Source organism: Schistocerca serialis, chromosome 6 (genome assembly GCF_023864345.2).
Source record: "Schistocerca serialis cubense isolate TAMUIC-IGC-003099 chromosome 6, iqSchSeri2.2, whole genome shotgun sequence".
Classification (NCBI taxonomy): Eukaryota; Metazoa; Arthropoda; class Insecta; order Orthoptera; family Acrididae; genus Schistocerca; species Schistocerca serialis.
In genome coordinates this window covers 466,606,012-466,678,100 of record NC_064643.1, presented here as the reverse complement: position 1 = coordinate 466,678,100, position 72,089 = coordinate 466,606,012, and positions in this window count along the sequence as shown.

Here is a 72,089-nt window from a genome sequence, read left to right as displayed (position 1 = left end):
ATGAAAATAATTCGAGTCAGATTGGTTCTTTAAAAACAGTGCTCATAGCACGATTCATATAACAAACTTTTCTTGCTGATGTATGGAGCCCAAATCAATTACACACGAGTTGCGAAGAATATTGTTTCAGATAACATACGTCAGTGTTGTGCGCGGCTGGTATTCGGTGGTTTTAATGATCATTTTGCTGAAGATAACTGTTTCCATCATAATCAATAGTTGTATAGAATCTGTTCCATGAACTGTGATTTAGTGACACTTACACAACTTACAGACAACCCTTTAACACAACGTTAACTTGGTGTTCTTTAGCAACTTGACCAAATCTTTAGCCGGGAGAAAAAATTATTTAGTAATTACTCACTGTAATGAAATAAGATTGTCATTTTCATTTACAAATTAGTTAAATACCAAACCACTGAATAACACAGCGAACGCTACAACACCTCTGCAGTCGTCGTTCATCCCTATCATCTACGGCCCGTGGTGCATCACAGTTGCCCTGGCACCGTATTTGGATAGCACATTTTGCCATGCGCTGTATACTTTAATCATGGCGACATGCGAACAGTTTATGAACTTAGCTGTTTCGGAAATGCTTCCACCCTTAGCCCGAAAACTGATGATCATTCCCTTTTGGACCCCAGACAAGTAGCGACAACGACTGCACTGTTTGCCGCGTCCCCGTGATACACTTTATCCTCCACTGGCAGTGCTGCCACCTGTCGTCTGTGAGTGGTTACTGCATACTGACGTTGAACATAGAGCGTGGTAACATTAATGCTATAACACCCCCTGCTTCCCGGGACTTGCGAAATTACAAGTTAACAATGACCGTGAATTATGAATTTTGACCCGTGTCGGGATAAGGCATCCGAATCCGAAGTAAATAATGATTATTCCGCGGGAAACAGGAGACAATATAACTTGATCGTTATTGAATGAGTAATTTCATTCAATAACGATCGGTAAATGAAATAATGGAAATAATTTGGAAATAAATTTTGCCAGTGGAAATTTTGCCCGAAAGAAATTATTAAGTTGTAAAAGCAATTAAAAAATCGGTCGCCAGCGCAACTGATGAGCGACAGTACTGGTAAGTACGTGAATAATTGCGTCAAAAATAAAGTTTACCTGTTTGTAGCGCAGCAGGTGGAACGGGAACTTTTACATAAGTGCTGTGTCAGGCTCAGTAGTCTTATAAAATAATGTCATAACAATCTAACTACATTTAAACATTAATGGTTAACTTTCAATAAGTATTTTGAAAATTATTTTGTTCATAATTTGTCAGCTAAGTGCAATGCTGACAACACAGATAATTATCTATCGAGATTTTGAATAATGGACTGTCATTCTGTCTTTAAAATTACGTACTTTGCACAGTTTAATCTACTGATAATGAAATATATTGCCAATAATTTATTAACTATGTTTTGAATGATAATAATTCATTAAATGGGCGATTGTCAGGTGGAATAAGCTTTATAGTTTCATGAAATATCCTTGAACTAACTTCAGCTGAATATGCATTGAAATAAATCTTAATAATCAAATTTATTACTTCAGTCTATTATTAAGTTACTACGGTAGGCGTAAGCGTATTAAGTGCAACAATTAACAACGATAACCAATCGTTCAAAGCAGTCTGAAATTTACTCTTCACCATCTATACAAATAATTTGATAATTAACATATTTTCTCTTGATAATGGCGTGACATACTCGGTTCAATAAGGTAAGGATAGGAAGGAACCTACTTGGTGTTATTGTCGGGTGAAATGTAGCTGCAACACTTCAATTATAAAGTACTTGTTATTAATTGTTCAACTTCAGAGGAAAGCACAGTCACTGGCAAGCGTTCTTCAATTTTATACTGCGAAAATTACGTAGATCTTACTTCCTTCGTTGTCGGTGGATCGACGGAAGTCCACGGCGGCGACACAATGTGGCAAAGGGCTTTTACTGTTGCGACTTGGACCCACAGTGCGCTTCACATTTAAGACCTCGTTTCTTCAGCACTATGCCCATTAATCCATAATAATTTGCCCGGCCATGCTTCCAGATATGCCGACCGTTACTTTCCCGTCGTACTTACAAGGGGAGGCCGCCAATTGCGAAATTCAGATTCGATTCATACTGCGCATAATAAAAGCTCATGGCCAGAGGTGTAATGTGGCAAAGCACCAAGATGCACTTCTCAGCCGTTGTCGAGAAAATCGACAGTTAAAAGAAACCGTTGCAGTGAAATACTCTCTACGAGTAGTAATTCTCTACAGCGCCGTGGCGCAGCGGTAAGCGCTATGGTTCGTAATCCAAAAGGTCGCCGGATCGAATCTCGCACTATGCAATTTTTTTTTAGTATTTGTTTTTTATAATTCAAATATATATATATATATATAATTCCCGGCAATCAGTTGCAACAATTATGCATATAATAAGTTGTTGAAAGTCGTTTGTCGTGGAAAAACTGGCGACTTCGAACATAATTATGTTTTCCGCAAACAAAGTTGTGTTTCACAAATGTTATTAATTGTCTTCATAATGTTAACCACGCATAGTTAACGGAAGACGTAGAAACGATATTCCGAAACGAATACGTATAGCGTAAGTCAAACGTTCGAATTAGAATAGAGCCCCCACGAACACAAATTTGCTGTGGTAGGTATGAAATATAAACTCCGTTACTCGCTCGTTACACTTGAATGACAGATGTTGAATGGGCCGAAACGAGCCGCCGCATAACAGCGTAGTTGCCTGCTAACTTCGAAAGAAGGTAGATGCGGTCCCTAGCGCAACTTATAACATTGTCGAAAATCAGTGCGGACGGGAGAGCTTTGGTACATCCTGTTAAAAAAAACGGAATAATGGAGGCGGTACAATTGGAGAGCGATCCGCCTTCACCAACATGCATAAGCAATTCATTAATAATAAAAGAAAATTGCACGGCGCGAGATTCGATCCGGGGACCTTCGGATTAGGAACCCGAGCGCTTACCGCTGCGCCACGATGCTGTAGAAAATTACTAATCGTCGAGAGTACTTCACCGCAACGGTTTCTTTTAACTGTCGATTTTCTCGACAACGGCTGAGAAGTGCATCTTGGTGCTTTGCCACATTATACCTCTGGCCATGAGCTTTTATTATGCGCAGTATGAATCGAATCTGAATTTCACAATTGGCGGCCTCCCCTTGCTAGATCCGCACACTAGCCGTTAGATGTAACACAGCTACGAATAGCAGCACTCGACTGTACGTCTTACTCCGAGCACGGCGTCACTGCTACTACCGCCCGCTGGCGCACTCCCGCGTCCAGCGGCACGACAAAACAATCTCTCTGACTTCAACGTTAACTAAATATGCCCTGACTTGCCAGTGTTAAACAGTACATAATTTAAACATAGTGTTTACAGTACATATTTACACTAGACAATACATCGTATACAAACAGTTTCATGTGATAAGTAAGCGAAAAAATTCATAGCAAGGACTACGTGGTAGCGTCACATAGTGACTAGACCATCTATGTTTATTAACGCTGTCTATCACAGTGAGACAGGTAACAATAATACTTAGTCCACAGACTAGTATGACTATGGAAGTCAGAAAAAATAGCTCCGTTTTCGCTTTGCGACAACGACTGTACAGTGTGCATCGCCTCCGCGACACGCTTTATATAGGCCTGCCCTCTACCGACAGTGCTGCCACCTGTCGTCTGTAAGTGTTTACTGTGTGTTGACTTCGAATATAAACTATGGTCACATTAATGTGACTACACCGTGTACGTGTGTAAGAATCAGCTTCATTATCGGTTTTCGTACGTTTCACGTAACAGATCGGTAAACTCACATACAGGCACAAATAATACTTAGTCCACACACTAGTATAACTGGACCAAGGACTGACACAGAAATTACTGAGTGCCAAGTACCGACTGGCGGTGGTATTGCGAGCAACATGTATTTGAAGAAGCGGGGTGATCATAAAATATCAAATTACGCTGTTATTTTTAATCTCTGTAATAAAATAAGACAAGTAAGGTAGGGGATGCATTTATACATTAGGCGGAGGGATTATTTTGACTAACAGTTTGCTCACTGACCTCAAGTTACTACAAATGATGGCTGTATTTTGTATCGCAGACGTATCGCCAAGCGCTTAGACGTACAAAAAACCTGAAGAGAAGTTTCTAGAAAATCTAATTTCTGATTGAAATGTTTCATAAAATACCACACTGTTCTAGAAAAATTGTCCATATCTGGAAACGGAAAAATTAAAGCTGGAGAACTCTGACAGTAGATTTCAGATAGGATTAAATTTTAAGATTCCAAAATTTTGGAATACTTATGTCGGCAGCAGTTCTGATTTGGGATAATTTTGAAAAATACAGTTTTCCGAAATAAGTGTTTTTTTAGATAGGCAGGAGAAGGGTTTTGAAATACGGTATGTCGATGCTAAAACAAAGAATTATTAGTGGAGTCAAATGTTGGTAATGCACGTGTCTTTCATGAATCGTAAACTCTGAGTATTTTTTAAACTGAAATGTTTCTACGTGTACAATTTACATTGTTGTTACCTGCAGACTGTAAACTACACACCGATTAATCAAGCTTTGACAAATACTGCTTGAATAAGAATTTCTAGTTTCACATATGCGACTTTTATATATGAGGTATGGAGTAGAGAGCCGAAGAAAAACTGTATTCATTTTAGTAGCAGCTTCAACGAAAATGGAGCTATTCCACCTTCCTTTGTTTCAGCGTGATATTGTCCTACCAGTTACCAGCTGAACACGTAATTCTTATAATCTTATTATGACCCAGCAGGTAGATTTCGACAACAAATCAAAAGTTACGCCAAATGCAGGGATAAAAAGAAGATGGCAACTAATATTTAATCCAGTGGATTGCAGCAATTGATTTCATCAAACTGAATAAACCAATCATGAACGGTAGTCTAAGCACACAATCAAACGGTAAACATTCTTTTCCTACGATGATATCAGTATTAGTACCATTTGACTCTGTGGAATGGCGGCTGTTATCGAATTCACACACACACCCACACACACATACATACACTTCATACACTGTCACTGCACAGAAACAAAACCTACATGACCGACAGCGTCCGGCCACTTCCTATCTCGCGTCCACTGTTCACCGCCTGCGTGCACCAGAGAATAGGCCGATATACAGTACGCAGGCAGATGCCATTGTGACACGGCGCGCTACAACTGGGCAATGAATGGGAGCTCTCGAACAGCGCTACAGGGCGACGCAATGAGGACGTTGATCGGAAACAGTGTTGTCATCCCGCCAACATGCTTGGGCCTTGTAAGGGATCGTGTGCATGACGATATCAGCTCTCCAGTGTACTGGCTACCATCACAGCTGCACCACGGATCGTGTTTTACCTAACCGAAAAACAAGTTAATAAACCCTCAGCACTCTGTATGTTATATGTAAACTTCGGTAAAAGAGTCTCAGTATCATCTAAATTATGGATCCAGGACCCTAATATCTACTACAGTTATTTGTAGCACGCAGTCTGCGATTAATATTAATTACACTTTTCGTGAAGGCAGTTGAAAATATTTGAGTCACATTGAGTGTTTTATTTTCGATTCGTATTTTCGCCTTTAACAGTAAATTCGTATTCGTTGTCATACAACTATTACTTATTCTTTTTTCATTTGACATGTATTACCCTTTTACTGTCTGTTACAGTGCCTGATGTCTGTCTTAACATCATATGGAATCTCCCAGGTTATTTTACTTCGAGTGCGGATATGAGTTCTTGAGTTGAACATAATTGTTCCCGTAGTCTTAAAGAAACAAGCGCGTGTTCTAGCATGTTGTTTTTGTTTACTTAATTTACCAGTTATTTTTTGGGTTTTGTATCTCAGTCGGTTTTGTAACTCCGTTGCCTATCTGTATGTGCGTCTGTCTGTCCATCCGACAGTTACAAACCCATTTTGTCATGAACGGGTAGACTTTTCATGTTGTAATTTATGGCACATACTAAGGCCGACGGCCCCTAGGCAGTGTAAGAAATTGGAGGTCCTAAGTCAATACAGTCAAAACATTAATGCCACATATCTCGATACGCGTAAACTCATTCATCAAAAACTGTAGGGTACTTCCAACAGACCTAGAATAATGAAATCTGAAAAGAAGCAAGATTTAACTCTAAAAGCAAACGAAAAAATCCGAAAATCATAAATTTGAAATTATTTCATACGAAAAAATATTTTCTGTCATTCTCTACTTAGCCGCGAGGGATAGCCGCTTGGTCTGAGGTGGTTCCCGCTCCCTCCCTCCTCCACCCCCTCCCCCTCCCCCTCCCCCTCCCCTCCTCCATCCTCGGCGGTGGTTCGAGTCCTCCCTCGGGCATCGGTGCGTATGTGTTCTCCTTAGCGTTAGTTAGTTTAAGCTAGATTAAGTAGTGTGTAAGCCTAGGGACCGACAACCTCAGCAGTTTGGCCCGATAGGAACTTACCACAAATTTCCAGTTTCTCTTCGACTCCTATATAAGCATACTGTACGGTGCGTGATGGAAAGTGTCTTGTACCGCTACTAGTTATTCTGTTTCCTTTTCCATTCCCAATTGGAGTGAAGGAAAAAAAGACCATCTATACGCTTCCACACGAGTTCTGATTTCCCTGATCTTGTCTTTCCGTTCCTTCCGTGAAATATACGTTGGCCGCGGTAGAACTGTTCTGCAGTAAGCGGTAAAAGTCATATCTGTAAATTTTCTCAGTGGTGTTTTGCGAAAGAACAACTTACTTTCAGAGATTACCATTTGGGTTCACGGAGGATTTCTGTCGAACCTAGCGGTAACAAAACCAACAGAGTGCTCCTGAACTGCCTCGATATCTTCCTTTAATTCGACCTGATGGGGGTCCCAAAACGGTCCTAACTAGATTCTACTACTACTGCTACTTTTTCTCTGACAACTACCTATCATTATTGTATAAGTTAAGACTGTTTCATAAATGTTAATCAAGCTTTTAAATCGTTGACGGAAACTGTAATACCTCATACTGTAACTGGCCAATGTAAGCGAATTGCCGGACGGGGTGGCCGAGCGGTTGTAGGCGCTACAGTCTGAAACCGCGCGACCGCTACAGTCGCAGGTTCGAATCCTGCCTCGGGCATGGATGTGTGTGATGTCTTAGGTGAGTTAGGTTTAAGTAGTTCTACGTTCTTGGGGACTGATGACCTCAGAAGTTAAGTGCCATAGTGCTCAGAGCCATTTGAACCATTTTTGTAAGCGAATTCAGAAGTCTCACATCACTGTCTATAATGCATCGATCGCAAGAATGCTCTATACCATCACGACTACATAGTGCTTTAGTGCAGCGTGGGCAAAACTAAATATTCGTGACCATAATTAATCCAAAGTGCCACGCTCCTTTCACAGATTCAGCTTAAGGCAGAACGCTTTAAGTCTGAATAAATGTACTATGAAATCGTCTCATGGCTACTTTTCCCTCTACGTTCGTCTGGTACGGACGAAGCAACAAAATGGCTCTGAGCACTATGGGACTCAACTGCTGAGGTCATTAGTCCCCTAGAACTTAGAACTAGTTAAACCTAACTAACCTAAGGACATCACACACATCCATGCCCGAGGCAGGATTCGAACCTGCGACCGTAGCGGTCTCGCGGTTCCAGACTGCAGCGCCAGAACCGCGCGGCCACACCGGTCGGCGACGAAGCAACACTCTCATGCTCTTGCATGCACTCTTACAAGATAGTGGATACAAAAATATACATACGTATACACGTACGTACAGCAGGAGGACTAATGTGAAGACGATTAGTAAGAAGGTGACATCTTCCTATCGAAAACGGCTTTGTGGTAAACTACATCAGTTATGTCTGAGCAAGTGAATATATATGCAACACAACTGACGTATACTAGCTGTTTGGGATTGCGTGAGGTTTTCAGATCGAAAGTAAAACACAGAATAGTAACTACTGAAAATGTTGCTTACATATGAATGTGCGAAGCCTGTCAAGACGTAGGTCATTGCAGTATAGAATGACATGTAACACACTCAGTGACTAAAGCTCTTCTGAATACAATTAAGATTAAAGATGCTGGCCAACAGACGTTATGTATTTGGTAATTTCTGTAGGAAGTGACGTTAAATCGTGTATTTAATCTCGTTTTCTTATGCAGAATTATGGTCGAACTTTTTCTTTTACACAAAACAATATAATAACCAAGGTACGAGCTTCAATTTTTACATCGTTCCGGTTATACTACAAAGTCAAGTTGCGGGAAGAGGAGTCTATACTGCTAATGTAAATCATATGCAGTTAAACAAAATTTTGTTGATAATTTTTTTAGGAGATGTTAATATTGTTCTTCTGCCTTTGTCCAAATTTTATGTGTCAAAATTCAGTTTTGCACACGATAGTGCCGATGTGGTAGTAGTTGAAACATTCGTTTGTGTCACCTTGCGTCGTTTGCCTGTGAAAGAATAGCTGCTGCTGTTTTAAAAGATCTCTGGACCACAGTAATACGGCAGTTGCTGTCTTGTTAACCGAAAAAAAATTGACTAGAAAATAAATATACATTTCCACCGCTGCTCCAGCGCGTTGTCTCATGGGTAAACACATGGTAAAATTTCCAAAATTATTTTCGAGTGAAATGCGGGTTGCGTACTGTCAGGCGGTGTAGGTAGACTTGTTTTCTTAAAAAAAGTTTAACAATGGACGGCTGTGTAACTATGTGTTTTAACTTGCCAGTCGCAGATTGTTCTCGCGTCCGTCGGCCGTCGTAATTTAATGTATATATTATTATTGTTATTATTATTTTTTTGATTGTTGCCGACTTACGTGGTGGGCCTTAATAAAAATGATATTTAAGTTGAACAATGTAATAAACTTCTCATATAAATTTCCTCGGCTAGTCAGTTGACGTTAAAGCAAAAGATCTTTAGTTATTAATTACAATTGCGGCCCACACACGCGCGAGAGTATTTTCTTACCTCCGTTAACCATTGTATTGTAGTCAGAGTCCTGGCTCTGGGTCTCGGCTATGGTACTGAAAATAAGAATCTTAAAGCTAAGTATTTCTGCAACTTCGTGCGGCTGTGGAGAAAAATTGATATTATGCTAATAGCGGGCGAGTTTTCAGCTTCCGTTAAATTTTCATAAGTTAATATCGCCACGTAATGGCGTCGTTGGCTGCATCGGCCGCTGCGATTGTTGAGCTGTAAATTACTTGAATGCAAGTTAATTCAAGGAAGGCGGACATGAAATCGGGATCACCTCTTACAAATTAAAAGTGCACAATAAATTTAAATCAGTATATTATATGCTTAACTCATACAAATATGCTTACATTCGTCAGCACACGCAAGATGTCCCTCTAGACACATTCAAGACAAGCGAAGAAGAAGTGAAGTCGACTAAAAAATTAACAAAAGAGCGTATCTTGTCGTCTCTTTAGATCATTCTGTAATAAATTATTTCTTTGCAATCTAAACCTACACAGAGAAATTATTATTTTACGGCTACATAATAAAAAAAATCTCTTACAAATTATGAATGTCTTCTTTATAAATAATTTAAAGTCTTTTCGTAATATGGCACTGGGGACGCTATATTGCCCCCCGAAATGTTTATGTCATAAAAAATGTTCGTGTTTTTTGACATAAATATTTCCACTTTCATGTCCACAGTGTCCACACGCAGATTTTTCTTTCACAGTTTACATATGTCACATCGTATGTTGTAATTACTGAGGTGCGTTGCACACAAAGTGTAGATGAGGTTCAAGGTATACAACCACGAGTTAGTCCGGAATATTTGAAGTCCCAGGGGTGTCAACTGTTCGCTCCCCATTTGGCGCGGCCGTAGGGAAACCTGGGGAAAACCTCGGCGGAGCGACAGACTAACTGCTTTGGTCACTTTCACTTAATTGTTTCTGGAATGTCATTGGAGTACAGGATGTGCATACAAATATTTTTGTTGCACTATGCAAAAAATGAGGTCATTAAAACAATTGATTGCGGTGTCGTTGATGATCTACGCCGCGACGTTTGGCTCGCGACGGCGTCGGTTGGTGTGTTCGGTGCTCGGCGTTCGCGGCGGCTGCGGAGAGGTCAACGCCCGCTCGACGCCAGCGTGTGTCTCGCCGTCGCGGAACGTCAGAATCAGCTGATCGGCTGTACCGTTGGCGATGCGCTTCTGTCTCGGCCGGGCGTGGCGGAGTGGGATGATATCCGCTCCCCGCTCTTGTTGGCAGGAGTCAGCTCTGCTACGCATCTCCGACGTAGTACATGAAACACACACACAACCAACGTAATATTTGTTTCCCGCTTCAGATGGTTACGCTAGTGGGAAAGGAGCATTTATTAGTGCGGCAGTTGTTGTTAAGTTTTCGCCAGTTTCCGAGTGTCAAGCTAGCACTGTCTTGCAGAAAACATGACATGGACCTTCTCCCGTGAATGCAGTTTTGATGCAATACTGTTTCCATTACACGTCAGTTTTTGTCTTGATAAAATTATTTATGTTTTCGCCGCACTCGCAGGCACTGGTGAGTGTCCCAATACGAGCTTAGCACAAACATTCGCCGTTTCTGCGGTCGCTGTTTTGCAACAGTCCACGCATCGCATTCCAATCTCGCATTATTGTGCTCACTGAAACTACAGTCTGTCCCAAAAATATTGACTGTGGGTTCACTTCACGTTAACAGTTCACATTTATAGGCAAATTCACAGTTTTTCGTGCGTAATATTGGCGTTTGGCGTCCTCACCGCTGTTGAACGTTCAATACTAGCACTTCACTGTCCATATCACAGTTTCACCTTCACAGTTTTTCACACTGCTTAAAGTAACTGTTTCGATTAGTTCACAAACACTAATGTATTTCATTCAGTCTGAACTGGATTTTGGCTAGTGCTGGATTTTACCAGTCTCTCGCACTAATTATCTCTTTTTATTTTCCACTTAGAGTCGTACTTGCCTTCAGATTTTTTGACTATACAATTGTATTTCCGTCTCATCTGAGGTAAGTCCCCATGTCATGTCTGCCCACTCATTGCGTACTTGCTCTCCAGAGCCAGGCTCGACTTTACAAAATCTTGCCTCTCGCATTATTGTACACATTTTATAATCTAGGCCTAGCGTGCAAGTTCCTAGATTAATGTTAGATTTGTGACTTTTGTTTGCACTACAAATTCGTGCAAATCTCTGCCTTAGCAGATGGCAATATATTTTAACAGTGCTTAGCGGTAGTCGCATTTACTGATTTGCTTTGTACCTTGTCCACAACACATGAGGTACCTTGGGTGATGTACACCCTGCACTGATATTGTTTAGTAAATTATGATTGAGCATATTTCAAGATCGGTATAGACATAAATACATAGAACAACATATACACTATAATATTAAATTTCATAAGTTGCGTTACTACTACAGTTCAAAAATATTCATGACACACTAATGAAAAATTCTTTCATCGTTACATGCTGTTGACTTTTTTTTTTAAACATATTTTTTAAAGCATTTTTAAACATGACATTTGTAAAATATTCTTAAACCTACGTTCATTTTTTTTTTTCAAAATGCAATTGCTTAAAAATACTATTATTCTTTAACATCTACAAAATTGAATCGCACTAATCTTGTGTGCATCATTGTTTTTAAATATTACACTAAAATCTGGACATTTACACACAGAAAAAAATACACTATAAACTTAACCTACCACACATATGTAAACGTTGCTCTTCTGAGCGAACTTCTTTAAGTCTTTGTAAGTATTTTCTCTTATTTCCTTCGTAACTGCCTCCTTCTTTGACCACGGGATGGTGTAGTTTGCGTGACAGAAAGTAACGTGAGGTACCACTTCGATGTTATAGGTGTAGCCCTCGATAACACCAGGTTTTTCCGAAAACACATTCTCATAATCTGTAAGTAGCTGAGTCAATTCGTTTTGTTGTGCTTCAGTCAAATGTTCTGACTCCCTAACTTTCATGGCTATCAGTTTCCTTTTTTCCTCTCTGTCTTCAGTAATAAACTCCTTATAACATGCTTGTCTTGTACTTAAGTCAGAATATAAATTCATTACCTGTATTCCTTCGAATCTCGTTCGAAAGCTCCGGCAATATTTACCGTGCACTTCCCGTGTCCTCAACAACGGCAAAATTACACGTCTATCCTCATTCATGAGGCTTACTTCCCCGCACAAGAGGTCGATTTTTGCGTCCCTCTGGCGTAAAAATTCCATCCCCAGGATGCAAGCAACACCTAATCCCTTAACTACTAGGAACGAGCTTTTCATTGCTTCATTTCCTACCGTAAACTCGACTTGCACCTGGTGCTTTATGATATGAGATTGTGCACCTATTGCACCTGTAACACGACAATTCTTCACTGGCAATACTGGTATTCTATTATTTTGACTCAAGTACTTGTAAAAATTTGCGCTCATGACATTGGTTGACGCACCGGTATCGACTATTATGTGTATTGGTGCTCCATACATATCTGCTTGCAATATAGCCTGCACAACACTTTTGTCGGTTCGGTTACATGTCTGCGGTATGTCTACAAGTTCCTTTTCTATTTTTGTTCCTTCATTGTATCTCAGCATACAAAGTTTATGGCTGTCATCTGTGAATGTGCCCTCACTACACCATCCTGCAGCCAACAACGGAGAGCGTATTGTGGCTGTCTTTAGTTTAACGGATGAGTATTAGTGGGTTGACAGTTGTCTGTCACTTCCACTAACCTCACATTGTGGTTCTGGTTGTTGTTGTTGCTACTGTTGGGTTGGCCGCCCTGCCTCCCCGATGGTGTATTTTGATATTGTGTATGGCTCTGGTTTTGTGGTGGTCGGTTGTAACTCCCTGACATGTTCTGTGACGGACCTGGGTTGGCGTTCCATTGTGGCGCTGTGTTTTGTTGCCACTGTGGTGTCGGTTGTAACTCCCTGACATGTTCTGTGACGGACCTGGGTTGGCGTTCCATTGTGGCGCTGTGTTTTGTTGCCACTGTGGTGTCGGTTCGTTACGACCACGCCACTGGTTTCGGTTGTTCCGCCATTGCGGATTGCCGTTACCATTATGTCCATTACTCATGCGTCCATCATGATGTCTCTTTCGATTTTCACGATTATAACCGTTGCCGTTATAACCATTGCCATTGTTTGTGCCTTGATTCTGTTGCCGGTACTCTTGCCTATTCCCGTTACCATTTGGTACTAAGTTACTACCGTTACTATGGCTGCTATTGTAATCGGCTTTGTGTTGATTATAGCCTGCGTGGTTCCACTTGTTTTCGGTTTTCATATCTTCGATCAATAGATCAACAGAATCCACTATTTTCATGAATTGTTCTATATCGTATTCCGGCACATTGATGAAATATCTTTTAATTTCACTGGGCAACTTCATTTTTATTAATCTGATTATGTCACGATCGGACATTGGTTCGTCCCAGTACCTGGTTTTGTTTATATACTTTTCGAAATATTTGCGTAACGTTCCCATCTTAGGATTGTACATTTCTGGACTGTACAACTCCTTTCGTAGTCTTTCTTGGACGCTATCGGACCAGAATTTTTGCAAGAATGCACCTTCAAACTGTTGCATCGTTAGACATTTTTCGGACACGTCGGTGGCCCACAGTGCCGCGTCACCTTGAATAAAGGAGACCACGAACTGTATTCTTTGTCTTTCCGTCCATGTCCTGGGAAACACATTCCTGAAGCTCTTAATAAATACAACAGGGTGGACATTTCGTTTTTCGCTATTGAAGGGTTGGAATGTCCTGTGTTTTATTACATTGTCCTCTTTTTTGCATGTCTGATTGCTACATTCTGGGACATTCATCACTTCGTGATGTGCGCTGCACGGTATCGCATGTTGCTCGTGCTCATAATTCGCATTAGGTTGCGGTTGCGCACTCGCACCCTGGCTACCGTCAGCGTTATTATAGTAATCAGTGCGCGAAGTCGGATTCATGATCTGTCCGCCACTGTTTACATTGCTTTCCAACGCAGACAGTCTCCGCGCGACCTCCTGTTGCCAATTTGGCAACTCCGCTGTCACACGGGATTTGATCTGTGTTAATTCGGCACGTAGTGCGGCAGCGCTAGCGTCAATATTTACACTCGCGGCCGCAGTCGCTTGTTCTACAGCTGTTTTTACATCGCTTTCAATCTTTGCAGATATCTCGCGATCCTTTACTTCTAGCCATTCATTTAATTCTTTTTCTACTTTTTGAGCTTGCACTTCCAAATATGCGTCAATACTTTTCCGTGCATCTATCTCCACATTATCCACGCGGTTGGTTAAAGTCTGGACATTGTCTTCAAGCCTAGCCTGCGATATCTGTAATTTTTGCATCTCTCCGGCTAAGCTTTGCACAAGATCGGGTATTTCTTTGCACGCGTCCCGCATCTCGGCAAGTTCGCTTTGGATACTGTCGAGTTTTGCTTCACTGCGCTGCTCTTGCTCAATGAGCTTTTGCGTTAATTTTTTCTCCTGCTCATGGAACATCTGAGCCAGTTTTTCGTCTCTTTGTTTTTCCCTCTGTTCTGACATTCTTTCCTTTTCCCTTTCTTTCAGTTCTCTTTGTTGCTCTTGCTCATGGAGCATCTGAGCCAGTTTCTGATCTCTTTCCCTATCTCTTTCTTCTAACCTGCGCAGAAATTCTGCAAATGGGTCTGCAATCGGTGAGCATACTGGTGCCCCGCTTAATCTAGCACTCGATTGGCCCCCCTGCCCAGGCAGTGGAGTTGTTACTCTATTCCCATTCTGCTGTGGAGCGTCATTCACAGTCCACAGATCCTCGCCCCCCGCTCCGGAAATTATGTTATCCGAGGCGGTGGCTTGGGATTCGTTTACGTATTGCAAATGATCCTCACTTTCCATATTAACAGAATTTTGTTCTTCTGGTACGGATGCTTTAGGTTGCCCTATCTTACCCATACTAAATTCACTTTAAGCCACTGACAAATTTTTAACACTGATACACACACGATTAATTATCCCCTCCAAAAATAAACACATAAATACACAAAACGAATAATTATCCCTCCAAAAATAAACACATAAATACACGAAACACCGAAGGTATCTCATGTGCACATGTGTTCGATATTCCGCACAGAGCTACACAGGATGCTTGCACAATAGGCCTTACCTTACTTATTTTTCTTTCTCGCAATCCTTTTTCTTTTCTACACTTTTTCCTCTCCAGATCTCCTCAGGGTGTGGTTTTGTTGTTGTACATGTAAAAGAATTCATACAAGCATTAATATTTTACAACAATTAGACACATACATAATTACATTCATTACAATAGAATCATATTAATCGGGCCCCAAAGTTGCGGCGCCAATCTCGCGTCCGTCGGCCGTCGTAATTTAATGTATATATTATTATTGTTATTATTATTTTTTTTGATTGTTGCCGACTTACGTGGTGGGCCTTAATAAAAATGATATTTAAGTTGAACAATGTAATAAACTTTTCATATAAATTTCCTCGGCTAGTCAGTTGACGTTAAAGCAAAAGATCTTTAGTTATTAATTACAATTGCGGCCCACACACGCGCGAGAGTATTTTCTTACCTCCGTTAACCATTGTATTGTAGTCAGAGTCCTGGCTCTGGGTCTCGGCTATGGTACTGAAAATAAGAATCTTAAAGCTAAGTATTTCTGCAACTTCGTGCGGCTGTGGAGAAAAATTGATATTATGCTAATAGCGGGCGAGTTTTCAGCTTCCGTTAAATTTTCATAAGTTAATATCGCCACGTAATGGCGTCGTTGGCTGCATCGGCCGCTGCGATTGTTGAGCTGTAAATTACTTGAATGCAGGTTAATTCAAGGAAGGCGGACATGAAATCGGGATCACCTCTTACAAATTAAAAGTGCACAATAAATTTAAATCAGTATATTATATGCTTAACTCATACAAATATGCTTACATTCGTCAGCACACGCAAGATGTCCCTCTAGACACATTCAAGACAAGCGAAGAAGAAGTGAAGTCGACTAAAAAATTAACAAAAGAGCGTATCTTGTCGTCTCTTTAGATCATTCTGTCATAAATTATTTCTTTGCAATCTAAACCTACACAGAGAAATTATTATTTTACGGCTACATGATAAAAAAAATCTCTTACAAATTATGAATGTCTTCTTTATAAATAATTTAAAGTCTTTTCGTAATATGGCACTGGGGACGCTATATTGTCTAGTATTAATTTCATTCTAAAATGAATGTAACCTTTTTCCCTTACGGTGATCAGTGTGACTCTTGAAATGGTTTTTCACTTCAACACACGAAACAACATTTCTCAGTCTCCACTCACAACACAGTCGCCAAAACGAGTAAATTCCAGTCTCTTTTTTCTGTCCCATATAACACAGAAATAACTCGATATACCGCTGGAAGAACTCACTATGATCTACATTCTCCTGATGTGATTGCTTCTAGTACTAGGTTGTTCACAATATATTGTCTGGTTGCTCTTCCTGAAATCTTCTACCTTTGATTCTGAAATAATTCTTCTCTCTTGTAATTCCCCTTTGTTCAAGGCTCTTCAACTCTTGCAAAATCTTCTTTTGCATCGAGCTGCGGAATAAATATTCTTCTCGAAATATTGCTAAGTTATTGCAATAATGGTGAAGCACCAATGTTCTAGAAGGTTTAGAAGTCTTCTGGCTCTAACATACGGTTTCCAATCATCCTGATATTTTGTAGCTAACCATTTCTTATGTTCCTTCCATTTATCTTGCATCTGATCTTTCATATACTGATGCCACCATTTGTTGTACCAGTATTTAGGGATCAAACCTAATGCTTGATAGGTAGCCTAACGTAACATATTTTTCTTAGTTGTTCTAACATAATTAAATCATCATTCATCTTCCTTATTTTCATTGCCAAACGTAATTTATGCAGGAATTGTACAGATTCATCCTTAACGATCTGTAGGTTATAGGCCGGTCGCTGTGGCCGAGCGGTTCTGGGTGCTTCATTCCGGAACCGTGTCGCTGCTACGGTCGCAGGTTCGAATCCTGCCTCTGGCATGGATGTGTGTGATGTCCTTAGGTTAGTTAGGTTTAAGTAATTCTAAGTCTAGAGGACTGATGACCTGAGATGTTAAGTAGCATAGTGCTTGGAGCCATTTGATTCTGTAGGTTATATTTTCGTTCTTCGAGGGCATTGATTGTATTTTCAATGATCTGTGTTTATATTTTTTCGTTCTTTATGTTTAATGATGATTTCCGATTTTGGCAGCAGATGGTCGGTGATACATACCGCTCCTCTGTATACCCCTCCATCCATAGTCGGAAGTTGGGATCTGTTCCTTAATATAATGTAGTTGTTGTGATCCTGAGTTGTCGTGTGGTATAAAATCATTTGAATTTATGAATGTCTTTATGATTAATGTATCATCCATTGGTGATCCTGAGTTCATACTCTCTCCGAAAGAACCCCCTACATGGTCTCCATTGCCCCAGGGAACCCTTGCATTAGATTTACAATCAGTATTATTTCTTATTTTCGATTATATTCGTTAGCAGCTTCATCATCTGGTCCTGAAAATCATCTTTGATGCTGATTTCCATTTCATTTGTTAGGGCATTCACTGCTGTTAAAACTACAGAGTGACCCCATATATTCCTTTACATTTTAATAATTCGCCTGTTTATTTCTTACCACCTTTTCTTCTTTTTATACTTTCTGTTTTCTGCATTTTAACCAGCAGACTTATGAATAAAGATGTTATAAAATGCTTTACAAAACCATTTGCGTATTGTATGGAGTACACTGATCTACGAAAGTGAAATTCGGATTCTGCGTCCAACAGAATGTGCGGAAATGTGGATGTGGCGGAAAATGAGGAGAACGGGGTGGATGGAAAGGAAAACCAACCTCGAAGTCTTAAGGGAAGTAAAGGAAGAGAGAAGATTATTGATGGAAATGGAAAAGAGAAAAATAAATTTTATTGGACGTGTCATCAGATACAACAACATCATTAATACATACAGGGTGATTCAAAAATGACCGATATATTTGAAACGGCAATAAAAACTAAACGAGCAGCGATAGAAATACACCATTTGTTGCAATATGCTTGGGACAACAGTACATTTTCAGGCAGACAAACTTTCGAAATTACAGTAGTTACAATTTTCAACAACAGATGGCGCTGCAAGTGATGTGAAAGATATAGAAGACAATGCAGTCTGTGGGTGCACCATTCTGTACGTCGTCTTTCTGCTGTAAGCGTGTGCTGTTCACAAGGTGCAAGTGTGCTGTAGACAACATGGTTTATTCCTTAGAACAGAGGATTTTTCTGGTGTTGGAGTTCCACCGCCTAGAACACAGTGTTGTTGCAACAAGACGAAGTTTTCAATGGAGGTTTAATGTAACCAAAGGACCGAAAAGCGATACAATAAAGGATCTGTTTGAAAAATTTCAACGGACTGGGAACGTGACGGATGAACGTGCTGGAAAGGTAGGGCGACCGCGTACGGCAACCACAGAGGGCAACGCGCAGCTAGTGCAGCAGGTGATCCAACAGCGGCCTCGGGTTTCCGTTCCCCGTGTTGCAGCTGCGATCCAAATGATCCCAACGTCCACGTATCATCTCATGCGCCAGAGTTTACACCTCTATCCATACAAAATTCAAACGCGGCAACCCCTCAGCGCCGCTACCATTGCTGCACGAGAGACATTCGCTAACGATATAGTGCACAGGATTGATGACGGCGATATGCAAGTGGGCAGCATTTGGTTTACTGACGAAGCTTATTTTTACCTGGACGGCTTCATCAATAAACAGAACTGGCGCATATGGGAAACCGAAAAGCCCCATGTTGCAGTCCCATCGTCCCTGCATCCTCAAAAAGTACTGGTCTGGGCCGCCATTTCTTCCAAAGGAATCATTGGCCCATTTTTCAGATCCGAAATGATTACTGCATCACGCTATCTGGACATTCTTCGTGAATTTGTGGCGGTACAAACTGCCTTAGACGACACTGCGAACACCTCGTGGTTTATGCAAGATGGTGCCCGGCCACATCGCACGGCCGACGTCTTTAATTTCCTGAATGAATATTTCGATGATCGTGTGATTGCTTTGGGCTATCCGAAACATACAGGAGGCGGCGTGGATTGGCCTCCCTATTCACCAGACATGAACCCCTGTGACTTCTTTCTGTGGGGACACTTGAAAGACCAGGTGTACCGCCAGAATCCAGAAACAATTGAACATCTGAAGCAGTACATCTCATCTGCATGTGAAGCCATTCCGCCAGACACGTTGTCAAAGGTTTCGGGTAATTTCATTCAGAGACTACGCCATATTATTGCTACGCACGGTGGATATGTGGAAAATATCGTACTATAGAGTTTCCCAGACCGCAGCGCCATCTGTTGTTGAAAATTGCAACTACTGTAATTTCGAAAGTTTGTCTGCCTGAAAATGTACCGTTGTCCCAAGCATATTGCAACAAACGGTGTATTTCTATCGCTGCTCGTTTAGTTTTTATTGCCGTTTCAAATATACCGGTCATTTTTGAAACACCCTGTATGTGGTGTATATTCTTTTGGACATGTCCGAAAGAACAGCCACAAAGAAACTAGAGACATACACACGAAGCTCGAACTGTGACAGGAAGCGGCGAGAAGGCGTGAGTAATGAGGCTAATGATCTGGGGCACTACACCAATAGTGTGTGCCTGTGTGGTACAGACTGAGAGTTTAGGTCTGACAGGAAGCGTGCTATGGTAGTCGGTGCAGTTACGATGACCTCTGGACACGGTGGTTAGCGCATCTGCCTAGTAAGCAGGAGACCCGAGTTCGAACCCCAGTCTGGCACAAATTTTCAACGTTCTCTGTTGATATAAAAAAGGAGTGCCCACTGGCAGCTAATGTCTTCAGTTCCTTTGCGCTTTCATTCCTCATTAATGTTTTTGAAATGCAAGCGCTGTGAAAGAAAGTACTACGAAGAGAAGAGGAAAAAGATGTGACAATTACATGGAACTGAAATGAACAGCCAGTGACAGAAGAGTGTGACTGCATCGACAAGGCATTAACATTTAGAATATGTGCCAGAAAACCCCTCGGTTCCTTAAAGAATCCAACTCCGATGTACAAAGTGCTTCAAACGTCTGATTACAATTGAATTATTGTGTTAAATACAGAGTGTTCCACTTATCTGGTGACTGCCTGTGTGGCGCAGTAGTTGCCCGGCAGCCAGATGCCGTGTCGCCCGTCTACTGCTGCGGTACGACGAGACTACATTTAAAATATAAGCAAATACATTTTGTACTCACCAATGTCAAGCAAGGAGATGCTGGAACTGCCTGCCGTTATTTTCCACGTATTTCTGACATCTGCACAAGAAATTATTAATCACACGATGTCACACGATGCAGTTCTCTCTGAGATATTGAATTAATTGATTCACGGATATTATCTTTGAGTTCATCTATCGTGTGAGGATTTATTCACAGTTTTGTGAGTTGCATTACGACTCGGAACTCGAACACCTGGAAAGTTCTGTTCAAACAATCTCCGAACAGTACGAGCGGACTCTGTACGCACATACGAATCGTAAATAAACACTCGTTGTGGAACTAAATAATTCGCTCTTGCCATTGTTACGTTCGCAAACTTCGCTGTTACTCTAATGATGCCTGTTTCACTGCTCGAATAACACTGGACGAGAAGGCGCGTATGACTGTACCTCCTTCAGGCCAAAATCCACAGAAAGGGGGGGGGGGGGGGCATAATGTTGTCCCGCGGGTCCCATTCGACCTGCAGGCACGGTTTCCGTGGCCGGCCTGCAATACTTCGAGCAGGCGGTCATCAAATAAATGGAACACCCTGAATTTGCTTTAAGCTTGCAAGAGAGAAAAAGTATAGGAAAAATCTGAAATTATGCGGAAAGTTTGCTGTAATTCGCTAATTGTTCTCATCATGAAACACTGTATGAATATAAACTCGATAATTTGTGCTTCATTTTAAGCAAAAGCTAGTTTATCACGCACCTCAATGTTTATGACGTCGTATGTCTTGAACTATGTTTCATACTATTACACAATTTCACAGATAGTTTCAGCGGCATATGTGGATACTGTCTACAAACTGTGGCGCGAATAGACTAGGTAGTAAAGAAGTAATAACTTAAAGTGTCACGCCTGACTTTGCTATTTTAGGTCATGAACAACCAGAAATGAAGTAAGCGATAAATCTTTTTTTTTTCTTTCATATTTTCATTTTGTGTGTGTGCATGGGGGGACGGGGGACAGTGTCAGCGAGAAAAAGTTCCGAAATGGTTTGAAATTGTGTGCAAAGTTTCTTGGAAGTCGCTAAGTGCCCTCATTATCAAATACTAGATGAATACATTTCAGGCATTTGCGTGCCGTTAATTGTGGTGCCTCGAGACAAACACAGTGTTTCTAACTTTATTAGTTGTCCCACTGTGTTAAACCTTCACCAGCAACGCACTATTATACCTCTTAATAAGTGGATTATGAAAGTATCTTAATTTATTAAGTTTGGTGTTAATTACACAAAATATTGGAATTCCAGCCCGTTGTACCCCCACATGCCATTAGATAAGGAACCTGAAAACAGGTCAGGGTACCGTGCTCCACGTTCCGGGATAGCCGTTTAGTAAAATAGATGTATGTACAAATCTATGCCCCCCCCCCCCCCCCATGAACCATGGACCTTGCCGTTGGTGGGGAGGCTTGCGTGCCTCAACGATACAGATGGCCGTACCGTAGGTGCAACCACAACGGAGGGGTATCTGTTGAGAGGCCAGACAAACATGTGGTTCCTGAAGAGGGGCAGCAGCCTTTTCAGTAGTTGCAGGGGCAACAGTCTGGATGATTGACTGATCTGGCCTTGTAACATTAACCAAAACGGCCTTGCTGTGCTGGTACTGCGAACGGCTGAAAGCAAGGGGAAACTACAGCCGTAATTTTTCCCGAGGACATGCAGCTTTACTGTATGATTAAATGATGATGGCGTCCTCTTGGGTAAAATATTCCGGAGGTAAAATAGTCCCCCATTCGGATCTCCGGGCGGGGACTACTCAGGAGGACGTCGTTATCAGGAGAAAGAAAACTGGCGTTCTACGGATCGAAGCGTGGAATGTCAGATCCCTTAATCGGGCAGGTAGGTTAGAAAATTTAAGAAGGGAAATGGATAGGTTAAAGTTAGATATAGTGGGAATCAGTGAAGTTCGGTGGCAGGAGGAACAAGACTTTTGGTCAGGTGATTACAGGGTTATAAATACAAAATCAAATAGGGGTAATGCAGGAGTAGGTTTAATAATGAATAAAAAAATAGGAGTGCGGGTTAGCTACTACAAACAGCATAGTGAACGCATTATTGTGGCCAAGATAGACACAAAGCCCATGCCTACTACAGTAGTACAAGTTTATATGCCAACTAGCTCTGCAGATGATGAAGAAATAGATGAAATGTATGACGAGATAAAAGAAATTATTCAGGTAGTGAAGGGAGACGAAAATTTAATAGTCATGGGTGACTGGAATTCGTCAATAGGAAAAGGGAGAGAAGGAAACATAGTAGGAGAATATGGATTGGGGGCAAGAAATGAAAGAGGAAGCCGCCTTGTAGAATTTTGCACAGAGCATAACTTAATCATAGCTAACACTTGGTTCAAGAATCATAAAAGAAGGTTGTATACCTGGAAGAATCCTGGAGATACTAGTAGGTATCAGATAGATTATATAATGGTAAGACAGAGATTTAGGAACCAGGTTTTAAATTGTAAGATATTTCCAGGGGCAGATGTGGATTCTGACCACAATCTATCGGTTATGAACTGCAGATTGAAACTGAAGAAACTGCAAAAAGGTGGGAATCTAAGGAGATGGGACCTGGATAAACTGAAAGAACCAGAGGTTGTACAGAGTTTCAGGGAGAGCATAAGGGAACAATTGACAGGAATGGGGGAAAGAAATACAGTAGAAGAATGGGTAGCTCTGAGAGATGAAGTAGTGAAGGCAGCAGACGATCAAGTAGGTAAAAAGGCGAGGGCTAATAGAAATCCTTGGGTAACAGAAGAAATATTGAATTTAATTGATGAAAGGAGAAAATATAAAAATGCAGTAAATGAAGCAGGCAAAAAAGAATACAAACGTCTCAAAAATGAGATCGACAGGAAGTGCAAAATGGCTAAGCAGGGATGGCTAGAGGACAAATGTAAGGATGTAGAGGCTTGTCTCACTAGGGGTAAGATAGATACTGCCTACATGAAAATTAAAGAGACCTTTGGAGAGAAGAGAACCACTTGTATGAATATCAAGAGCTCAGATGGCAACCCAGTTCTAAGCAAAGAAGGGAAAGCAGAAAGGTGGAAGGAGTATATAGAGGGTTTATACAAGGGCGATGTACTTGAGGACAATATTATGGAAATGGAAGAGGATGTAGATGAAGACGAAATGGGAGATAAGATACTGCGTGAAGAGTTTGACAGAGCACTGAAAGACCTGAGTCGAAACAAGGCCCCGGGTGTAGACAACATTCCATTAGAACTACTGACGGCCTTGGGAGAGCCACTCATGACAAAACTCTACCATCTGGTGAGCAAGATGTATGAGACAGGTGAAATACCCTCAGACTTCAAGAAGAATATAATAATTCCAATCCCAAAGAAAGCAGGTGTTGACAGATGTGAAAATTACCGAACTATCAGTTTAATAAGTCTCAGCTGCAAAATACTAACGCGAATTCTTTACAGACGAATGGAAAAAATGGTAGAAACGGACCTCGGGGAAGATCAGTTTGGATTCCGTAGAAATGTTGGAACACGTGAGGCAATACTAACCTTACGATTTATCTTAGAAGAAAGATTAAGAAAAGGCAAACCTACGTTTCTAGCATTTGTAGACTTAGAGAAAGCTTTTGACAATGTTAACTGGAATACTCTCTTTCAAATTCTGAAGGTGGCAGGTATAAAATACAGGGAGCAAAAGGCTATTTACAATTTGTACAGAAATCAGATGGCAGTTATAAGAGTCGAGGGGCATGAAAGGGAAGCAGTGGTTGGGAAAGGAGTGAGACAGGGTTGTAGCCTCTCCCCGATGTTATTCAATCTGTATATTGAGCAAGCGGTAAAGGAAACAAAAGAAAAATTTGGAGTAGGTATTAAAATCCATGAAGAAGAAATAAAAACTTTGAGGTTCGCCGATGACATTGTAATTCTGTCAGAGACAGCAAAGGACTTGGAAGAGCAGTTGAACGGAATGGACAGTGTCTTGAAAGGAGGATATAAGATGAACATCAACAAAAGCAAAACGAGGATAATGGAATGTAGTCAAATTAAATCGGGTGATGCTGAGGGAATTAGATTAGGAAATGAGACACTTAAAGTAGTAAAGGAGTTTTGCTATTTAGAGAGTAAAATAACTGATGATGGTCGAAGTAGAGAGGATATAAAATGTAGACTGGCAATGGGAAGAAAATCGTTTCTGAAGAAGAGAAATTTGTTAACATCGAATATAGATTTAAGTGTCAGGAAGTCGTTTCTGAAAGTATTTGTATGGAGATTAGCCGTGTATGGAAGTGAAACATGGACGATAACTAGTTTGGACAAAAAGAGAATAGAAGCTTTCGAAATGTGGTGCTACAGAAGAATGCTGAAGATAAGGTGGGTAGATCACGTAACTAATGAGGAGGTATTGAATAGGATTGGGGAGAAGAGAAGTTTGTGGCACAGTTTGACTAGAAGAAGGGATCAGTTGGTAGGACATGTTTTGAGGCATCAAGGGCTCACAAATTTAGCATTGGAGGGCAGCATGGAGGGTAAAATCGTAGAGGGAGACCAAGAGATGAATACACTAAGCAGATTCAGAAGGATGTAGGTTGCAGTAGGCACTGGGAGATGAAGAAGCTTGCACAGGATAGAGTAGCATGGAGAGCTGCATCAAACCAGTCTCAGGACTGAAGACCACAACAACAACAACAACATATCTATGCGTTTTTTATGCGAGCGATACTCCAGATTTTGTTGTTCTTGACTTTCCGACCCCACCATAGAAGTGAATATACTTCCAAATTTTTTCACATTCGTCGACATTGAAATCATACGAAACGGGGCGAAATCCAGCCAGACAAAGGTGGGGCCGAATCGCCCCTCCTACAGATCGATGCTTAAGCGGTTTAAGGAAACTGCACGGTGGCTGGACAGGGAATTGACCCTACTTCTCTCCAATATCTTAACCGTTGTGCCTCCTCAATCAGTGAAAAAATTAAATTAAATTAAATTAAATAAAAAACGAATTGGTAACAGAAGACTACTTATTCAAGTGTGACTCCAAAGTGCTAGGTAAGAGATACACAGGTTTGATGATTTCATACTTTTACAGCGCCTATACGATCGCAGCTTTGAAACAAGTCAAGCACATGTATAAAAACACTCTCGGTTTACTTGTCACGTCAGACCTGGTTGTAATCTCGAGCTTTCAACGAAATACTCTGTCACCTTCGTCGAGGCTGCTATTCTTGTGACCGTTTATTGCCCATATATGGTTGTAAATGGATGGTGTACTTCATCATTTTCAGAATGCGCATTGAAATCACCTCCATTTCGCCCGTCTTTGTTTTATCGATATCGTGACGACACGTTTACGGCCTGCCTAACGAAAAACGGATGGGAGGCTCGGCTACTCCTTATACGATAAATTGACGCACTATCATTTCTGTATCAGCGCACGGAGTTTTCACTACTTAGTGGAAAAGAGAGTTGTTTCAAATATTACTAATATACAGAACCACAACTTTTGGTGACAAGAGCGACTTTGATTCCCAGCTAATCGTGTGAAGTATTCGTTTCGGATGAATGGCTATACATTCGAAGTATAAAGTTAGCGCTCTTCAAATAATAAAATTTTGAAATATCACTTGACGGTATACCTACTGTGCCTCTTCCTTTCTGCGATGCTTTATCTAGCTAAACAGGTAGGGCCCTGGAAGAAGAAGCGTTATACCTATTTTCGAACCACGCAATAAGATAAATGAGATGCTGCGCCGGTTAAGAACAGTCTCGGTCTCAGGGTCACTGGAATTTATAAAATTCTTCAAGTGTACGAAAGCAACTATATCGACCAGTCTATCCGTACCATTACCAACAGCTCTGCAGAACACCGAAGGCACATTAGAAACCGAGGACTTGATAAATCAGCAGTTGAACACTCGCAGATAAACAGAGTAAAATTTGATGAAGCTAGAAACTTGAATGGCCCTCCTACATGCTGGGATTACGTTGTTAGAGAATCAATACAAATTAGATTCTTCAAGTGAAAATACTACAGCAGCTATAATCTTAGTGGTGCGTAGAACCGAGCCCTCGACGTTGAGAATACTCAGAAATGTGTTCAATTGTTTATGCTCCTACGAGAGCGATGGCACAATTAGTGCAGAAAGATTCTGTTTTTAGCAACAAGACGCCGCATGACCTCTCCTTTTTTGCATAGAACAAATATTTACTAAGAACTCGCGTATTGTTGTACACATGAGAAGCAGTCAAATGAAAAGCGAACATCCGCCACAACGACACCATGGAATGGCTCCATTTAAAAGTAATTACCACACACGTGCAGACATTTACCTCACTGGAAGACGAGACGATCAGTTCCTGTTTCGTAGGACGCGCTCGGACTCCGTCGCAGCCACAATCACACCGATTCTTGTACTTCCTCGTCCGACTGAAACCAATGTCCATGCACGCTTTTCCTCAGGTCGCCAATGATGTGAAAATCAGTCAGTGAAAGATTCGGGCTCTGTGGAGGATGTTGCAGTCTTTCCCAACCAAACCGCTCAAGCATAGCCTTCATCCTGTAGGCAAAGTGCTGGCGTCATGGTGCAGCAGGATGATTCCGTCCGACAGCTACGACAAGAAAGGAAGAATGAATTGATTGTTGGTGTTAATAACGATCATCCGCCTTTACCTCCTCTGCATTACTGCAGATGACGTGTCACTGAGCATGCAGTACACGTGAGGCGCCTAGTTGTTTCCACTGCACTCTGTGGAATACGAAGGTTCTGTTGTAGTTCACTAACCTGCTGTATTCCCCAGCGCAAAAAACGGCACGCAGTTCATAGGTTCTGTATCTTGAGGCTGAAACTGACTTTTAGCGAGGTTCTGTTCTGAAATAATGTATCACTTCTTTGGGATGCCATTCGCGTATTTTAATATAGCCACACGAGAAGACTACATGACCGTAATACAACACCTTCTGAAACAGCAAACTACATGATCAAACACAATGTTTACGAAAATTTATCTTTACGTTATTTGTGGCACGTGTCTGTGCCTCATGACTACCGGAGTGAAGCTTTTAATACTGAATACTGGCAAACACATCCTGCCACAGACAACATGACTGTACATCTCGACTGCCTAATCCAGAGTGACGAACAGGAACTTAAATAAAAATTGGAAATACATCCTACGACGGACAACATGTCTGTTCTTGTCGACTGCCTAATCCAGGGTGACGAACGGCCCGAAACACTTCGCGCGCCATACCAGAAAAGGCGTGACCCGAACGCTTTCGAAGTGCTTCGTCTGTAATTTCTTTAGTCTTTTGTTTTTGATTTAAATTGTTTTTAATAATTCTAAAATGACTGATTGATAGTCAGCTGCTGAGAGATATTTATATTAAAAAGTGAAGTCATTCCAATGAGTAATTTAACTAATAATAATAACTATAACATTTTGGCGCCATTTCTCCGAACACAGCAGCCAATCACAGAGCAGTAGCATTATGCAGGCGGTCTTTCTCACGGGAAGGGTACCGAATCTGACGTCTGTCACAGGTACCTCACACCACATTTCGTCATCTATATACTTCTTACATCTCCACTGCTCTGGGAACAGCTTCTTGGAGCCTAACATGATGGGTGACAGCCAGAAATATTACACAGCCAGAGGGCAAACGGCAAAGCCATTAGCAGAAACATCCGACATCTCCCCCACCAATGAAATTCAGACCTGTTCACACAAGTTCTGGTAAGGTCATGACGACCTCTGTTGACTGCGGGGGCCCTTTGCTTATCAAGATCCTCGAGCGTGGAGCGCATTGCGCTTTGAAGGTACTTCACAGAAACTGTGATGCGCCGTAAGGTGAAAACGTCCTGGATGCTTTCGGATTCAATCATCCTGTTGCACTACAACGCCCTCGCCCACACTGCCAATTGGACAAAGGCTTCAGGGATTTGGTAGGGAGACACTACATAATCCTCTGTACAACCCGAATATTTCAGCGAGTGATTTTCCCATCTTTGGCAACTTGAAGAAAGACATGCGTGGACGTCGGTTTCAACTAGACGAGGAAATGCAAAAGTGGAGCGATTGTGGTTCCATCAGTGGCTGACTGCTTTCTACGAAACAGGAATTGATAGTCTCGTCTCCAGTGTGATTCATGCCTTAATGCATGTGGTGATTACTTTTTGTCTTGTGTTTGGTTTTCACTTGACTGCCTCTAAGAGTAATATTACTACCACACAACTTTTAGAACGTCTAGAGCAGAATTTTTGGCTTGCGCTCTATCTGGCGTTTCTTCCATCATATGAATGAAAGGACGGTATTTGAAACATTTCAGTCTTAAACGATCATTTTTCTGGTTTCTGCTTTTTTTCTGCTGTACAGCATTTCCATTGTTTGCAGAATTATAATAAAATACATGACAAAAAAAATGTGATGCATTAGCTATGAAGTGAAAGACAAGTTACTAATAATAGACAGGGACTGAGGAGGTTGGTACCACGGCATATTTCTTATGTTGTCTCACTATTTGATGGTGTAATTCCATGCATGAGCAATAACTGTTAAAAACGGCCTGTCGGTTGTGAATTACGTAAAACGTCATGTATCCGATTATTGAAATTGCTGCATTTTTTGATTCTTATTATATTTATTTATTTGTTCATTTTTGATCATGATTATCGCAGGTTTTGTGGTGTTATCATTTTCATTACGTAGATGCATACTGGGGATGTGACATCTGTGATCGCGAGTTTCTTTCGGTTGTAGGACCAGATCTTGTTCACGGTTACACGGGTGAAGCTGTGGATTAACACACACTGACGAGACAACATATTTCAAATGTCAAAGTTGTGCTGAGGTTTTTCGTTTGTCTTTGGGCTATAAATGGTCACAACAGCAGTAGCCGCGACAAACGGTTGTTCCTAACGAACACGATGGAGTATTTCATCGAAAGTTTGACATTTTCCCAGATTTGACGCAACAAGTAAAAAATAGTTCAAATGGCTCTAAGCACTATGGGACTTAACATCTGAGGTCATCAGTCCCCTAGACTTAGAACTACTTAAGCCTAAGTAACCTAAGGACGCCACACACATCCATGCTCGAGGCAGGATTCGAACCTGCGACCGTAGCAGCAGCGCTGTTCCGGACTGAAGCGCCTAGAACTGCTCGGCCACACAGGCCGGCCGCAACAAGTAAACCGATGATGTTTTAAACAAAGGTGTCACGATGAACATGATCTCACGAGCCAAGTACATGCCACAGATTTCTGAATGTAGAGATTCTTCGAGCAATATTTTATATGTCTGCTAGAAAAGTGATTTTTGAACGTTGGTGTTACAGGAAAGCTGTTAGACAAAATGCGCGAGGGAGAATTCAACAAGAAGAAATTTTTACAAAATTTCATAGTCTTACCATTCTATTCCTATACGTTCATGAACAATTTTACTATCTATACGCAACGTTGAATTATGTCAGAAAATCCATGATTGCGTTCGTTGTGAGGATAACTTAACATATGTGACGACGTTTTACATTTAGTGATGTCGAAACGATTACAGTAGAGAAACGTGGCAATACTTGTAAACACATTCTGTTATTACACCAGATGGAAAAAACAGCCATTCCGAAATTAATCGCCTATGCTGAGAGCAGAATAATAACGGCTGTCTCTGAATAGCATAGGCGTGTATAATATGCATACGAAAAGCAGCAGTGGCGCATGCAAACGCTTCCACAATGCCGTAAAGGGGATTCCGTTATATTTAACGAATGTCACAGGCCAGTAATTGCGCAGTGCCCTACTTTACGAATACGCAGATTTATTTCAGAGGTCTGACGGTTTAAACTGTTGTCAATGTTGGAATGAGCAATACAAACGAAGCGATGCAAACACATAAATTTGTGCCAACCGCAACAGGAAGAATGAATGTGTAATGTAGATGTGTGTATGTATTCAGGAGGTTGATGAGATAGAATTAGCGTAAATAATGAATTCAGTTTCATACAGTGATCGGTTTTTGTTTAGTTAGATGTCGGAGGTAGTCACTTCAAAACATGCTACTATTTTGACACTTGTTGCTTCAAAGTAGTTCAGTGTTGGATCAATAATTTTGAATTTATTTTTTAATTCCACTGGTAATTTTCATCTTACGTGTACATTGTTTAGTACAGGCCTAAATGGGAGAGAAACGTACGCCAATCTTAGAGGTAATCAGATGAGCTGATATCCTTACAGTTTTGAATAACTAGTTTTTACCCATTAAGGGGATGACTTTGTTTTTGTAGGTGATTGAGATTCATGCACTAGTAGATAATGGAATCTAAACAGCTCCAAAGACGCAGCTTTAAAACACACTTCTTTCATGGAGCCGTGAGGCGTTTTGCTGCGAGCAGTTTGGGAACTTGGACTGAGCATAACAGCTGTAATTGACTAATCAAAACGTGATGTCTGGAGGGTTGTAATGGGTCAGTGGACAGTGCAGACACAGCTGAATATAGCGAAGGTCGCAATTCGTGCAAATAATACAAGTGCAGTGAGGTGAATCCCGGAACATCAAGAAGCTCAGCCGGGTATCGGTGTTGATGCTGCTGGTCCAAGTTAGGCACACACCTGATCGTTGTCCCTGGCGTCTGACGGCAACAATAAACATATACAAATTTTATACAGAATTTCCATCAATGGACAAAGGCGTATCGATGGCAGAGTCATTGGACATCGTAGGTGTAGTGGCTTCGCCACAAGTGGCGGTAACAGTACCGCATGGCCACCATCCACGCAGGTGTACCACCACGGGAACTACGAAAGTGGCCGTATAAGTGAGAGGAGAGCGGGAGGTTGTTTTCGGGTAGCAACTTTAGCCAGAACACCGCTAGCTCGGTTAAGCACCAATTCCTCACCGGGACTGGCGCTGGGCTCAGAACGCAGCTTCTCCATATTCGGCTGGACTCTTCCGAATTCGTCTGCTGTTCTGCCACGTAACTTAGTCAGCTGCGCACGACTGAAGCTGGCACTCGGAAAAACTACCTCTGGACATCTATGCCACTGAAAAAGAAAACTGACGATCTGTTAGACGACGATCAGTTGGTTGTAGAAAAGGTTAAGACACCAGACGGTCAATTCTAACATTGCGCCTAATGGCAGAAGTTAGTGAACGAGGTAAATTAAGACGCATGCATAGGATTTGTCGACCTAGAAAAAGCGTTAATCAATAAAACACAGTACAAGATACACGAAGCTCTCAGGAAAATATAAGGCGTGATGAGAAGTAATGCTTCCGAATTTTTTATTCTGTTGTCAATATCGGTTGAGGCTTCACATGTCACGCGTGTTACTCAGTCGACATACTCTCTTCGCTGACGTTAGTTGCAGTTCTCTGCCGCTAGAATGCCCGAATTGTAGTGTGTAACGTGGCGGTGTGTAAAGTACGAGGGCTGTTCGGAAAGGAAGGCCTGATCGGTTGCGAAATGATAACCACAGTTAAAATCCAAAAATTTTTATTCGCAACAGCCACACCTTCCAGCTACCTCTCTAAACAGACGCAGCTCCGACATGGACGTTTGTCGTGGCGTTGTACGAGCTTTCCAGTACCCTCGTCACAGAAAGCAGCCGCCTGTGCTTTCCGCCAATTCTCTACGCTGGTCTGCCTTTCGTTGTTTGTGCCAAAATGTTGTGTTCATAGCCAGCGGTTCATGTGAGCAGAGATGAACAATGGAGGGAGCCAATTAAGGGCCGTATTGTGGGTCATCAAACACTTCCCATCGAAAATACTGCGGTAACGTCTTCATGGACCCTGTAGAATGTGGCAGAAAATTGTCTTGAAGAAAGAAGTGCATGACAATTACATTATGTGGTCTGCATAGCTTCAGGCGAAATCTTTCACCAAATCCACATATTTAGCCGAAGCCACTGTTGTTTTAGACATTTCTACGTGATCACTTTTCGCTCTGAACTGAAAAGAGCGACGTGAAGTGATCGACAGGCACATTAAAGACACTGCCCAACACATCTGTTCCATCGGATTTTCACAGCGGTTTCCATTTCGCGCCTAATTTGACCTTACTTTCAGAATACGCCTCGTAAAGTATGTCTGTGCTTGAGAGATTTTGAGAAAATCGAAAGCACGAATTCGAAGAGTTCGCCCACACATAGAGAATCCTCTCCTTCAGGAAGACAGTAAGAAACCACACACGAGCGGTGCCAACATCTGTAACAACCTGTAAGGTGTCAGGCAAATCCAACACCTTCCATGAAAACCCTGACGTGATAAGCAAATCCGGCAGTATGTCACATAGCTCCGAATAAATCCTGACATTAAGTTAACCAAAGTAATACGATCAACGAGTGAGCAAATGGAATACCACAGACTAACACAAGAACGCCTAAATGCATGTCATACCTTCCCACCGTGAAACAGACGCAGTTCCGAGGGAAGAAACGAGAATAGAAGCCGAGAGCAGAACCATGTTAAGCTAGAAGGCCCTACGATAAGGGACGGACACCCACGGAGCCAGCCAACCACCAGGACCACCCCCCAGCCCATGTTAAAAGATAGAGCCCTCCAGAAGAACAGTTTAGGTCTTACGATAACACTAAAAGGGCCACACCAGCTGCAAGTTTTAGCGTGATACTTTTTCGCGTCTCTGTTACGTTGCAAACGTTAAAAACATTCCTCCACCACGAAAAGTATAACGTTTCTCATTGGATAGACAGAATTTTTGTAGGCGGAGCTTAAGGTTAACATTGAGACCCTGATTGGTCAGATGAAAACACAGCCAGACAGTTTTTTTTAAACCAACTTCTGTAAATTGTAGTAAGGAGAAGTTAGAGAGTTGCTTCCGAGACGGCGAGGCGCATGGAGCTGTGCCGCTCGCCGCCCCCTGACGAACACCGACAAGGTAATGAACGCACGCGATGCCGCATTTTTGAGTGCATAAGGCTTCACTCAGAACTGCAGAAGTCTCATCTGTTACATCCCTTTTTTACGTAATACTAGTGTCGATAGTCAATTGAAGCTCATGGTATTCACATTTGCTATGTAAGTTAAAATCTGAAACGCAATGATTTTTCTGTTATATAATTAATGAGAAACCACATCAGCCACTGTAATTTACAACAAGTTAGATGAGTAATTAAAGATAATTGAGGGTCACTGTAGACCATTTTGATAGTTTTCTCTTTTGTGAAACTTAATTTAAACCTGGATTATAGATGTGATATGGTATAGGTCATCCCTCGATCCATTGTAGAACTTGGAAACCCACTCAGGGAATATTCGTTCACGTTTTTGTTGAACGCAGTTGGTTTTTATCATCCTGTATTAAAACATTTCCTTTTATGAATAGTGCAATTTATAAACAATGTTTTGTGAGTAGAATAAAATTTCCAATGGTAAACTTAACTGCTTTTTCGACGTTATTTTACCAGCTAACTAAAAGTAGGAAAGCCTTGAACCCCTTCCACTAAATTTAGTTAGTATTAAGATTCTTTTACAGGGAGTGCAGTGAAGCTGACGCTGAAATCATTAAGTATTTGGTTATATCATCGCTAGTCTCACTGAACTCTTCTGAACTCTACATGTCATATGTGGTCTGGCGTCTCCTTACCAGCAACAGGTCCCAGGTTCAAACTAGTCAATTCCCTAAAAAAACACGCTCAGAGCGTCGTTTCGCGAAAGTGGTAGGGAGACACGACTTAGAACAGACAGACACCAAGCAGAATGTTAGAAACCCAACCCCCTTGTGTTCACTTTCATCGATCATCCTCCACATAATCAAGCTGTGGCCCCATCCGATTGCCATCTGCTTCCAAAACCTAAAGAACACCTTCGAGAATTTCACTTTGATAGTGATAAAGCAGAGGTGGTGACGTGGCTCCGTCGACAAAGTCAAACGTTCAACAGTGACGATATCAACATATAAATCTCCAGTTGGGTGAAATGTGTTTGCGGCCATTGTCACTGTGTTGAGAAATAAATATATAGATATGAAGAATATGTATGGTGAATGGTAACACAGTTTGTTTTATCTAAAAAGTTTTAAGAGTTTTCACATAAATACGAAACTATAAATTTACGCCTCCGCAGATGTAAGTTACAAGGCAAAACAGGAATATTCAATATGTACAAGGACCAAGAGGAAAAAATAAGAATGATGGACCATGAACGAAGAGCTAAGATTGGAAACAGTAGAAGACAGAAATTAATTCCTTCGACCCTACCCTTCTGTCTCTACTTCGAATACCTAATGAATTAAAAAAGAAAAAGAGATGAAGGAGAGGGACTGAAATACAGTGTAGAAGGGTATCAATGATAAGCTGATGACGTTACTGTCCTTAGTGAATGTGACAAAGATATGCAGGATCTGCTGTAAAGAATGAACAGTCTATGGAGCACAAAATATGGATTGAGAATAAGCTGAGTAAAATCGAAAGTAATAAGGAAAAGAAGGAATGCCATTACCAATAAACTTTATATCAAAATTGGAGACTACAAAATAGAGGAAATTAAGGAATTCTGCAAAAGAACAAATGTAAGAAGCAAGGAGAACATAAGAAGCGGATTAGCACAGGCAAAGAGGGCATCCCCCGCCAAAACAAGTCCACTAGTATCAAAAATAGAAGAATAAACTTCTGAGAATGTTTGTTTAGAAAACAGAATTGTATGGAAATCAATTAATGAATCAAAGACTGTCAGAGAACTGGAAAAGAAGAAAATCGATTTTTTTGAGACGTGTAGCTTTAACAAGATGCTGCAAATTAGAAATGAGGAGTTTCACTGCATGAATGATGAGGTGGAGAACATATGGAACACAGCAACGTCGCTCATACACCGATCAATAACAGTTTCTATGAAATAACGTCGCTCAAACTCTGATGAACAACACTTTACGTACCTGTCACTCTTCTGTACCATCCCACAGCAGTAAATAGGAAAAGAGAGTAAATAACCTCTAGCACAGTGGTTCCCAACTTGGGGATAATTACACCCTGAGGAGTAAAATGTAGTTTTCTGAGGGGTAAAACAGTAGGGTTGAATTGTGTTTGAGTAATGAAGTTATGTTATTTCTAAAATAATTTTTATCACTATTATATTAGACTGCAATACGGATTATATAAGTTGATAATAATTATTTTTTTTTCAAATACCAGCATTAATGTGTGACACAATGTGGTATATATTACAACTTGCGAAACGGAAGTATAAATATCATGTTCCTCACACAACTCACCGACTACATACATACTTTATTCCTTGCATCTATGACAGTAAAATTAAGACGTATGGGTCACATGTGCTGAGATATCTAACGAAAAATAATAATAATAATGATGACAGTGGTGAGGCACAACCATGGCGTGTTGATGTCTTCAAATTTCTGCCGGTTCTGAAGTAAGAAGTCCAGCAATCAAGCCGATGCACAAACATCAGGCATAAGTATGATGCTCACATTTTACTTTGGTTTATTTTAAATGAGAGTGCAGAGAGTGGGTCAAGCAAGTGTCGCTAGGAGGAGGAGTGGTGCAGAGGAAGCAAGTTTTTTTACAAGTGCCAGTCCTCAACTTGGGTAGCTAGCGTTCTTTTCTGAAAAGGAGTTACAGGTAAGACTCGTGGTGCACTAAAAATTGAGGGTTGAATAACACTTAGGCGGTTTTTTGTTGTACTGATTTTTATTTGTATGAACTAGTTTTCGGCTTATTAGGCCATCTTCAGATAACCGCTCGCTATTGTTTACAAGGAGCTTGTGTTCTCACCAACCAAACATATTCGACTGAGATACAACGCTCTTACATACGACCTTTAGTTCTGGTATTGTCTCTGGAATTGTCAAAGGGGCCTTTTGACTTTTTGCTCTGTAAAACTGTTTCTAAACATAATAAATCACATTTTATGGTTTGTCAGTACCATACATTACAGCAATTAGAATTATTTGGAATTGGTTACTAGCTAATATCTGATTCCACTCAGGGGTATGGTCTCAGAAAGGGTGGGAGCCACTGCTCTAGCAGAACTGAAAGCACAATGAAGCACGCCACACCCACAACCGCTTCAACTTCGGTGACCTCTGGCATGGTGGCTATCCATCCTCTTGCAACCACAGCTGAGGACCCCGCTAGCATAGTCCCTTCACGTCTGCATTCATCCTTATTAGAACGAGACAGGCGTAGTAGCGTTCAGGGCACCGTATTCCATATATGGCAATGAGAAAGGGAAACAACAAACAGCCTGCACATGGTGTCTGTTGCCTCAGAACATTGGGTCATAAGGTTTTCAGAAAAGACACACACACTGATCGTTATATGCACAAAGATTCTAACCACCACCCACGACATAACAGAGGGGTGATTAAAACGTTGATAGACAGGGCGCACAAAATATATGAACCAACTCACTTAGGTGATGAGATTGAACATCTTAGAGCGACCTTCAAGAAGAATGGGTATTCCAACAGAGAGATAGATCGTGCACTACGCCCTAGACTGACAACAAGGACGGGCGAGGATCGACACCAACCCAAGGGGAAGGTGTTCTTACCATTCATCAGTAAGGTCACTGATCGCATTGTAAAAATTTTAAGAGCTGAAGGTAGCAAAGGCGTCGCATTATTATGCGCGAATGTACAGAGAGGCTATTGAGATTGCCAAACACTGCAATAATTTTAATAGAAATGATGAAGGCATTAAGCTGGATAAGATATGGATGTCAACATTGTAGCAATAGTGTGACAATCGATTAATTTCAATTGAGAAAGTTGGCAATATCAGAGATTTTAGCACATCTGACGTCACGTAATTGACACCGGTGCCCTCTGGATGGCTTGTATATACGGCGCTCACTCGCACTCTAATTGCAGTTCGCCGCTTGTCCTCGGAGGATGCCTACCGCAGTCGAAGGCGAAACGTCAATGGAGTGTTGTATGCATGAGCCACGGCATCTCAGCCCGGAAGAGTTAAGTGATGACATCACCTGCCATGAAAGCCTTCATTCTATGACTCTAAATGTCAGTTTCTTCTATTTTCTTTATTTTCTTGTCGTCTTTATTTTTTTCGAAGTTACAAGAATCCGGCAATAAAGTTGTATCTGTATTATTTGATGGCCAGTACACACTTTAACCGTAAAAATGTTTGTCTATTGCTGCCGGTTACTGGAAAGTTCATACCTAAATTGTCCTGTGAGACGAGCATCTGTTACTGATAACATGGCGACTGTAACACGACCTGGGATGCCGAGTGTCAGTATAGCCCTTTTCTGATTGTGCAGCAACTCAAAACGGTTGGTGACATAAACGGCGAAAAGTTGCGTTTAGTGATAGCAGGAGATTCTACCTTGGCATCGACTGTGGTAGCGACTGTGTCAGAGACTACATAGCAGCAGCTACCGGAGTTGATTAGATTTACAGGGCCTGCAGTGTGAGTCATGGCGCGAAGCCACAAACCGAAAGGACTCTACACCCGATGAGTTGGTTGAGATTACACAGTATAGTATGGGATATGTCCAAAACATCGTGATATCCATTACGTTCCTGTTTAAACAGCGTCGTGAAGAGAAACTCTTTCAGCAGGACCAGTGAGAGGGCACGTACGTTTCTTGCATCCAACGCGCTCTCCAATGTTCGTTAGTTCCTCGGCAAGTACAATCACTAGACCTGTCTCTCACTGAGCTATTACGAATCGTGATGGGATAGTTTCTGGTATTACTTGAACTACTAGGAACATTCGTTAATAATCTCCGAAGACAGGTCGAAATAGCGTAGGTTTTCCAAAATGGTACGTGTTCTGGCGTAACCACAAACGCCGGAACGAAGATGCGGAACGCAAGACCACAGAAGGCGGTGAGGAAACGGCGGCCAATGGCACGCGGAAATGGACGGCGCCGCGCCAGGCGCGACCCCTGCGAGACGTTAATAAAAGCGATGCTCCTACCAGCCTCGGCCGAGCAGATCGACACTGAACTGGGAAGAGTAGTTATCAGTGAGGTGTCAACTTCCAGGAACTTCGTGTATAGCAATAACTTTACTGTTTTCATGTCGCCACTCGCTAGCGACATTTCATGTATCTCCAAAGTTAAGTATTGTCAATGGCTTTCTAAAAATAAAATTACTAATGTTACTTGTTTGAAGTTGTTGTATAGCATTCCGAGAACGCTGCATGCCGTAGGCACCCTATTGGCAACGAGTGGGCAAGACCCCACAGTACATGACAATGATAAATAGTCTCTATGTATGGGTCGTTCTAAAAAAATACATTTGTTTCTCGAGACATTTCTACTCAACATAATGAAAGGAAACATATTTCACATCATGTTTTGGTATATTAGCTATTTTTCTACGTAGTCTTCATACAAATTCAAACATTTCTCCGAGACCTTCACAATCTTTCCATTGACTTCTGCGTTATCAGTTGCTGACAAGTTGCTTAACTAGTCACTAACGTTTCCTTTCAATTCGTTGTCGTTTCCATAGCACTTTCTGCCCAAAAAGTCTTTCAATTTGGAGAGTTGTTGATGATCAATCGAATATAAGTGGAATGTTCAAAAACCTCCCGCTTAAAGTGCCAGTCACGAAGAAGCACCATGCCACTGAACAACAATCCACGCTATGCATTTTGAACGACGCAGCGTTAATTGGGGTAGCGTCTGACAGTAGACAGCTGCATTTGCGGTCTCTCCTCCTGGTATGAAGTCGACGAGTAGCACGTCCTTTCGATCCCAGAACGCTTTGGCCATAACCTCTCTAGCGAACAGAGTTTGTTTAGCTTCTCTTTGTTTTGTTTGGAATCGTGTATTGTGTCATTCCATTGACTGGCGCTTTTATTTATTTATTTATTTATTTTTTTTGGACTTTTGTGCGAAACCAAAGTCATGTTACCAGTAATAATGTGGTTCAAAAACTCCTCGCCATCCTAGTCGTACCGAATGAAAACAATTGGGGCATCACCAGTTCGTTATTCTTTCCTTTATGTGCTCATTTGTAAAAAGTCGAGGAACCACCTGCCACATGCGTTTCTAAGCTCAAATTCCCACTAACAGCTTGATAATTAATTGTGAAATTTCAGGACAGCACGAACTCAGTCCATCAACTATGAAACGTTTATGATGTTTAATTTTTCCCTCAGTACTCGATTTGAGCTCGTCCGTCACAATTGAAGGCCAAACTGATCGTTTTTATCATGAATATTAATTCGTTCGCCATTAAACAGATGTACCATTTTACAATTGAATATTTATGACATTTACATAAACTTCGGTTATTTGAGTGAAAAATTTCGGTAGGGCTGACTTTTTTCATTCACGAACTGTATTACACAATGAACCTCACACATAACAGGACAGTTATTTCTATCGCTCAGTTTAAAAAGCGTTTGTATACAGTAAGAGATCACTCGTGCTCCCTATTAGCGTCGCACTAGCGCCAACGTTCGGCTGGTCTTTGTCGCTTATAACCGAACCCGTCGTTCCTTTTAACCGTGCACCCGATCTGAAGATCTGGAGGCCGTATAAACTTTTTTCGCGTGAAGAAATGAACCATTAATTATTTTGTAGTTGGGAATCTAAATTTAACCACGAAATATTAAATACAAACGTCTCTGCGTTAATTGCTTTTGCTTCTCACTATGTTTCAATACAGTACAGAACTGAAATGTAGCGTCTGGAAATAACAGTTCAGGGGTGGAAAATTGACAGCTGTCTCGTCCGTTTTTTCTTAGTAGTAGCCACCCGTCTATGTGCCACAAAAAACAGCCGCTAGTCATCCACAATTTCTCTGTTCGCTAAAGCTTCTCACCCCAGCCAATGGAGTATTGGCACAATTTTCTGCAATGTACAAATCTAACTTTTACGTTTGCAACAACTAACTTTTTACCACCTTTAAATTAACTTTGGAAATAAATTTTGACCCACTGTCCTAACGGAATCTATGTGTAACTAAGGCAATCAAAAGTAACTTCAACTTCCAACCAAAGCACGCAGATAATTGAAGAGTCCCAAACATAATAGTGGTAGACACATAAATAGACTTCACTGTTTTATCATTACCTTCACCTTAGTTTTTAGGATTGGTTCAAATCAGCGCCGTAGTAGTATTGCGGACTCGAAGAAAAATGGTTTTAACTAACCTTATGACTTTTCCTGTGAAATCGAATAATTTTTCTACGAAAATTCCGTTGCCAGCTCTGAAGTAGTGAATGAATCTAAATGTTTCTGAAGGAAATTTTAATTTATTTGGAACTGAATAATAATTGTGTCAAGCCTGAAGCACTTTCATTTATACACAAGAGGATCAATGCTGCAAACTGAATTATGTAGCACTATGGCTACCATTTGGCTTTTGAAGTTACAAGAAAAATCTTCACTTATTTAAAAGGTACTGATTCTACTTTAGAAATGAAATCACTGATTAACATATAAACTAAGTGCAGTCCGACTGTTATTTAGAAATACAATAACGTCACCTCTGAAATAGCAAACGTTTTACGATGAAGCATGTAAGTTATTACTGATAACCAGTACCGTGACAATTATCACTCAGAAAACTCTTACCAAACATTTATAGTAATATTAGGAACAGGAAACAGGAAGTGAAATGAATCTTGGTGCGAACAGAGTTAAGCGCTACTTACATGAAATATATTCGCAGTTGCGGATATAAACAGCCATCAGCTGTGTAATGGAATGACGACAACGGAAATTTGTGTCGCTCCGAGACTGAAACTAGAATATCCCACTTATGGTGAGGGTTTGCCACAACATTAGGCTACCCGAGCACGATTCACGGCTAGACGCAAAACTTCCATACGTCGTCACCCATGTGTCTACACCCAGCACTCTTCTGACGTACAGGGGCGACATTTTAAATGAAAGTCCCTTCTCCTGTGTCGGCAGATAAAATACGACACGCACGCATGTCGGAAGGAACATTTCATCGTACTTCCAAGCAACAGTGGAACTGTAATAACGTATTAAGTGGCTCTGTTCTGAAAAAGATTTCACCATTCGCATTGAAATAACTGATTGCAAATCTCCAGAATTCTAATTTGTTTACAATTGCGTAAATGTTCTTGCCTTGTCCGCTGGAGGAGTTGTAGTGCCGTAAATGTAGTTTAGTGCCTGGTGGTTAGTTCTCCATGTCTCATTTTTTTATGGAAAAGAAGGCAACTAGCTATTTTTCTCGCCACCGCTATTACACTTATAGCTGTAGCAGAATCCAACATTTCCATCTAGATGAAGTATGGGAAATAATCCATTCGTTGCCTCGTACAAAGGTGTGCTGAAAAATTATGGCTCCGAATTTTTTATGTGAAAACTTTTAAAGTTTTTAAAATAGGAGCAACATAATTAACACTCTACAAATGTATTCCTCGTGTCTACGTATTTGCAGCCCACTGCAGCTAGACGGCTCCGAATTGCAGAGTGCAACATGGCGGCGTGAAACGTAATTATGTCAGTGCGTGAGAAACGGGCTGCTGTAATCGTGTTTCGAATTCGACTAGTTCTTCAACACATGAAGCATCCTGCCCTTCAGAATGGAAAAGCCAGACCGCACACGACCTTTGTGACATCTGCAACAACTGACGTCTTGGGTTAACTGCCACTGTTCATTCTCCATACAGTCCCGACTTTTCCCCATCCGATTTTCATGTATTTCCACAACTTAAAGAACACCTTCGAGGACTTCGCTTTGATAGTGACTAGGCAGTGCAAGCATAGGCAAGATTATGTCTCTGTCAACATAGTCGAACGTTCTACAGGGACTATCAACAAACTGATCTGTCGTTGGAGGAATGTGTTCGTCCCCAGGGTGACTAAGTTGAGAAAAAAATATGCAGACATGAAGAATACAGTTGTAGAATGTTAATAACATTTGTTTTATTTAAAAAGCTTTACGAGCTCCCGCATAAATATTCGGAGGCATTAATTTCTAGAACGCCCTTGTACTTTTAAGGGACGACTTTTCAATGCAGATGAAACAGCCGCACCGTACATTAAAGTCGTATCCACAAGTTTAGTACACATTTTTTCTAAACCTCAAAATATAAGGACGGTCAGATCCGTACATCATCTCTCATCACGAGCCTATCTGCAAGTGTTCTATCTTCTTATTGTCCTTGCTGGCGCTGCGAAGTCATTTTGACAATGCGCAGCTGAAACCCATAGTGCAATCCCGGAAGCTCTCCATTTATACACACTTGTTATTTTTATATTGTGTCGCCCTGAGATATTTACAGTCAGTTTATAACAAATAAGCCGGCTGGTGCGGCCGAGCGGTTCTAGGCGCTTCAGTCTGGAACCGCGCGACCGAACGGTCGCAGTTTCAAATCCTACTTCGGGCATGGATGTGTGTGATGTCCTTAAGTTAATTAGGTTTAAGTAGTTCTAAGTTCTAGGGGACTGATGACCTCAGATATTAAGTCCCAAAGTGCTCACAGCCATTTGAATCATTTTTAATAACAAATGAACAAACATTGCAATATCCTTAAAACTTGAACAGATACTTTAGTTTTCCATCTCCATTTAGATGGTGCAACAGAATATTAAGTAGCTGAATAATTGACTCGTCTGTATCGATTTTTTGACTTGAGATACAATTTTTAAAAATGTTCTGCTAATTTCTTTATGTTATTATCTGTTACGGTGGACGGGATGGAGGGGCAGAAGTGCGCGGATCGTCAGATGGAATCGTCCTCCTCGTCAAATCAAAACGTTCTCTAATTTTAGAAGGGACCCTCCTAGAATGGGCCCGCAGATACATGAGTTTAACGTGTGACATTATTATGATCACATGCGTTGCACAGTCTGTATTGCATGTGAATAAAATTTCAATAATGTGAGACCACTGCTAAAGAATATTTGTTCTCCATTATCCGCACGAGTATATTTTAATGTCAGTGACATCTTATACTTTCGTACTGAGAATGGCTAACAGTACAGAACTTCTTAAAAATTAAAAAAGCAAATAGTTCCTGACAGTTTCCTCGCATTTTCCCGCGCATGTAGTGTATAATAAGGTCTCAAAATGAACACTGAACAATAATGGAGTGAAATACCAATAACCAAGCATGGAAGAATGTGAAATTTACACGATCGCCAAAGTACGATAACAGTGTAAAGTCATTAGTATTTTGCAGCAGTAGTGAGTCAGAGATGCATGTACATCTACATAGGTACTCCGCAAGCTACCGTACTGTTCATTGCGGATAGTACCCTGTACCACTTCCTGTATGGACTACAAGGGCCAGAGGAAACCGGACGGGTCGTAAACTGTGCAGTGGTTCAAATGGTTCAAATGGCTCTGAGCACTATGGGGCTTAACATCTACGGTCATCAGTCTCCCTAGAACTTAGAACTACTTAAACCTAAATAACCTAAGGACATCACACAACACCCAGTCATCACGAGGCAGAGAAAACTGTGCAGTGGACCATGACAGGACAGCATTAAAAGTATCGTATTATCTTTCATTAAAGGTAAACAGGAATCGTTCTGACCTGTTGGAAGCGACAGGCGTCATGTGATCACTTTAATTACTTTTATTGAATAGTCGTTCAAACGAATGTCGTTTACCGAATCGTGAAATAGAATCCATACGAAGTTTGCAATGACAAGTCGGCCTGGACTGCATGTACATCTACATACAGGGTGTTTCAAAAATGACCGGTATATTTGAAACGGCAATAAAAACTAAACGAGCAGCGATAGAAATACACCGTTTGTTGCAATATGCTTGGGACAACGGTACATTTTCAGGCAGACAAACTTTCGAAATTACAGTAGTTGCAATTTTCAACAACAGATGGCGCTGCGGTCTGGGAAACTCTATAGTACGATATTTTCCACATATCCACCGTGCGTAGCAATAATATGGCGTAGTCTCTGAATGAAATTACCCGAAACCTTTGACAACGTGTCTGGCGGAATGGCTTCACATGCAGATGAGATGTACTGCTTCAGATGTTCAATTGTTTCTGGATTCTGGCGGTACACCTGGTCTTTCAAGTGTCCCCACAGAAAGAAGTCACAGGGGTTCATGTCTGGCGAATAGGGAGGCCAATCCACGCCGCCTCCTGTATGTTTCGGATAGCCCAAAGCAATCACACGATCATCGAAATATTCATTCAGGAAATTAAAGACGTCGGCCGTGCGATGTGGCCGGGCACCATCTTGCATAAACCACAAGGTGTTCGCAGTGTCGTCTAAGGCAGTTTGTACCGCCACAAATTCACGAAGAATGTCCAGATAGCGTGATGCAGTAATCGTTTCGGATCTGAAAAATGGGCCAATGATTCCTTTGGAAGAAATGGCGGCCCAGGCCAGTACTTTTTGAGGATGCAGGGACGATGGGACTGCAACATGGGGCTTTTCGGTTCCCCATATGCGCCAGTTCTGTTTATTGACGAAGCCGTCCAGGTAAAAATAAGCTTCGTCAGTAAACCAAATGCTGCCCACATGGATATCGCCGTCATAAATCCTGTGTACTATATCGTTAGCGAATGTCTCTGTGCAGCAATGGTAGCGGCGCTGAGGGGTTGCCGCGTTTGAATTTTGTATGGATAGAGGTGTAAACTCTGGTGCATGAGACGATACGTGGACGTTGGAGTCATTTGGACCGCAGCTGCAACACGGCGAACGGAAACCCGAGGCCGCTATTGGATCACCTGCTGCACTAGCTGCGCGTTGCCCTCTGTGGTTGCCGTACGCGGTCGCCCTACCTTTCCAGCATGTTCATCCGTCACGTTCCCAGTCCGTTGAAATTTTTCAAACAGAGTCTTTATTGTATCGCTTTTCGGTCCTTTGGTTACATTAAACCTCCGTTGAAAACGTCGTCTTGTTGCAACAACACTGTGTTCTAGGCGGTGGAATTCCAACACCAGAAAAATCCTCTGTTCTAAGGAATAAACCATGTTGTCTACAGCACACTTGCACGTTGTGAACAGCACACGCTTACAACAGAAAGACGACGTACAGAATGGCGCACCCACAGACTGCGTTGTCTTCTATATCTTTCACATCACTTGCAGCGCCATCTGTTGTTGAAAATTGTAACTACTGTAATTTCGAAAGTTTGTCCGCCTGAAAATGTACTGTTGTCCCAAGCATATTGCAACAAACGGTGTATTTCTATCGCTGCTCGTTTAGTTTTTATTGCCGTTTCAAATATACCGGTCATTTTTGAAACACCCTGTAGGTACTCCGCAAGCTACCGTACTGTTCATTGCGGATAGTACATTGTGCTACTTCTTGTGTGGGCTGCAAGGGCCAGAGGAAACCGGACGGGTCGTAAACTGTGCAGTGGACCATGAAATGTGACGGACGCTTCCGCCAGTAACACGGACCGTAAAGCTCAATGTTGAGTGCTACCACAACTGTTGCAGGTAAGTCATTGCCAGCGTCCTCCCCCACCCCTCCTTCTGCAACAGGTCAGCAGCTTGGACGCTTTGTAGCCTATGTCCATGTACTTCCTCCCACGTAACCCACATAACTTCGAACCAAAGCCGTCTCTCCCATAATATGGTTCTTTACAATCTGCAGTAGTGACGCGGACAGAACACTTCTCATGGGCAATACGTCGTCTCTCACGAAAGGTTTCTCTTTAAACTTTACAAGCAGTTGATAGATTTTTCTTATTTTGAGAAGACTAAAATCGTTCTAAAGCCAAGAGTGCATAAATATTTCTTTATTTAGAACAACCATTTTCGGCAGGCGTCGCTGTTATCTTCAGATCTCAAAAAATCTTTGTTACAGTACCTGTTCATTTTAAGTTGGACCTCAAGCCAAGTTGTCATGTGGATAAAAACAACATATCATAAAAGGTTTGTCATAAGTAAAATGCTTAAAGACGTAAAACATCGTGTGAAAATTGCCTTGGTCATATATATACCGCACTCAGATTACTCTTACGTTACAGAAAACCAGTTTACATAAGCTGGACATATTCCAAACATTGAAATAATATAAGGCAAATATTTTAGTTATGACAAATCTTTTATAATGTGCTTCTTTATGCTCAAGATAATTTATCACTGGACAGATGAAATTAAACGTGGACGCACAAGCACAACATTGTAATATCCCTTTACATTCGATGAATTATTCTGATACAATTCTACCCTTGAATGACGTTTACTAATTTTCTATCTTCATACTCGCAGAATCCATGCGCAAAGTAGTTTCATACAATAGCTATGCCATGAGCGCATAATTATTCTCTGTAGTACTCTCTCTGATGGTTGTTAGGAAAAAAAAAAAAAAAAAAACTTCCGAGATTGCCTTCGTGCCGATTAGCCTGACCATTGTTTGAAGAATTGTAATCTGAATATTGAGATTTATGACAAAAGGTAACTGATGCGAAATTGTACGATTAAAAGGGAAATATATATATTGCTCCTTCATGTAAAAGGTGTGTAACAATTTACATTATTTGACAATTGAGAATTAATGATATTCATCGATATATTGCGTAGTTGTTAATCAGAAGGGAACTTCCGAAAGACTGGATACGAACCTGCTTTTAATAATCCAAGAGCTCTATTACTTCTTCGGAAGGTTAAACTTCATCAAAGCCAAATATCCGCTTGATCTGAGGTTTCCCGACTCATTATACAACGCTCCCAAAAATACGAGGCATTTTATTTGTACAGATTAGCAGACTGCCGCAAAGCACGAGCCTGCAGAGAAGAAGAATCATCGCCTGATTTCATTCTAACAAGTCAAATTTCTGAATCATTTTGAGTGACTGAGTCATGACTGTGTTTCCTATTATGAATGATTGATTGCTCGAACGAATTGAGAACTACATAACTACATAATTACATAGATAGGAGGAAAATATACAACATATTTAACATGTTCCTGACACCCCGCTGAGGTTGTTTTGAAAAAAATAGTAGATAAAATTCATGGTATCGTGAAGGGAAACTTTCATATTAAGATTCAGCAACCGTTGAATGGCAGCCATTTTATATGATCAATAACGTGATTTTGTGAAAAATTCTGTACATATAACAAATCAGAATTGTGGTTTGGAAACGTTGAAACAAGATCATTAGTGCTTAGGTACCACATTTTAACGCCAGATTGACCCCGAAATCCGGTAGACATAAGTATGGTCCAAACAGAGGATAGTCGAAAGTGAAAAAAGGTACACTTTGAAAAGTGATAGGGATATTTTTTCTACTCACAGTCATGATCGACAGCGAAAGAACAAGCTCTTGTTATGCGTCATTGGACAGTTTACACGGTGAGTTTATTCAGAGGCGACCTAGAGTTCTCCAAGAAAGTTCGCTTCCACTAGTTTGTCATACATTCTTACAAATTGATCGTAGCGATGATAAGAAAGATTAGATCTCTACGAAATGGCCGGCCGAGCTGACCGAGCGGTTCTAGGCGCTACAGTCTGGAACCGCGCGACCGCTACGTCGAAGGTTCGAATCCTGCCTCGGGCATGGATATCTATGATGTCTTTAGGTTAGTTAGGTTTAAGTAGTTCTAAGTTCTAGGGGACTGATGACCTCAGAAGTTGAGCCCCATAGTGCTCAGAGCCATTTGAACCATTTCTCCGAAACGTTTTACAACATGTTATTCCACAGATTTACAGTTTTCCTGTTTCCTACCCTTCCAAAACAGCGTGAAGGGAAGGCTCAAATGGTTCAAATGGTTCTGAGCATTATGGGACTCAACATCTGAGGTCGCGCGGTTCCAGCCTGAAGCGCCTAGAACCGCTCGGTCACCACGGCCGGCGAAGGGAAGGCGTTTGTCTAGCATTATAGTTATTACCTATGATATCAACAAGTATTTTGCGGTGTTGGAAACAAATTTCTTTTCAGAAGGAATAAAGAACGTGGAATTCTGACTTACCAAATGCGTTGAGTTCAGAGGAGATTATATTGAGCAATAAATCTTTGTTTTTCACAAAGAGGTTATTTATTTTCTTTTTTATACAACATGGATCAGCTGATGCTCACATACTTTGCATGGCTGCCGAGATAGGTAGCACAGTGATTGACTATGAAAAACCGAATCAGTCACAAGTACAGAATAACCTTCGGCGTTACTCCCGGAATCACTTGAAAACACCGCCACCTTAGGTTTCTAGTGATTTCACTGTCATTGGAATGATCCTCAGAAACATAAAAACATTCATTCACAGAGTCATCCGGATCTTACTCTTACTAGGAACATCTGAATAATCATCGTCAGAAACATGCGGAAGTATTTCAGAGTCATTCATTTCCTTGCGTTTTCTGAATAGGGCCGTCTGTAACAGCATGAAGAACTTCAAGAAGAAAATGGCAACTATTTGAAACATTAAAAGACAATCAGAATGCTAATTAGCAAACAATACATGAAGGCAATAAAGTACGATATATTGGCCACTGATGTGAACATCTAAATAGCGAAAGTTGTTACAATATATCAAAGCAGAATGTATGTACAGCCAGTGTGCAGAAAACACGAGTTATCTCGAGATCCGTCCGTCACGGATGACGCGCGAAAATGGAGAAAACTAGGAATCCTTCCGCAATGTGTGAAGCTGCTGGACTTTCTTTTGGGAGCGAAGAGCTTCAGGTGTCTGTGAGGTGTTCTGTCTTAACCACTTCGGTAGTTTGGGTAGATCGTACCAGGGAAGTGTTGGGAGAGTTCCAAATACCACGGAGGATTTGCTCCTGCGATCCTGTCTAGCTGAGCTGGTACTCCGCCTTTAACAACTTTGTAGTGACAAGAAGTAAGAACACTTACCTTAAGGTCTGAGAATAACCGAGGAGCTCGCCTCTGAAAGTCTGTGCTTTAGGAGCTAAAAATAGCTCAGTTTTTGCTGTCTCTAGTTTGGCTGTTTATTTTTGAGCCTTTAGTTTCTGAAGAAATATTTTGCTTTGTAGTGTGTTCCTTAAAACCGTTTTCTTTTTTATCATTTGCTTATTTTTAGTACTGCTTACAAATTATCTGTTCAGTTTTTGTACTCCCAGTTCCAATATAGTTGTTTTTCATTATTCAAAAAATGTTCAAATGTGTGTGAAATCTTATGGGACTTAACTGAAAAGGCAGTCCCTAAGCTTACACACTACATAACCTAAATTCTCCTAAGGACAAACACACACATACCCTTGCACGAGGTAGGACTCGAACCTCCGCCGGGACCAGCCGCACAGTCCATGACTGCAGCGCCGTAGACCGCTCGGCTAATCTCGCGCGGCTATTTACTATTACTACGCCTTTCTCGCAGGGCTTCGACACACATAATTAACTTACTAATTGTCATTTTATTCTTTAGTAACATAATCTTGCATATATTGCTTTCCCGTTTCTCTTACTGTTTCCTTTGACATTGTTATTTTATTCCCGTTTCAGTATAATCTATTGTTCTCACTGCTTCCTTTTACATTATTATTTTCAGCATAATCAGTCCTCTTTTTAACGTTTTCTCATACTTTTGTACTCAGCTCACTTCGACATTGCACTTTGTTGATCTCTGGAAAAGTCGAGTACTTCCGGCTTCACGTACTGCGTCAGTAAAGCTATCTGACGCTGGACCTCTCTCTCTCCCCGTTTTCAACTCCATGCGGTCCCTTTCGATCCCCCGCCCCCCACCCTCCCACCCACCACCCCACCCAATTGCGCAAGGTGCTGCAGCTATACCTTACACTGACCAGTTTTCGTCCAAAGCATTGGACGAGTTCATTTGTTTGTTCAGAAGCGGAAGCCGTTAAGTGTTTTCTAATTGGTTCAAATGACTCTGAGCATTATGGAACTTAACATCTGAGGTCATCAGTCTCCTAGAACTTAGAACAACTTAAACCTAACTAGCCTAAGGACATCACACACAACCATGCCCGAGGCAGGATTCGAACCAGCGACCGTAGCAGTCTTGCGGTTCCAGACTGTAGTGCCTAGAACCACTCGGCCACCCCAGCCGGCAGTATTTTCTACCTTTCGGTCGATCAGGGATGACAGAATCATGGCACACACCCTGCAGTCTTTCTCAAACGATTTTAGAGAAAATACTGGTTAAAAAATTCATTTTTGCTTGACTTATAGCTATCTATGTCAGGTTCATGACTGTGTGCCCATCATTTCGTTAATGCTCATAGATATTGTGATGTTTACATGAAATTAAGACACTGCGAGAAATTCGGAAAAGTGTGCAATGAAAAATAGAGGTCATTATGATTTTGCGTTTGGTGCATTTTCAAAAAATGGTTCAAATGGCTCGGAGCACTATGGGACTTAACGTCTAAGGTCATCAGTCCCCTAGAACTTAGAACTACTGAAACCTAACTAACCTAAGGACATCACACACATCCATGCCCGAGGCAGGATTCGAACCTGCGACCGTAGCGGTCGCGCGGTTCCAGACTGTAGCGCCTAGAACCGCTCGGCCACCCCGGCCGGCTTTGTGCATTTTACATAATATGTTGTTGCGTATGGAATTCAGCTTACACACTGAATTTTTCTTTAGACTTGGGTAGATGTATCTGTCTGTTACCAACCTCGAGAAAACTGCTCTGATGTAGCACACTCATTTGTGATCAAGCCGCGTCAGCGATAAAGCCAGGGTGAAATCTCCATAACGTTCCTCATATTTCATAAACGGTTTCAGATATCGAAATGAGATTTTGGCAAATGATAGCACACAAAGAAGAGAGTATTTTTACCAAATCGTTATTACGTAAAGCTTCATTATGTATCGCGTTAATCCAATGTACAGACTTTTTCGGTGAAAGAATGCAATTTTTATGTTCCATCGATAGCTGGTGCAATGACAAATACTATGTGTTTTGAAACAACATACATGAAGATATTACACGTCTTTTGCACCGAGGATGTGCTTTTTCATAAGCTACTGACTTTACTTTTCCTCAGTTTCTCACTTAATAAACCAGTGTTTCAGAATTCTCTCTCAACTGTGTGTGCACACGTTAGTGCGGCGAGACAGATGTAAACTCCACTGTGTTTTGGCAAAAGAAGAGAGTTTTAACATGGCAGCCAGAGACACGTGTAGGTTTTACTCAAAATACTTACTTCTCTGAAAGTTACAAATGGTTAACAAGCCAGACGAAAATAAATGCTGCATTTTTGGCAGAATCCTTTTTAGATACTAACGAAAGCAGAGACCACAGTAGATCTTTCTGAATGGTCACTGTGCAAGTGTGGGTTTGGAGGGTCGCTACTTAATATTTACAAAAAATGTAAGCGTAGGCTTCAGGTTATAACGGCAATTCCCCCTCCAGCGCTCGACATTTCCCCTATAGCACTCTCAGCGACCCCTACCACTGCCGCTCTCCCCATGCTTCCCCAGCCGACTGCACATCTAGCAGCGACGGTATTTGGCGTGTGCTGTATCTGCTGGCTTATAGTGTAAGATAGCTCTAAATTTCAGCTCAGTCATACAATTGTGCAATAGTTACCAGCCCCCCAGACTGAGTTCCATTGCATGTTTCAGGACCTCAGCTTTTTTGTCACATTCCTGTTTAAGACATGGCTGAAGCCGAGAATCCCTTTCAGTCCTGAAAGTCTTTTATTTTTTATTTTTTTAGACATGATAGATCTAAGAGACAGGAAGGGTGGGGTGGCAAGGCATGTAAGCCCACGTTTGTTTCCCAAAGTCATGCTAATGTTTAAAAATGAGAACAAACAGCCTGAATACATGTTATTTGAAATTAAACCGAGTCAACAAAGTCGAATTCATAGGAGACAAGACCTGTCTACACAGCAGCTAGCTCCATCATCTCCATTTCCGATCGTGTCAATCACTCGTGCTCACTGAGTAACAAACAACATTAAGAGACGTGCCACCTATGGTCTGTATGCGTACAAAGTCACATTTGCTGCCGAAGGGTTGTCATAGTGGCAGGCTCCATCTCGTATAACTTCGACGTTCTGTAGCACTGGCATTTCCGGACATGGTTTCCTATCCTCGACTTATTACTCAAGACATCTCCTACAACTCCTTGAAGTTTGTCGCAACATTTCTGGGGTAACCTGTTTGAAAGCGCTAGTTACATGGCAGCTGCAACACTTGTTAATTTTCTCACTTATGGTATCATATTATTTCTTAGTGAATTTAATCGTCTTTTTAGTGCCACTGTTGATCCCATGAATACATATTGCGTTCATTTATGTATTTTCATTGAATGTGTTACAATGGTTAGTTTGTAATAATTCAAAGGTAATACTACCAAGTAAAACGAGTAGTTTTCTTCTGGTCTTCTCAGGATGATGTTTCGGAATACAAACTGTTTCCACTAATTTAAAACTTGGCTGTGATACTATAAATCACTACATAGTCTTCAGCAAAATGTGTCAGACCACAAAGGACCACTAAGTACATGCACTAGTCAAGGGCCTTCTCTGAAACGGTTTATTTTTGGTTGATTCCATAGAGCCATACAGCTATTGCAGAAACCAAACAAATGATCTGCTTCAGTTAATATAATGTCCCAAATTCTATTCAGTTACTTCATGATGGTGCGAATACTTCCGACGCTCAATCCGACCACGCCGGCTATGGCTTTCACTATCACTCGACGGTCCCGGGTAATGAGTGCTTCCATAGCTGGACGATGTCATCGGTAACGCAGTGTGGTGCTCCAGACCGTGCATCATCGGCTAACGACAGCCGTCCTTCCCTGAAGCGCTTGTGTCACGCCCTGAATCTTGTAAGGGACATGCAGTGTTCGCTGTACACATGTGACATTCGTCGATGAATGTCCGTTCTTCCTATTCCTTTCGCTGTCAGAAAACGATCAACACCTCTTTGCTCTTCTTTTGACGCCTCCACGTCACTCACTGTTTGCAATTCGACTGGCAGCGTTGGACGATTGTTGATGCAAGCTGCTGCTAGCTCTGTATTGTCACGTGACGTGCACGCGCGCCCTCTAGCGACGGGGTGTGAGCTTACACACTCTGGTGGGAACCACACCTCGTTACACACACCACGATATTACCCTCCTGTCACCGGTTTGCGCGTTCCAGACTCCGGCTCGTTTCTTTCTGAACGCCCCTTATATTAATAAAATTGTCGACATCAGTAACGAAACTAATAGCATACTACGAAGCAAGCTGAAACGCAACTTATGAAAAACGTAAGTCAGCGCCTCTCACCTATAAAACAAGAAGGCCACAAGAAAAGTACAAATGATGAGCTAGGACATTCGTTGGGACTACAGTGAAACAATAAAATAGGAAGGGGTGAATCCAGGCAAAGCAATGATATATGAGAACTTGAAATGAAAACGCAGCTTTTGCAACAAACCCTATTCATCGAAAGACAGACGATAATATCTGGTAACCTCAGTCCCAGACACACAGAGTTTCTTGAGATTAAATCTCTATGTGCCCATGCTGGATTTTTGACAATTATGTTTTGAAAATGTTTATGCCTGAAGCAAACAGTTTTCTTCATTTTCCTCTACCCATGTTTCAAAAACATTCAAATGGCTCGGAGCAGTATGGGACTTAACTTCTTTGGTCATCAGTCCCCTAGAACTTAGAACTACTTAAACCTAACTAACCTAAGGACATCACACACATCCATGTCCGAGGCAGGATTCGAACCTGCGACCGTAGCGGTCACGCGGTTCCAGACTGTAGCGCCTAGAACCGCATGGCCACTGCGGCCGGCCTACCCGTGTTTCAGTGAAGAATAACGGTCATTGTTGAATTTCCTTTATATTCTTAACAGCAAGGACTGTTGTTTACCTAGGTATCGTCTTTCCCGGTACTAATGATATTTTATTATTCATCAGGTTGCCCTGCATGGGGTGGGTGCACGCAAAGACTGTGGTTATATTGGGTTAGATAGAGCAGCAATCAGTTGTAGAATTAAGTTGCTTTAATATGACATTTATAGTCACAACGCAGATCAGATTTCGACCTGTGTCAGGTCATTATCTATGCAGTGCGGAATTGTAGCAGGTGTTCGTGGTTAATGGTTGAACTGTGTAAGCATTCACTTGAGCACGAACAACTGCTACAATTCCGCACTGCATTGATAATGACCTGACACATGTCGAAATCTGATCTGCGTTGTCACTATAAATGTCATATTAAAGCAACTTAATTCTACGACTGATTGCTGCTCTATCTAACCCAATTTTATTATTGTTTTCCATTTACAATTTTTGTGGTTTCCTCGTTGTCATGGCAGTAGGAAACTGTACCCGCAAGCGCACTCTTTGTTACAACGTAAAGGGAGCCTACTGATGATGGTGAAACTTCACTGAAACATGTATATATGAAAGAGAAGAACATTACGTTTACTTAAGGGAAAACCTTTCTCCTAAACATACTCAGAATTCTGTTTGAGCATAACAGTGTCCCACTCGTCTCCTGTTTGGTGTAGGTTATGCCAAAGAAATATAACTACGCACTGCGTTAGACGAAATATATGGACTGGTTACTGATTATTTAAGATCAACAGATTGTGGCAAATTCTATAACCTGGCAGATATGAAGAGAGATATGGCGGCTAGAAATAACAGAGCTCAAACAGTTACTTGAGTCGCAAGACTATCCACCGCAAATATATTAACCTGCACACTCACTATTGATGTGTAAGTAAATCATATTACATCAGAAACTAGTGGAAACATTATCTTTCTTTAAGAATGAGTTTCCACTACACGACCTAGTGTACGCTTATGTGAAACTTGGCGACAGATTAAAAGTGTGCGTCGTACCGGGATACGAAACTGGGACCTTTGCCTTTCGTGAGAAAGTGGTCTGTCGAGTGAACTTCCCAAACACGACTATGAACGTGTATCTGATTTTAAGCAGAAGACAGTGATTTGAGAAACATAGGGAGGGAGGGAGAGAGAGAGAGAGAGAGAGAGAGAGAGAGAGAGAGATTGAAGTTGTAAGGAGTGGAATTTACAGTGAGCAGTAGAAGGAAAAGAAACAGAAAAAGTGCAAGATTAAGAGAGCGAGCCCCGAAAGACAATTTGAGTTTATATGCGTCACGATATACTGGAAATTGTAATTAGTGAAATGTGAGGTTTTTACACTGGTATGAAGTTAAAACACGGATTTTCCCGAGAAGGATATTGGTGTGGGCAATGAGCAGAAAATAAAACTGGGTTGTTCAGTGAATTTTGCCAAGCGCTTAAATTCTAGTTAGAGCTCGCTCATAAATCACGTTTCTGTTAATGGTATGATTCTATTGATCGAATCTGAAACTCATAGAAGACAAGGTACAGTGTTGATGAGAGCCACCAAGTGACATTGCGGCATGAATCATTTTCGTCGACATGTAATAACTGACGTGTTTCAGGCAGACTGCAGAAATCGATCCACAAGGACAGCGCTGACAATGAGTTCATAAGAATGACCGAGTGGTAATTGATGAACCACCCCAGACTTTGAGACTGAATTAGTCTTTGGATAATTTCAGAGTATGTCGGCGATACCTGACCACCTCGAGGAGTCCCTCCAGATGATTAATACATTATTCACTGTACAAGGTGAGCGAACTATGTATCACCAATATCGAAGTTTGTGGCGATATGTAATCAGCCAGTTGACTCAGAGGTCGTTTGTCACGCGGACAACGCTTTTGCGGGAAGGGTTCCATCCCCACATTCCTCCTGCACAGTTGAGCATTTCTTAACACAAACAGTTCATATTTATATAATCGAGAAGGCATCAGCGGCCAGAGTTAGTTGATATACAAGTTTTCTGGCTATGGTACCGAGTCACATTGTAAACAAACTGTTACCGGTAGATTTTTTTCAGTATGACGCGATACCATATCCGAAAAACTTTTATATTAGTTTATATGTACCTATAAAGAAAACTACACTCTTCTTCTTTTTAATGAGCGTTCTTTCCTGCTCGTGGTAACTCCATTGGTGGACAGAACCTTATGTACGATTTGGTGGTTACTTTTATTTCAGTGGTCAGAAGATTTTTCCTCCGCCACAGCTGTCATTTACCCAGAGGAAAAGAGTCGTATTCGTCAACTATAGGCAAATATTTTTCTATTTCTGCTATGGTACTTGAACTGGACGTGTGTCGCATTTTCTGACTTACACATGAGAAATAAATTTTCCTGGGCCAGTATGTTAAACATGCTTAAAAACAACTTTTAGCCTGATTGGTATACTTTAATCTGACGCGCGACGCTCTGTTTTTATTCCATGTATTGATCATAATTTTGCAAGCTAGCGCGCTGAACATTACATGAGTAACTTCGGCTTTCCCGAAAACAGGACGTACTAGTGAATACACTCGCTACAGTAGTGTACTATTCTATACACAGATGGAGTTGCAGCTGGACTGCGAGCTGAGTGAACGAAACAATGAGGAAGAAGGGAAAGAAGGCCGGCCTTCAAAGCGCGACTATTGCTGGGGGAGCAGACAGTAGCTCAGTTGGGGAAAAGAAAGCAAGGAATCTTATAGGTATCGCCACAGCGTTCGACTGAAACAATTTGACGAACGGCCAAGAAGGCAACAGTGTACGGGATGAGATATGAGACTAGCAGATCTTTAATGTAGGTCCTTTATTATTACCCGTGGCCTGCGGTCATACTTATGAATCCCCCAAAGTACTGTTTCTCCTAAATAAACATTTTACAGTGACTGGACTACTACCGCTGTAGACAACTAAGTTATATTTTTATTTACTTATTTATTCATCCTGGGATCATTTCACAGTGACATAGGATTTGTCATCATAATACATCGAAAATAAACAACTCAGATACACATACACATAGAACAGATACAGATGTTTTTGCGAGGACAAGACAGGTTGTTGCCCGTGGCTTGGCTCAAGAAACAATACCGACATTTGCCTGAAATAATTTACGAAAATCACGAAAAACCTACATTAGGATGGCTGGACAGAGTAAGTTCTCTTCCACCTGCACATGATAACTTATATTATAAAACATAGTTTTGCACTGTATCTGCCCATCTCTCTACATTATCACTACACACATACTGACAGCCTCTTGTGTCTCCAGAAACACGAACATGTCCTATTCACTCCTTCAGCCTGTTTGGAAAACTGAAACAACGTCCCCTCTATTAAAAGTGAGATGTTAAACTCGGGGTGCATGATTAGACATTGGTATCAAACATTATAGATACTGACACATCATTTTTACTGTAAAAGAACCACGCTGTGATCGTGTAATTTGACTGTGTGTTCTAGTTGTCTGCTGTCGCTATTGACCCGTTCTCTATCTTCCCTGAGCACTCTTCAATTGTGTAGTATTACTTATGAAATATGTATTTGCTGCGTCTTTAAATATATGTATTTTGGTGATATTTTTCATCTCTTTAGGCAATTTATTATAAGTATTGTTCCCTAATAGAAAATGCTATTTGAAATTTTGTTTCGTTTTCCTTGGTAACTCGAAGTTCAAATTAGCTCATACTTTGAGATTATGTATACAATTACTAGCGAAATACTTAGTAATGCACAACAGATTGGTGGATGTACTCAACTGGTGCAGTAAGGATGCCCAGTTTTTTTAAGTAGTTGTTTACAATGAGCTTGACTACTACTCTTAGTTTACTTATTATACTCACGGCCGTATTCTGCAGTTTCAAAACTGTGTCCGTGTTTTGTGCGTTTGACCCTGACAAAACAATCCTGTAGCTACGAATTTACTGTCTCCGCAAGACATTGGACATTAAAAACTGATGATGAAACGTTAAGAACATTGCACGCTGGTTGCATCATTTTCGCCAGTACCATTGCGTGTTCATTGTATGTTAATTGACAATCAGTATTCATCCCCAAAAATTTACTTTAGCTATTCAGACTATAGGTTTATCATATGTGCTTAAAAGGACAGATTTGTTTTCTATCTTTATGCTTTACGTCTTTATGTTCGATGCTAATTTATTACAGACTGCCCACTAATGAACACCCTTGAGGGTTTCATTTGCCTTCTCTTTTATGAGTTCTAGTATGTTATTAGTGACTATGATGTTGCTGTGCCGGTCGGAGTGGCCGAGTGGTTCTAGGCACTTCAGTCTGGAACCGCGCGAACGATACGATCGCAGGTTCAAATCCAGCGTCGGGCATGGATGTGTGTGATGTCCTTAGGTTAGTTAGGTTTAAGTAGTTTTAAGTTCTAAGGGACTGATGACCCCAGAAGTTAAGTCTCATAGTGCTCAGAGCCATTTGAACCATTTTTGATGTTGCTGTCATCAATAAAGACAACTTTTTTCTCCATGTATGCCATCTCCGCAAATCGTTCTATAAGTCTTGTCAAGTCATCGAAGTATTCACTCCTCAAAATTCATGGAATCCTTACTGACGGCTCCGGTTACGCATGCATCGGTGTATCTGATTTTCTATTAATGTAGTGCATAGGGGCCTGAAGATGGCTTTAATAAGATGTCGAAACTGGTCGTGTAAAGAAAATAACTTCTGAAAACATACAACTCTTTTGTGTTTTTTCTTTGGTAAATATCTGACCGGTCGATGTCCCGTATCCACAATGGATCAACTGAAATAAATATTCTGTTCATGTCATTTCACATCCCCCTGCAGTCACTCGATGACTACAGCGTCGTCAGCAAACAGTGGCAGATGACTGCTCACCTACCCGCCAGATCGGTTATGCAAATATAAAGAACAAGGGCGGTCCTATCGCACTTCCCTCGGTCACTTCTGACAGTACCCTTGTCTGATCAACAGTCGCCGTCGAGGACAACAAATGGCTCTGAGCACTATGGGACTTAACTTCTGAAGTCATCAGTCTGCTAGAACTTAGAACTAGTTAAACCTAACTAACTTAAGGACATCACACACATCCATGCCCGAGGCAGGAATCGAACCTGCGACCGTAGCGGTCACGCGGTTCCAGTCTGTAGCGCCTGGAACCGCTCGGCCACCGCGACCGGCCGGCTGAAGTGGCCGAGAGGTTCTAGGAGCTACAGTCTGGAGCTGCGCGACCGATACGGTCGCAGGTTCGAATCCTGCCTCGGGCATGGATGTGTGTGATGTCCTTAGGTTAGTTAGGTTTAAGTAGTTCTAAGTTCTAGGGAACTGATGACCTCAGAAGTTAAGTGCTATAGCGCTCAGAGCCATTCTTAAACCACCTCGGCCGACCGATGACAACATAATGGATCCTATTGCTTACAGTCCTCGAGCCACTCACGTATGTAGGAATCTGTCCTATACGTTCCGATCTTTACTAACTGCCTGCAATGTGCCCAGAAACTTAGGAGTATGAAAACTCTCTCTTCCCCTTCATCAGTGGTTCTCACAATATTTAGCGAGAAAAAAAGCAAGATGAGTTCTCACAACTGATGCTTTCTAAATCCGTGCTTGTTGGTGGTCAGAAGCTTTCCTCTCTCTTCTGTCCGTAATTGTATAAACCTATAATACTCAGTGCCTGTTGATGTTCATTGCTCCCCGGAGTTCATATTTCTTTGTGTTCGTTTCCCGTAGGATATACCGAGTGATCAAAAAGCCAGTATAAATTTGAAAACTTAATAAACCACGGAATAATGTAGATAGAGAGGTAAAAATTGACACACATGCTTGGAATGACATGGGGTTTTATTACAACAAAAAAAAGGCCCCATATTGTTAGACGCGTGAAAGATCTCTTGCGCGCGTCGTTTGGTGATGATCGTGTGCTCAGCCGCTATTTTCGTCATGCTTGGCCTCCCAGGTCCCCAGACCTCAGTCCGTGCGATTATTGGCTTTGGGGTTATCTGAAGTCGCAAGTTTATCGTGATCGACCGACACCTCTAGGTATGCTGAAAGACAACATCCGACGCCAATGGTTCAAATGGCTCTGAGCACTATGGGACTCAACTGCTAAGGTCATTAGTCCCCTAGAACTTAGAACTAGTTAAACCTAACTAACCTACGGACATCACAAACATCCATGCCCGCGGCAGGATTCGAACCTGCGACCGTAGCGGTCTTGCGGTTCCAGACTGCAGCGCCTTTAACCGCACGGCCACTTCGGCCGGCCGACGCCAATGCCTCACCATAACTCCGGACATGCTTTACAGTGCTGTTCACAACATTATTCCTCGACTACAGCTATTGTTGAGGAATGATGGTGGACATATTGAGCATTTCCTGTAAAGAACATCATCTTTGCTTGGTCTTACTTTGTTGTGGTAATTATTGCTATTCTGATCAGATGAAGCGCCATCTGTCGGACATTTTTTGAACTTTTGTATTTTTTTGGTTCTAATAAAACCCCATGTCAATTTAAGCATGTGTGTCAATTTGTACCACTCTATCTACATTATTCCGTGATTTATTCAGTTTTCAAATTTATACTCACCTTTTGGTCACCCGTATATCTAAAGACTGTGTGCATTGCGTAATGTCGTAATATATGGCGCCAAAAATATTTCTGACATTCCGAATTCGTGTCGCCTCAGCCTTGTGGTGAAGGTCGCACAGAGCATGCACACACTGTACCGCCCTTCGTGCTGCCTGTTCCGACCAGAAGTACAGTACAGTAGTGGCGGCCGGCCGCTCCGTGTGTGTGTGTTTCGTCCGCTGTTTGTCACCGGCACGTGCCCGCAACGGTGCCAGGCGGCCCTTCGGGTAGACGGCTTTGCGCAGCGTAAACATTGGTTCCCAGTTCGGCGCCGAGTTGGCGGAGAACTCTCCGGGGGACGCGTGTACATACTGTCAACTTCCAATTCGACGTGATCGCATGAGGCCTCACAACGTTATATTACAGATTTAGAAGTGAGCACCCCTCAGACGGTAAGGAGACTAACAGAGACTAACAGAGAAATAATAACACAATTCAAGAGAAAAGGAAAGGAGCTTGAGAATCTCGTACTAGCGTAGCAGATAACCACCAAAAAATAATGACACTCTGGCGCTGTATTGAAAGGTACATAAAGTCCCACTAGACCACCAAATCTACATACGCATCCTACTTTAATTTGAGCTTGGCGAAATGGAATTAACGATGCATACCGCACACTTAAAGTACACATAACTTTTGCTCAATTATTTCAGTTAGGTCAAGATTTATTTACGTGAGTTTATGCTATTTTTCTTTGTGTACTGATGTAGCAGCAGTTCCGTTGGGCTATGTTAGGATACGAGTGCAAGTTTCATAACCTTTGTGTTGTAATACGTTCTGTTTCACATGCATCCTCATTATTCAGGAGCAAAGAAATAGTCGTTCCTCCAAGATATTCCACTTGGTTAAAAAATACAGTCCTCTATCACACACCTTCTTCTGGCTACGGCTTAATCCTGTGTTCTCTTGGTGTAGGAAGTACGATCTGCGCTCCAACTAGATTTTGATTATTGACAGTGTATTTTTTCTGGTGATGATGTTCAGATGTGTGTGAAATCTTATGGGACTTAACTGCTAAGGTCACCAGTCCCTAAGCTTACACACTACTTAACCTAAATTATTCTAAGCACACACACACACACACACACACACACACACACCCATGCCCGAGGGAGGACTCGAACCTCCGCCGGGATCAGCCGCATATTCCTTGACTGCAGTGCCTCAGACCGCTCGACTAATCCCGCGCGGCTGTGTTTTTTCGTCTGAATGAATATAATGTAATTGAATTTATGTTTGTAGTATATTTTATAGCAAATTTAAAGTACTGGAGTTCAGTTCCACGTACAATAAAAGCCATAACGTCCCATTATTCTTTTAATGCATCATCCCGTCAAGAATTAATTAAAACTGAAGTGCCAATCGGACCGATTACCATTTCTACTTCTCAGAACGACGAGCTCTAAAATTTTCAAAGACCCTCTTGCCTCTTGATACATCCTATGCCGCGTTTAAAAAAAAGCCCTGCGACAGCTATGCAATGGGCGGCATTTTACAAACTCTTTGCTGATATTTTTGCACTTTTACTTTATGACAACGCATGTTATACGTGGCTGGTTCTCGTGGCTGGTTCTCTGTGTAGACACCTGCTACAGAGTTCTGTTAAACATGAAACAATCTGTGGAGTCTCTCTTTGATAGTACCAGGATAGATTACATATGTATCTGGGGCATTTAAGAGTGTCAGTTGAGTTATTGTCTTCGTAAGCTGTTCTAATGTAAAAGGAATTGGGCCATGCAATGACATCATTGTTGAAATGTTATTCAACTAAGTATCTCCTTAGTTGCGTGGTCAGTTGTCTTCTATGAGCAGAGTATGACATAGTAGTAAGCACCTAAATATAGACCTGAAGATTTTCCCGAATAAATCAGTCTCTGGTTTAGCTTTGCACAAGACAAGTCTCTCTGCCCGAGAGAGGGGCATATCTACAAGGCACATTCACTAAATAACACAACACATATTTTCTCGACCAATTTTGGTTGAAAAATCACCGAGTTTGTTGTGGGACATTGTGGAATATTCCGCTATAGTTTCATGAGGTTTCGACTGGTGACGGTGCCACACATACCCTTTCAAAATGGCACCTGTAACATTGGTGCGTTCCAAGCGGAGAGCTATGATTGAGTTACTTTTGGCAGAGAATCAGAGCATCGCAGTTATATATACGCTCTCACAGGATGTCTACCGAGACCTGGCAGCGAACAAAAGCACGGTGAGTCGTTGGACAAGGCGTCTGTCATCAATAGGACCCGGATTTTAATGACAAGTCATATCTTTTTCTGAACCATAAGGTGAATTTTAGAACAATTTATACACAAATCTAAGCATTTTAGTGTCGACAAATGTATTTTGGTTGTGCGTATAAAGTCATATTTCAACAAATTTTAGTAATAGGTCATATTGCGGCTAACTTTCAATATAATAGGTCATACTTCCGTCAACTTTTTCCAAAAATGCATATACCGTTTTTCTCGTATATTACAGGACACACTAATAAGAAAATGAATATGTTGCTCACGAGACAATATTTAACGTGATATTATGAAAGATAAACATATTAATTAGTACACAACTTGATTTCTCAGGACTGTCACAAAAAATCGGTGTACCACAACAGTCGTTTCGCGAACATAAAACATTGTTGCGCTGAGTCGACAATACGCTCTCAGAGCCAGCAAAGGTGACTCCTGTCGTAATAATCATCGCAGTCGCAGAGGTGTTCCCAATAACCAGTTTCAATACAGCCTTTTCCTTGTTCAACATGCCTAAAGCAAAGTGCTCCGACAGCGTGAAGTTGGGAAGATATGTTTGAGAAGTTGGAGAGAAGTTCTTTAGTACTGATGGGAAAACATTATTTTGTAAACTGTGTGAAGTTAAAGTTAGTGCAGAAAAGCGCTTTAATGTGCAACAACACTGTAATACCGCTAAACACAGAAGCTGTGTGAAACGAAGTGCTGAAAATAACAGCTGGCAAACGCTGTTATTTTAACAGACAGGTCAATCGTCAACCGTGCAATCATTCTACAAGGATTTGTGTGAGATGATGGTGTCCTGCAACATCCCACTGGAAAAGCTGAAGAATCCACGCTTCGGACGGTTCTTGAAGAAGTACACAACACATGCAGTTCCAAATGAATCTACACTGAGAAAGAACTATTTATCCATATGCTACAATGATGTGCTCAACAAAATACGAATTACTATTACTGAGCAAAAGATCTGGCTGTCGATAGATGAAACTACGGATATTAGTCGGCGATATATTGCAAATGTTGTTGTTGGTGTTCTAAAAGTTGATGGCCCTGGAGATATGTTCCTACTAACGTGTGAAGCTCTCGATAGAGTAAACAGTTCGACGATTGTTATTTTGTTTGACAACGCTCTGAAGCTACTGTGGCGAGATGGTGTGAAAAGAGGCAAAGTTTTGCTGCTTGTACCAGATGGTGCTTCATATATGGCTAAAGCAGCCAAAGGGCTTCAGATTCTCTACCCCAGTATGGTGTACGCCACTTGCCTTGCACATGCGTTGCACAGAGTTGCCAAAGAGGTGCGATCAAATTACCCTGACTTGGACAAATTGATTTAACTGTGGCAGGAAAATCTATGTGAAGGCTCTGCTACGGGTGCAGAAATTCAAGGAACAAGCACCTCCAACGCCCCTCCCACCTAAACCTGTTCTTACACGATGAGGTTCTTGGCTTAATGCTGATGAGTATTACTGCATCAACCACACCCAAATAAAGGCAGTCTTCTGTGAGCTTGATAGCGATGAATCAAGTGCTACCAAAATTGTGAAAGAAGTTTTTACAGATACATTGTCTAGAAACTTGGCATTCATCAACGCCAATTTTTCAGTGATATCAAAAGGCATCAAACGACTGGAAGCCGTTGGCACTCAACTGTGTGAGGCCCTGAGTATTGTGCGACATGTACAGAGTGAGTTGGGTCGAGCTCGTGGTCATGTGGCTGACAAAGTGAAAACCAAATTTCAAAGTGTTCTCCAACGGAATCCTGGATGTTCTACACAGTGCAAAATTAGTGACAGTCTTTCAGGGAGTGCCGCAACATCTGAAGATACTGAAACAAAGTTGAACTCCAGTGACTTGGCTGCCTTCAAATACGCTCCAGTGACGTCTTGTGAAGTGGAGAGGCGCTTTTTCAGGTACAAAACTATCCACAGCGACAACCGTAGATCTTTGACAATGGAAAACCTTGTGATTCAGTGTAACTTTGCAGATACTGAAGATAGACATACTTAATATTAAATAGTGTGAAACGCTTTAAATACTATGTAGAAATAAAAACATTGTTTTACTGTTTCGATAGATGATCTTTTCACTGTATTTATTGATTACAAAATAAAACATTCAGACATTCAAAAAATAGGTGCAAATTAGCCAGAAACCCTACAGAAAGAAAGAACTATACTTACAATATTTTGAGAAGTGAATTTTGTATTACTTTATGGTGAATAAAAATTAAATAAACAAACAAGAGCTGGCAGGAGTGGCCGAACGATTATAGGCGCTCTAGTCTGGAACCGCGAGACCGCTACGGTCGCAGGTTCGAATCCTGCCTCGGGCAGGTTGTGTGTGGTGTCCCTAGGTTAGCTAGGCTTAAGTAGTTCTAAGTTCTGATGATGGCGTCCTCTTGGGTAAAATATTCCGGAGGTAAAATAGTCCCCCATTCGGATCTCCGGGCGGGGACTACTCAAGAGGACATCGTTATCAGGAGAAAGAAAACTGGTGTTCTACGGATCGGACCATGGAATGTCAGATCCCTTAATCGGGCCGGTAGGTTAGAAAATTTAAAAAGCAACATGTATGAGACAGGCGAAATACCCTCAGACTTCAAGAAGAATATAATAATTCCAATCCCAAAAAATGCAGATGTTGACAGATGTGAAAATTACCGAACTATCAGTTTAATAAGTCACAGCTGCAAAATACCAACGCGAATTCTTTACAGACGAATGGAAAAACTGGTAGAAGCCGACCTCGCCGAAGATCAGTTTTGATTCCACAGAAATGTTGGAACACATGAGGCAATACTGACCCTACGACTTATCTTAGACAACAGATTAAGGAAAGGCAAACCTACGTTTCTAGCATTTGTGGACTTAGAGAAAGCTTTTGACAATGTTGACTGGAAAACTCTCTTTCAAATTCTAAAGGTGGCAGGGGTAAAATACAGGGAGCGAAAGGCTATTTACAATTTGTACAGAAACCAGATGGCAGTTATAGGAGTCGATGGGCATGAAAGGGAAGCAGCGGTTGGGAAGGGAGTAAGACAGGGTTGTAGCCTGTCCCCGATGTTATTCAATCTGTATATTGAGCAAGCAGTAAAGGAAACAAAAGAAAAATTCGGAGTAGGTATTAACGTCCATGGAGATGAAATACAAACGTTGAGGTTCGCTGCTGATATTGTAATTCTGTCAGAGACAGCAAAGGACTTGGAAGAGCAGTTGAACGGAATGGGCAGTGTCTTGAAAGGTGGTTATAAGATGAACATCAACAAAAGCAAAAAGAGGATAATGGAATGTAGTCGAATTAAATCGGGTGATGCTGAGGGAACTAGATTAGGAAATGAGACACTTAAAGTAGTAAAGGAGTTTTGCTATTTGGGGAGCAAAATAACTGATGATGGTCGAGGTAGAGAGGATATAAAATGTAAACTGGCAATGGCAAGGAAAGCGTTTCTGAAGAAGAGAAATGTATTAACGTCGAGTATAGATTTAAGTGTCAGGAAGTCGTTTCTGGAAGTATTTGTATGGAGTGTAGCCATGTATGGAAGTGAAACATGGACGATAAATAGTTTGGACAGGAAGAGAATAGAAGCTTTCGAAATGTGGTGCTACAGAAGAATGCTGAAGATTAGATGGGTAGATCACCTAACTAATGAGGAGGTATTGAATAGAATTGGGGAGAAGGGGAGTTTGTGGCACAACTTGACAAGAAGAAGGGACCGGCTGGTAGGACATGTTCTGAGGCATCAAGGGATCACGAATTTAGCATTGGAGGGCAGCGTGGAGAGTAAAAATCGTAGAGGGAGACCAAGAGATGAATACACTAAGCAGATTAAGAAGGATGTAGGTTGCAGTAAGTACTGGGAGATGATGAAGCTTGTACAGGATAAGGTAGCACGGAGGGCTGCATCAAACCAATCTCAGGACTGAAGACAAAAACAACAAGTTCTAGAGGACTGATGACCTCAGATGTTAAGTCCCATAGTGGTTAGAGCCATTTGAGCCCGCATCTCGTGGTCGTGCGGTAGCGTTCTCGCTTCTAACGCCCGGGTTCCCGGGTTCGATTCCCGGCGGGGTCAGGGATTTTCTCTGCCTCGTGATGGCTGGGTGTTGTGTGCTGTCCTTAGGTTAGTTAGGTTTAAGTAGTTCTAAGTTCTAGGGGACTGATGACCATAGATGTTAAGTCCCATAGTGCTCAGAGCCATTTGAACCATTTTAGAGCCATTTGAAACAAACAAGAATGCTTTAAATAAACTTCTATTGTGTCGTATTTTATTTTTAAGGTCATATTTATGTAAGTTTTAGGTCATAAATGCTTGCATATTTCACTGTTTTTAGGTAATTAAAATCTGGGCCTTAGTCATAACGCAACAAGGTCGCGCAACGATGTGCGATCTCCCGCGTGCCAGCCGGCCGCACTGAGCTGTGACTCCTGCGATGTTGGAACGTGTGGACACTCTCATCCGAAGTGTTCGACGGATCCTTAACAAACACTTCACGCTCGACTGGACGTCTCTGTTGGTAGTGCTGACACACTCGTCCACTGGTTGGGGTACTCAAAGATGTGTGCCCACTTGGTTCCTTGCCGCAAAGAGAGAAACGTAGGATCATCTGTGCGGAATTTTTGAGAGTTACGAGGCTGATCCTGACAACTTCTTGTCGAACACCGTCACAAGCGATGAAACATGTGTCCTGCACTTCGGTTCGCGAACAAAACGGCAACCTGTGCAATGGCGTCATACGACATCTCCTCCGAAGAAAAAGTTCAAAGCCGCAACCTGAGCAGGTAAAGTCGTGGTGAGAGTCTTCTGGAATTTTGAACATGTACTCCTTCATGGTGCAACGATGAACCGTAAGTGTCGTGTGCTACCCCTCAGAAAATTGAAGAAACTAGTTCAGCGTGTTCGTCGCTACAAAAATGCAAGCTATCTTCTTCACGTATAGGCAAGGCCTCACAAAAGTCTGCGAACCCAAGAGAAGCTCACAAAATTTCATGGGACTGTTCTTCTTCATCCACACTACAGCCTAGATCTCACACCTGCCGATTTTCATCTGTTTGGCCCAATAAAAGATGCACGCCGCAGAAAGTAGCACGTGGATGATGGAGGGTTTATTGATACAGCAAGACGGTAGCTCTAACATCAGCCAGTGGAGTGGTACTATACGGGTGTACAGCCTCGCCCAGTAAGGTTGCGTGTGGCCTTCGCACTGAGCAGAGGTTATACCGAAAAACAGGATTTTATAGTCAAAAGAGTGGGAAATTATATGATGTATTGGAATTCTGAATAAAATCAGCTTGTTTCCGAAAAAAAATGTATTGCATTACTAGTTGAACGCTCCTCGTAAAATAGGTTCCCTAGGAATAATTCTTTCTTTGGCAACTTGAAGGGCAAAGTTATACGTGCATCCTGTTCGTGTCGTTCAGAGACTATAGGTAATTTAGTTCAACCTGAAGTGTCTCCTTACGTCTTTTCTTAGCCAATGATCAATAATCAATATGCAAATCGTCCACAGCAGAATGGGTGAGTGATGATAGAACGTCGAATGTAAAGGCGATGTGATCAGCCGTAGAGGTATTTGACAGAAATTCGAGATGTCTACAAATACCCTCACAGAGCGACAGACTGTCTGACACGTGATTTGTTTATGATGTGAGCAGCAGCAGTTGTAGCACACTACGTTGACATACGGTGGACGTTTCTTTCGCTTCTGATGGCCTTTCAGCATTATGGAAGAGGTTCATTTAGTTCAGTTTAATAACAGGTTTACACTTCAATCGCTTATCATTTCAGATTTCCGATGCACGAATTTTGTCGGCGATTGCAAGGAACTTAGTGGAAGATTTCCATGAGTCCATGAACAGGAATCATGAAACGGCGCAAAACTAAATTCCTTCTGCGTCTATACTCCACAAACCACCTTACGGTGTATGACGAACGGTACCTCTTGTAAGTAGTAGGGTAGTGGAGATACGGGTGCTATTTTGATATGTAATTGATATGAAAATTAATTAACGTGTTCAATTAATCAACCCCGGCCCCCGCCCAACCCTGCCCCCGACCACGTCTGCCCCACCCCCAGATGACATCACATGTTTTTCTCAGCCTGAACGTGGGTCCTATCCCCTCATCCCCCACCCACCCCGTCCGCACCCCTACCCCTCCCCCTTCCCCAACCTACCCTATTGGTGGGAATTTCAAATTTTGGTGAGAATTTCGAATTTTGGCGGGAATTTCTTTGTCCCAGGGTTGTACTGACATCCCTCCCCACCCCTCACCCAGGAACTGATAGCAAACTAAAATTTGTGGTGCCCTTTCCGGGACTCAAACCCTGATTCTAGTAGATGGAAAGGCCAAATGCACCCCCCCCCCCTCCCAACACATGGAAACTGTCCAGATGCAGGAGAGGAATTACACAACTATGTGCATAGCACTACACAAGGACGGCATAAAATCGCAATGCAGCTCAAAAACTGACGATGCCATACAATTGGTGTTACCTTTCTGGGGAAAAATTTCGCAATACCACTCTAAACTACTGACAAAAACTCTGAAACTCCACCCTACACCTACAAGCTGGCAGGAAAACGGTAGCAGTGTAAGGTACTATCTTTATTCTTTTTGGTGGAAACTACGTTCAACTGACGAGATGCTGGTGTTGGACAGAGAGGAGCTTGAAAAGTGTAGTACCTGTAAGCAATAATCGAATCCAATACAAGATACCACCACTGTTGGGAAAGCATCACAGATTTAATTACACTTCGAAATTGTCGTGAAAAAACTAGCACTCGTAATGAATGGGTCATAATGCATCACATGTACTGGGAAAAATCGTCATCCTAAAAGACTGCAAAGGGGACGGTAGTTGAACGTGCGTTTTCCTCAATAGGCGTCCTCAAATTGCCGAAAATCGAGGCCCTCTTCCTCTCTCCCTCCATCCACCTATGGGGAGGGGGGGGGGGCACACAGGCTTCTTGAAAAAGCCAGCTGTTCCACCTACCACCTCATGGCACGGGCAGGCCACTGTCCGCACTTTGCTTTCCATCATGTGGCTGCCGCCTTAAGGCGACAGTCCTAGAGAACACAAAAGGGAAATTTACAAGGAAAACGCCACCCATTCGGGGAATGGTCCAGATGGCCCACAGCACTGAGCTTTCCACCATCTGGCCACTGCCTTAAGGTGACCCTCTACGCCAACACAGTAGCATGTATAGTCAACTAAACAATAGGAGATAAAAGGATGGCCACCTTAAGTGCAACTTGTTCATCTAAAGCATGGGGACACAGTCGCCCCTAATGGTTAGGGAGCGCACCTGCGGTGGTGACCTGACACAGACTAGGCAGGCCCCCGATGCCTGCAATAGGCCTCTCGTTCTGTGATGGCACACACTTTCAAATGCATCTCTAATCAAGCTTGTGTTAAAAAAAGGAAAACACGTTTGCTACCATAATATATGTCCTCCTTCCATTAAAATAGGCAAAGTCCATTTCCTTCTAGTTCTATAAGCAAAATCTGTATAGGTTTTACATTCGACTGCAGCCGCATTTAATTATTTTGTGACGTCCAGTGAAGTGTACCGCCACTGATCACAGCTGATCACCTGCGTAAAATCAGGAAAAAAATTTCGATTATTTCGATGCAAGAACTACTGATCACCGCAGAATGTCTTCGTTATTTCAAAACCATCATCAGAGTAAACAAAAAGCGAGAATTTAAACTCCAAAGAAAAAATTCATATTAAGCAATTTCTTCCGGCTTGTTGAACAAATTACACGACCTGATAGCGTCTTTTGCGTTCAGTGTCTGTAAATAAAGTGTCATGCACTTGAAATTAGAGAATAAAATCTTTCATGCCATTGGCTCACATGTAGAAAAAAAATCAGTTTACATTCAACAACTACAAGTTATAATTCAAGAGAACGTAGCTGATTTGTACACTATGAGAGGTCTCCTTTTACCACTGCGATGCTATATCATACTAGCGATTATGAAACAAATCATGACAGCCTGTCTCACCCTGTGTAGATGGGAGATTGAAATTTCATTGAAAGATATCGCCGCAACGAAAAAATAGAAATGATTGTTTTGTGTTAGCAGAAGAGCTAACACCGTGTTACGAGTGGAGACCGAAATGCACGCGTTTCAGCTCACGCAGGCTGGCGTGAGGAGGGAAGAACTATACTGACGTGAGGTCTGGAACTCGACAAGGAATGAGAGTTCAGAAAGCGGACGTAATTAGTTTCATACTTAACTTTAATCCATTAATGATGAACGTCGCTCTTGACGGTACATGATTCTAAATATTATCTGTTCAGAATACATTCTTGAAGATAGTGATTATAGTAACTAAATATGGCGCCTTGCTAGGTCGTAGCAAATGACGTAGCTGAAGGCTATGCTAAACTGTCGTCTCTGCAAATGAGAGCGTATGTAGACAGTGAACCATCGCTAGCAAAGTCGGCTGTACAACTGGGGCGAGTGCTAGGGAGTCTCTCTAGACTAGACCTGCCGTGTGGCGGCGCGCGGTCTGCAATCACTGATAATGGCGACACGCGGGTCCGACGTATACTAACGGACCGCGGCCGATTTAAAGACTACGACCTAGCAAGTGTGCTGTCTGGCGGTGACACCACAGATTGTCAAGAATCATTCCATGGTGCCCTAGCCATCTCTTGCACACGCCAGGCGGCACGTCATTGATACCAGTTTGATAGGATAATTAATTATATTGATCGTGAGAGTCACTTTGCCTGTCGAATAATTTTTTTTCAGAAGTCGGGTTACACTCACCAAGTAGGACAACTCGGAATACAATGAAGGAACATGATGTTCTTTTTGAGGAACACCATTGAAAAATGACATCTGAAGCTGACCACAGAGGGATTCTACAGCCCACAACATACATTTCGCGTAAGGACTGCGCTATAAGGACTGCGCTATTAAAAAAACGATCATAACCCCTATGTTACCATCACCCTGCATAAAAAGCGGTCTCGAGTCTATAGGCACACACATGTCGCTGGTAGTGTTACGCTTTCAGGCAGAAATGCTGTCTGAAATGCTGTCCGCAATTGGAGTCTAGTCTATCCATTCAACCACACATTAGCATTGGATTCTGTGGAGATATCTTTCAATGATTACGGTGTCACTCTCGCATCTCGAAACGAGTCACCTTTTATTTCGAACCAATCTGCTAAAGATCGCATACACCAAAAACTGCAGCGCCGTTTTTTAGACACTCCCTCTGCAT